The sequence below is a fragment of the Gorilla gorilla genome, chromosome 6 (genome assembly GCF_029281585.2).
Source record: "Gorilla gorilla gorilla isolate KB3781 chromosome 6, NHGRI_mGorGor1-v2.1_pri, whole genome shotgun sequence".
Lineage (NCBI taxonomy): Eukaryota > Metazoa > Chordata > Mammalia > Primates > Hominidae > Gorilla > Gorilla gorilla.
Window position 1 is genome coordinate 43,359,713 of NC_073230.2, and position 65,554 is coordinate 43,425,266.

Genomic DNA, 65,554 nt, shown 5'->3' on the forward strand with positions numbered 1-65,554 from the left:
GCCTGTAATTCCAGCTACTCGGGAGGCTGAGGCAGGAGAATCGCTTGAACCTGGGAGGCGGAGGTTGCAGTGGAGCCGGGATCGTGTCACTGCACACCAGCTGAAATGACAGAGCAAGATTGCATCTCAGAAAAAAAAAAAAAAAGAAAAAAAAAGATCAATGGGATTACTTGGTGTGTTTCTGTTTCTTTCAGGGAAATTTATCAGAAGAAAGAGAAAGGATATTTCAGTTTTCTCTGAAAAGTTGATTTTGAAAAGAGCCCTATATCTTATACATAATTTCCCCATGATTCTCCAGAATTCTAAAAAGGGAAGCACATTGTTAATGTTAAAAGGTTTTTTTCTTAGCGCTATTTTTGGACTGGACAGAAAAGCAGAATAGTTTGTGTTTTGTGTGGACTTCAGAGTGCATTGAAGGCTGTAAAATAACCAATCTTGTTAGACATCTGTATCCAAAGTCACAGCACTCCAAGCATATTATAACCCTTGTATATTACTAAAGACTACCCCATTGTTATGTTTTTGCCTTTTTTTTTAATAAACCGGCTTTATTGAGACATAATTTACGGACAATAAGTTCTACATATTTGAAATATCAAGTAGGTGACTTTTATCAAAGGTATAAAACATTTTCACCTCCTCCACTCCCCTTTACAGGCAATCTCCATTTCACTCCCCACTCCAGGCAACCACTCATCTGATTGCTCTCTCTATAGGTTAACTTTGCCGGTTCTAGAATTTCATGTAATTAAAATCACACAGTATGTGCCCTTTTGTGTTTAACACATCTCACTGAGCACGATGTGAGATTCACTCACGCTGCATGCATCAGTAGGTTCCTTTTTATAGTTGAGTAGAGGTTTTGGTGTGAACATACCACAATTTATTTATTGACAAAAGGGTTGTTTAGGATTTTTTGGCTAAGTAAATCTCTTTTGAACGTTATTGGACTAGAATTTTTTTTTTAATTTTATTATTATTATACTTTAAGTTTTAGGGTACATGTGCACAACGTGCAGGTTTGTTACATATGTGTACATGTGCCATGTTCGTATGCTGCACCCATTAACTCGAGATGGAGTTTTGCTCTTGTTGCCCAGGCTGGAGTGCAGTGGCATGATCTTGTCTCACTGCAACCTCTACCTTCCAGTTTCAAGCGATTCTCCTGCCTCAGCCTCTCGAGTAGCTAGGATTACAGGCACCCGCCACCACACCCAGCTAATTTTTATATTTTTAGTAGAGACAAGATTTCATCATGTTGGCCAGGCTGGTCTCAAACTCCCGACCTCAGGTGATCCGCCTGCCTCGGCCTCCCAAAGTGCTGGGATTATAAGCATGAGCCACCGCACCTGGCCATGTTTTTGCTTTTATGAGATATTCATTGGAATTAGAATTTGTTTGATGCTGCTTCAGGATATGAGTAATTATTAAAAGAAAATGTGACTTTTTAACAAAGCAGTCCAGGAATACATTGTAGAGAAAAAAGATGACTGCTTAAAATATGGCTATGGTTAAAATGTTGTCTATATTAAGGAATCTTCATGAGATCCTCGACATCATCACAATCTTTTGTGATTATGTTACATGATTTTCATCTTTTTTCAATTTATCTAAGTGCTTGGCCATAAAGACACAACTGACCACACTTAACCCCTCTTGAAGACATTTTTAAATCTCTAAGTGAATACTAACTCCAACATATCTATCTTGTTTTTACCACAAGCATTTTGAAAAAGCAGAGTAGGCCAGGAGCAGTGGCTCATGCCTGTAATCCCAGCACTTTGGGGGGCCGAGGTGGGTGGATCAGCTCAGGTCAGGAGTTCGAGACCAGCCTGGACAACATGGTGAAACCCCAACTCTATTAAAAATACAAAAATTAGCTGGGCATGGTGGCAGGTGCCTATAATCCCAGCTACTCAGGAGGCTGAGGCAGGAGAATCACTTGAACAATCCGGGAGGCAGAGTTTGCAGTGAGCCAAGATCTCACCATTGCACTCCAGCCTGGGTGACAGAGCAAGACTCTGTCTCAAAATAAAAATTAAACAAAAAAAAAAAAAAAAGAAAGGAAAAGAAAAATCTGATGAATGGGGAAATTCTTAGAAAAAAATGCTTTTCAGGGCTGGGTGCGGTGGCTCACGCCTGTAATCCGAGCACTTTGGGAGGCTGAAGTGGGTGGATAACCTGAGGTCAGGAGTTCAAGACCAAACTGACCAACATGGAGAAATCCTGTCTCTACTAAAAATACAAAATTAGCCGGGCATGGTGGCACATGCCTGTAATCCCAGCTACTAGGGAAGGCTGAGGCAATCACTTGAACCCAGGAGGTGGATGTTGTGGTGAACCAAGATTGCACCATTGCACTCCAGCCTAGGCAAAAAGAGTGAAACTCCATCTCAAAAGAAAAAGAAAAAATGCTTTTCAAATTTTTGCATTTCTGACAACTGGATGTCCCCACCTGCCAACCAGTCCTGTGGCCCCCACTCAGGAACTGACTTAGCCCAAAAGGACAGCTTTAATTCTCTATGATTTCATCTCCTGCACCCAACCAATCAACAGGCCCCCTATCCTAGCCCCTTGCCCACAACACTATCTTGGAAAAATCCCTCATCTCCAAGACGTTAGCAAGATTGATTTGAGTAATAACTCCATCTCCCACGTGGCATAGCTGGCTTCGCATCAATGAAACTCTTTAATGCCATGGTCTTCAGTGGATTTTGTTTGTGTGGTAGTCAGGAAGAACCCCTTGGGCCGTTACAAACATGGGGACATTGTAGAGGACCATTTTAGGGACCCCATCCTATTGAGTGCCACGAATACAGAAAAAATCGTGATTCCATTTACATGTTTTAGAAGTGAGAGAAACTCCAAATATGATATGGTCAAGTTGTGCAACAGAATTCAGAATTTATTCAATATTACAGTGTTTATATCACAGAGAACATCTTTGTCATTTATATAGGCAATTTTCCCTGGGGCTCACATGCTATTGAACACTGTAACGTTTATTTCGGAGAGAATCTGTGGAGATGGGGGAGGCATCGTCAACATTCCAATGCAGCATCAGCTAATTCACATGCAACAAAGAGTCTATCAATGCAGAAATGTGCAAGAGCTTTTGTAAAAGTATAGCTCATTCAATATCAGAGAATTCACAATGGAGGAAAATCGTATGTGTGTAATGGACGTAAAAATGCTTTGAGATGGTGCCCAGAGCTAATCAGACATCTGGGATTTTGTAGCAGAGAGGGGCCTTGTGAGTATAATGGATGAGGAAGAACCTTCAATCAGAGTTCCATACTTAGACAATATCAGCTAATTCAGGTGGGACTTAAAATGGTCATACGTAATGAAGACGGAAAACTCAGGGAAGCATGGGGAATACGGAATGTGAGATCATCCACACTGGAGAGAAGTCTTAGGAGTACAATGAGTGTGGAAAATCACTTGGGGACAAACTTAGCTTTCTCATCATTGGAGAATTCACACAAAAAAAGGAATGAGCTTGGACGGATCATGGGAGAACTTTCAGGCACTAATCAGGCTAATTCATCCCGGAGAAAAACCTTGATGATGAAGAAGGGGAAAAAGTCTTCCAGTTTTTTTCCTTATTGGATTTCAGAGAATCCTCAGTGACATATAGGGAAACTTGCTGGAGGAATTCAGGGTTTATTAAGATTCACATTAAAGCATTAATCCCATTAAAGTAGGAGTTTAAACTTCTTTGCTTCTTTCACCCCAATCAAAGTTTTCATTCCTTACGTCTCTGTTGAGGGAATGAAGCAACAGGCAAAAGTCAATGGTGCACTGGCTTTGCCTTTCAAAACATCACACAATATGTGGGGTGCACAAGGACAGCATTGAGAGGTGCTGGGTTTGGTGCCAGAATCTGGCAGTTGCAAATTCTAATACATCACAACACACTCATAGGTGGGCCCCATATATCTGATGAACTTCCAGGGCCACATCTCTACAAATGCTGAAGATTATTTGGAGATGGGAAAATGTGGCTGGGGGTGCTTTTTCTCCAGGTCTGAGTAAAATGAAATACTGGGTATTTCTAAGATATATTAGGAGGATGCCAGTTTCTCTTTGTTTCATATTTTCAAAAACAGAGATTTAAAGAGGATGGGCTAGAGCTCTTACGTTCAGCTTCTTATTCCATAAGGGAAGAATCAGGCGTATTTCTTGTGTTGAAGCAACACACACACACACACACACATGTTGTTTGGCAAAAGTCAGACCAGAAGAAAGCTTCTCTCCTACCAACCTCATTCCTTGGCCTTGAACCAGCATTCTAAGTCTTCCAATACATCCTTGTCTCTCCCTACAGTAACTCTCCCATTGAGTTCTGTTTTTGTTTGTTTTTTGAGAAGGATTCTTGCTCTGTAGCTAGGCTGGAGTGCAGTGGCACAATCTCGGCTCACTGCAACTTCTGCCTCCCAGGTTCAAGCAATTCTCCTGCCTCAGCCTCCCAAATAGCTTGGATTACAGGCATGTGCCAACACACCAGGCTAATTTTTGTATTTTTAGTAGAGACAGGGTTTCAGTATGTTGGTCAGGCTGGTCTCGAACTCTTGACCTCGTGATCCACCTGCCTCGGCCTCCCAAAGTGCTGGTATTACAGGCGTGAGCCATCACGCCCGGCCCATTGAGTTCTTTACAGAAGTGAGTTAGGTTTTGTAGATTTTTGGCTCCTAGCTTTGCTTAGAGAAGCCAGAAAGAGGCGCAGTGGCTCACACCTAGAATCCCAGCACTTTGGGAGGCCAAGGCAGGCAGATCACGAGGTCAGGAGTTCAACACCAGCCTGGCCAACATGGTGAAACCCCATCTCTACTAAAAATACAAAAATTAGCCAGGTGTGGTGGCATACGCCTGTAATCCCACCTACTGGGGAGGGTGAGGCAGGAGAATCGCTTGAACCTGGGATGCGCAGGTTGCAGTGAGCCGAGATCGCACCACTGCACTCCAGCCTGGGAGACAGAGTGAGACTCCATCCCAAGAAAAAAAGAAAGAGAGAAGCCAGAAAGAAAATGTAGGAAAAAAGAGGAGAGGCAGGGGAGATGAGGAATGAACAAAGTTGCAGAGGGGGTGGGGGTGGGGGGAGGCAGTGGCTATGCACATAGAGAATGGCAACTGAGGACACCTTATTCCTGAGAACTAAGGTGGCACTAAGGTTGATGGCTAGAGAGTAACTGAAAGGCCTAGTTCCCACTAGGCCAGTTTAGTTCCAGCTGCCATCAACTTTTTCCACTAGTTCCCTTGGTCACACTCAAAATCTCAGGCATTAAAGCCCCACTGAGTTACCACAATTCATGGAGTCCTGTTTTAGAAGATGTCTAAGGCTGGGCAAGGTAGCTGACGCCTGTAATCCTAGCACTTTGGGAGGCCAAGGCGGGTGGATCATGAGATCAGGAGATGGAGACCATCCTGGCCAACATGGTGAAACCCTGTCTCTACTAAGAATAAAAAAAAAAAAAAAAGTTAGCTGGGCGTGGTGGCACTTGCCTGTAATCTCAGCTACTTGGGACCCTGAGGCAAGAGGATTGCTTGAACCAGGGAGTCAGAGGTTGCAGTGAGCCGAGATCACACCACTGCACTCCAGTCTGGCAACAGAGCAACTCAGTCTCAAAATGAAAAAAGAAGATGTCTGGAACTTGCATGAATATCTCTTTCTTTCCTTGTCTATGTCCCCTAGGCCTTGGGGTTAGGACTCTGAGCTGGGATTCCTCTGTAGGCTAAGAGCAATCCTGATTCTTACTCCCTCCATATGAGCAATAATTTGATTTCTAATGTCTAAACTTAGGTTGATTTTCCACTGGGAGTTACAGCAACAGTCAGAGGGTTCTGAGAAGGGGCGAGGGATGCTTTAGGCTGCAGGTAGCAGAAATCTGCCCAGAAAATAAAGACATGTGACTTACAGATCAGTAAGACTGGAAGTGGGGGTTCCAGGATAGGTATGGTGGCTCAACACTGTCATGGAGGACATAGGCTCTGCCATCATCAGTATGTGGGCTTTTCCCCTTGGTCTTGTTGCCTCGTGGTCTCAAGATGGTCTCAGCCATCTCCCCATATGTTTTTGTTTTGTTGTTGTTGTTGTTGTTGTTGTTGAGACAGAGTCTCTCTCTCTATCACCCAGGCTGGAGTGCAGTGGCATGATCTCGGCTCACTGTAACCTCCGCCTACAGGTTCAAGCGATTCTCCTGCCTCATCCTCCAAAGTAGCTGGGATTACAGGCATGTGCCACGACATCCAGCTAATTTCGCATATTTAATAGAGACCAGGTTTCACCGTGTTAGCCAGGCTGATCTCAAACTCCCAACCTCAGGTGATCCACCCACCTCGGCCTCCCAAAGTGCTGGGATTACAGGCATGAGCCACCGTGCCTGGCCCACAATTTTTGTATTTTTAGTAGAGACGGGGTTTCACCATCTTGGCCAGGATGGTCTTGAACTCTTGACTTCGTGATCCACCTGCCCTGGCCTCTGAAAGTGCTGGGATTACAGGCGTGAGCCACTCTGCCCGGCAAATGGGATGGCGTGCTGCATGGGCTGGAAATCCCTCTACGTTCTAGCAGCACAGCTAAGTCACCCACCCACTTCTAAGCCAACTGACAGCAAAGGGAACAAGTGGCAAAGTGGCTGCAATGACACCCACAGGCAGGAGGTCCCCCTGGGATGGCTTCTCTCGGCCCTTTTTGGAGTCCCAGCTCAGTTCCTGCCCTGTCCTCCTTTATCCTCTCGCCAAAACCAAGCTCATTTTCCCTCTGCGAGGGGATTTTCTCCATGGCATAGCTTATTTTGGTTTTGCTTCAATCGCCAAGTTTCTTCTCCGGTGTAATTCTGGCCAGCACACTGGTCTGACCAGGCCCTACTTGCCCTTAGGACATCTTGTTGCTCACTGATTCTACTGTCTGGTTTTTCCACTCCAGTTTCCAAAAGGGGCCATCTGACTGGCCTGGCTGGCTTTCCCTACATTTGTGAGCCAGATGACTTCAAAAATCATTGGCCAGCCTGTATGTGATCCTGGTCCACTGAATTGTATATCTGGGGGCTTGGGGGCTGGCAGAGAGGCAGGGTCATGTGGTGTGACACAGCTGCCTGGGCAGCGGTTTCCATGGAGGGGCTGGGGATAGCACAGGTGATGGTGCAATGGTGTAGGGTATCCATAGAGGGTTCTCAGAGCCCAACAACTGTACGAGATGACAAGGCTACTCTGTCAGGGAGAGAGACCACATGGAAGAACATGAGGCATCAGTCATGTGACTGCAAAAGCCACTTTGGACATTTCAGCCCCAATAGCTGTGGAGGAGAGGAGACCTCAGGCATAGCGGAGCAGAAATAAACTGGAATACAAGACTCACGGAGCTGAGAGCATCATCACAGATTCTTCAGTCCCAGTGGCCTCAAGGCTTCCATGGCTCAAGAATGTCCCCCAGTTCCCACAGCAGAAATTCCAGTTGCTGCAGGTAGAAAGCTTGAGTTCTCTCATGAACATGGCTTTAATAGTGATTGGAAGTGTTTCTTGCCTACAGGATTTAGGATGTTGGGAAACTTTTTTTTTTTTTTTTTTTGAGACGGAGTCTCATTCTGTCACCCAGGCTGGAGTGCAGTGGCGTGATCTCGGTTCACTATAACCTCTACCTCCCAGGTTCAAGCGATTCTCCTGCCTCAGTCTCCCGGGCAGTTGGGACCACAGATGTGCGCCACCATGACTGGCTATTTTTTTTTTATTTTGTTTTTGAGTTGGAGTCTTGATCTGTTACCCAGGCTGGACTGCAATGGCGTGATCTCGGCTCACTACAACCTCTGCCTCCCGGGTTCAAGTGATTCTCCTGCCTCAGCCTCCCAAGTAGCTGGGATTACAGGCATGCACCACCACACCCGGCTAATTTTTGTATTTTTAGTAGAGATGGGGTTTCTCCATGTTGGCCAGGCTGGTCTCAAACACCTGACCTCAGGTGATGCGCCCACCTTGGCCTCCCAAAGTGCTGGGATTACAGGCATGAGTCACCGCGCCTGGCCTTGGGAAACTTTTTGTGGCTTTGACAGGCTGAAGAACGAACTGTGGAGGCAGGACTATTTCAAGATGGCCCTGTTACAGACAGAAAATGGGCTGGTTCTTCCAGGAAATGGAATTTTAAAATTCTTCAGTGGAAAAATGAGAACTTTTAGAAACATGGGTGATGAGCAGAGCTGGATTTGAACCCCTGCTCTTCTACTTACTAGCTGCATGACCTTGGGCAAGTTATTTAGCCTCTTTAAGTCTTATTTTTTTTCATTTGTAACAAGAGGATAGAAACACACCTCTTTCACAGGGTTGCTGGTAGGACTAAATGAGATACTGCATGGGAAACAATTGGCACCACCGGCCCTGGACACATGACGGTGACTGCGATTGTGAGTCGCTTATGCACTTGGCAAGTGAGGGCCAAAGGCCCAGTGAGAGACCCAGCTAGAGCTTCAGGGTGCTGGCTTGGCTCTTCTTAACAGGGATCTGGTGCCCTCCATGGTGGGGACTGGGGATGGGGTAAGGGTGTCTTTAAAGCTCTCCATCTAGATCCAGTTTCTTGAGCATTTCAGAGAAGCCTCTCGTTCTATTTATTTATTTATTTATTTTGAGATGGAGTCTAGCTCTTGTCACCCAGGCTGGAGTGCAATGGCTTGATCATGGCTCACTGCAACCTCCGCCTCCTGGGTTCAAGCAATTCTCCTGCCATAGCCTCCTAACTAGAATTACAGGCCTGCACCACCATGCCTGGCTAACTTTTGTATTTTTTTGTAGAGACAGGGTTTCACCATGTTGGCCAGACTGGTCTTGAACTACGGACCTCAAGTGATCCGCCCGCCTTGGCCTCCCAAAGTGCTGGGATTATAGGCATGAGCCACCATGCCTGGCCCTCTCATTCTCTTTAGAATGGCCTTTGCTACCCCCATGGGGATGCCTAGCTTCTCCAATAGCCTTTACCTGGTCTTTCTTCCTCCTCTCTTTATTCCTCCTCTTTCTTTCTCTCCTTCTCTCTCTCTCTCTCTCAGGGTCTTGCTTTGTCACCCACGCTGGAGTGCAGTGGTATCACAGCTCACTGCCACCTTGAACTCCTGGGCTCAAGCAATCCTCCTACCTCAGCCTCCTGAGTTGCTGGGATTACAGGCATGCTCCACTACACCTGGCTAATTTTTAAATATTATTGTTTGCAGAGACAGGGTCTTGCTATGTTGCCCAGGCTGGTCCAGAACTCCTGGACTCAAGTGATCCTCCTGCTGTGGCCTCCCTAAGTGCTGGGATTACAGGTATGAGCCACCATGTCCAGCCAGGTTATTAATGTCAATCTCCACCACCTCCACCTGTTTTTGTAATTTCTTATCCAATTTGGCCTGGGGATCATCATCAGAGGAGGGATTTGAGAGGGTATTCTTTTTTTTTTTTTTGAGATCGAGTCTCACTCTGTTGCTCAGGCTGGAGGGCAGTGGCACAATCTCGGCTCAGTGCAACCTCTGCCTTCCAGGTTCAAGTGATTCTCCTGCCTCAGCCTCCCGAGTAGCTGGAATTACAGGTGCGCACCAGCATGCCTGGCTAATTTTTGTGATTTTAGTAGAGACAGGGTTTCACCATGTTGCCCAGGCTGGTCTCAAACTCCTGGGCTCAAGCAATCTGTCCACCTTGGCCTCCTAAAGTGCTGGGATTACAGGCATGAGCCTCCGCACCTGGCTGAGGATATTCTGGAGGCTCACTGTAAATGGCATTCCAGCTGTACAATTCCAGGACTTGAACAATGAAGCCAGCAACCAGCTGTCTCCTGTGGCCTGTAGGGAACTGGGTAAATACACGAGCCTCTGGTAAGCAGACGGAGAGGCAGCTGGCCAGGGAACTCCCTTTCCTTCTCTCCTGAATGCTCAATGACCTGCTGACATGTTCGGCAAGTCAAAGTTCAGCAATGTGGAAGACTTGGCTTTCTAGGAAATGCAGTTCTCACAGGCAGCGCCAACACTAAGAACTAGTTCTTACTATCTGTGTCAAGATACCAAGAATTTTAACTTACTAGGATTTTTTTTTTTTTTTTTTTTTTTTTTTTTTTTTTTTTTTTTTTTTTTTTTTGTACAAAGTCTTGCTCTGTCACCAGGCTGGAGTGCAGTGGTGTGATCTTGGCTCACTGCAACCTCCACCTCCCAGGTTCAAGCAGTTCTTCCGCAGCTTCCCAAGTAGTGGGGATAACAGGTGTGTGCTACCACACCCAGCTAATTTATGTATTTTCAGTAGAGTTGGGGTTTTACCATGTTGGCCAGGCTAGTGTCCAACTCCTGACCTCAGGTGATCTGCCTGCCTCGGCCTCCCAAAGTGCTGGGATTACAGGTGTGAGCCACTGTGCCTGGCTAGTAACTTTTAAAGTTAGAAGAGAGCTCCAAGGCTATATAAAACTCTGGACTTGGCTGGGCGCGGTGGGTCATGCCTGTAATCCCAGCACTTTGGGAGGCTGAGGCAGGTGGATCATGAGGTAAGGAGTTTGAGACCAGCCTGGTCAATCTGGTGAAACCCTGTCTCCACTAAAAATACAAAAATTAGCCAGGCATGGTGGCACCCACCTGTAATCCCAGCTTACTCGAGAGGCTGAGTCAGGAGAATTGCTTGAACCCAGGAGGCAGAGGTTGCAGTGAGCCGAGATCATGCCACCGCACTCCAGCCTGGGCAACAAGCAAGTCTCCATCTCACAAAATAAAAACAAAAAAAACTCTGGACTTGTACACAAATTTGTTCCCTTTCAGGGGAGATTGACATTTCACCACCAACAAAAGGCAAGAGGCCTTTTCTGTCCTGTGTCCTTGAGACCCAGAACTTAGCCATATACCAATGGGATGATGTCCTCCCCAGGGGCAGGAGCAGACCCAGGTGGGACATTTCAGTACAGTCCTTAAGGTCTGTTCTCGCTACCTCCAAGAACTCCTTGGCTGCCTGGGAACCAGAGTGCAACATTCATTCAACAGATACTGAGTGCATACCTACTACAAGCCAGATGCTAAGCTGGGCACTGTGGACACAGAGACAGGCCTAAGGCATAGCCTTGCTTTCAGAGAGCCCCAAGTTCACATCGAGGGTGGTCCCTTAGCTGGTCATACTTAACTAGGACTGTGAATGCACAGCTCCGCAGCAATGGTGACTTCTATTTTTTTTTTTTTTTTTTTTTTGAGAGCAGTCTTTCTCTGTTACCCAGGCTGGAGTACAGTAGAATGCTCTCAGCTCACTGCAATCTGCACCTCCCAGGTTCAAGCGATTCTAGTGCCTCAGTCTCCTGAGTAGCTGGGATTACAGGTGTGCACCACCATGCCTGGCTATTTTTTGTATTTTTAGTGGAGATGGGGTTTCACCATGTTGGCCAGGCTGGTCTTGAACTCCTGACCTCAGGTGATCTGCCCAACTTGGTCTCCCAAAGTGCTGGGATTGCAGGTGTAAGCTACCACCGCACCTGGCCAACAACACTGACTTCTTGCTTGTTCTTTGCCTTTCCATCCCCAAAATCGTTCCCAGGGCCTAGTGTAATGCAGGGCAACTAGCAACACCTCTCAGGCAGAGCTGAAGCTGTGGAGACCAAGCATCGACCACCTTGGCTAATGCGGCTGGCCTGCCTGGGGCTGGAGGTTGGGAGGGGAGGAAGAGGTGGCAGTAAGTATAAGATCACCTTCCTCCCTGTGTGACCTTCAAGGGGCAACCACCCTGAAGAAGGCGGGCTACATCTTCAGTGGAAGGTAAATGACCTGAACAACAAACCCATCTGCCTAGATGACATCGTCACAGTTATAAGCAGTCTGCCTGTCCACACAGTCTGCCAAGCCACCCTGAGTGTCTCAGGGTTCAAAGGATTCTTGGACCATCCAGAGGACAAGGGGCGGCCCCTCTTCAAAGATCTCTCAGTCTGCTTCAGAAGAAAAAGTCATCAAAAGATAATGAAGGGCTAAGTGTGGCATGAGTGTTAAACGGGTTTCACAGGCAGTGCATTCTCATGAAGGGAAGCAGGGGAGTAGGGCTCCAGGCTCACAGCATCCCAGGAAGGCTTCAGGGAACAGGTGGGCTTTGGGCCAGGATTAAAGGATGGGCAGAATGCGGAGTGGGAGGGGTGGGCACCCCACTGCATTCCAGGGGTTGCTGACCATCAGCAATGACATGGCACTCAGAATAGAGTTTGGGCTAAGCACGGTGGCTCATGCCTGTAATCCCAGTGCATTGGGAGGCTGAGATGGGAGGCCTGCTAGAGCCCAGGAGTTCGAGAGCAGCCGGCGCAACACAGTGAGACCTCATCTCTATAAAAAATTTAAAAATTAGCCAGGTATGCTGTTGTGTGCCTGTAGTTCCAGCTACTCAGAAAGCTGAGGTGGGAGGATCACTTGAGCCCAGGAGGTCAAGGCTGCAGTAAGCTATAATCATGCCACTGCATTCCAGCCTAGAAACACAGAGCAAGACCCCAGCTCTTTAAAAAAAAAAAAAAAAAAAAAAAAAAAAGGTACCACTTTGGGTAAATTGCAGACTCTAAGCCTAAACTCTACTGGCCTGATACACACGGCAAAACACTTGGTCAGGATTTGCAGTAGAATATCAAAGAACTCACAGGGCAGAGGAAAGCTTCAAATATTATGAATGAGGGAAAATTTCCATTCATCTCATAATTCATACTAGAGAGACTCCCAGTGAATGGCACCAGTGGAGGAAAATCCTCAGACGGAGGCGAGCTGTTATTGGAGTTGCGAAAATCACAGGGGAGGACAAAGCGTAGAAGCGCGTGGAACCATGTCACAGCTTGCACCTGAAAGCATCACACGGGAGAGAAGTTGCATCCTCAATGAAAGGCGTTCCAAAAAAGCGCAACCACATCAAGCATCAGACAAGCCATTCTGAGCTCAGTCTTTGCAATGTAATGAATTGGGGGTGGTAATCATTTGAGAAGAAATCAGCCCTTACTCATCAGCCAATGGTTCCGACTGGAGAGAGAGCGGGTGCTCATCATGGATGATGAAGCTCTCGGGGTGCTCCGATCACATATAACAAAGGAGGCTGCAGAAGGGGCCTGAGGAGGGCTGTCGGGGGGCCTAAGGGTACACGTGACATAAAACGTTCACAAGAGGAAAACATTTCAGATGAAAGGGGCAAACTTAGAAAGTGATTTCGGGCCGGGCACAGTGGCTTGCACCTGTAATCCCAGCACTTTGGGAGGCTGAGGTGGGGCAGGGGGAGGGGAATCACTTGAGGCCAGGAGTTCAAGACAAACCTTAGCAACATAGCAAGACCCCATCTCTACCAAAAATAAAAAATAAATCAATAAAAAATTTTTAAAAGCTTTTTTTGGAACTTGTCCTCTTAGAACCAGGAATGGCTGTGGGGAACACAGATACCCTTCAGAGGAGTTTGCTCAGAGGACACAATTGTGCACGTGTGATCCTTGGGGCGACATGCAGGGGTGCCTTTATGCCATGCACAAGAATCCAGCCCAGCAGTTCTCAAAGTTTCCTTTTCCCACAGAGCTATACATTTTCTTTATCTTCCCTCCTCCTTCCTCTTTGTCCTTTGGCAAAGTCCAATGTCATTTTTTCTGTTCCTTGTTGTTGCCTTGGGAGGGTGTCCTGGCACCTGTGTGTTCACATGTTCTCTGCCTGGCCTGCCTATCAAGAGGCTGGTGGCAGGCCAGACACAGTGGCTCGCCCCTGTAATCCCAGCACTTTGGGAGGCCAAGGCGGGCAGATTGCCTGAGGTCAGGAGATCAAGACCAGCCTGCCCAACATAGTGAAACCCCATCTCTACTAAAAATACAAAAATTAGCTGGGCAAGGTGGTGCATGCCTGTAATCCCAGCTATTAAGGAGGCTGAGGCAGGAGAATCACTTGAACCAGGGAGTTGGAGGTTGCAGTGAACTGGGATTGCACCACTGCACTCCAGCCTGGTGACGGAGTGAGGCTCCGTCTCAAAAAACAAAACAAAAAAACCCAGACATGGTGGTGGGTGCCTGTAATCCCAGCTACTTGGGAGGCTGAGGCAGGAGAATCACTTGAACCCAGGAGGCAGAAGCAGAGGTTGCAGTGAGCCGAGATCACACTACTGCATTCTGGCGTGGGTGACAGAGTAACTCTGTCTCACAAAAAAAAAAAAAAAAAAAAAAAGGAGGCTGGTGGCCACTGGGGAACATGCCCCAGAGGATACTGTGATGGCTGCTTCATTCATTCCTTCATTCTTTTCACGTCTTTGGAGCATCTATTCCATGCCTGGCACTACTCTTTGTCAGGGGATAGAGGAAAGGGCAACCTTGGGGAGGACAGAGGTGGGTCAGGAAGTAGCGGCTGCTACTTGAGATTTTTTTTAATATATATGTAGGTACATACCCTAATTATAAAAGATATGTGGTCCTATTTTTCTTCAGTGACAATTTTACTTCTGTTTACTTCTATCTAGTATAGTAACCATGTAACACAATTTGTTCAGGGTCCTTTTATAGCTGCTGGGAAGCTTTGCCAAGAAAGTTGCACCAAAATATAAGTATAGACAGGGAAGCTAGGTTTAGGTATATTAGCCATTGGTTTGTTATGGGCTCAAAGAAGGATAGGTAGTTGAAAATTATTTGGATGTCTGTATTCTGTTTAGAATTTGGAGTGGTTTTGGACATGATAATTTAATTTGAACTAGGTCATTCCTGGTGTTATTAATAAGTTGTCTTCTTTAGTTTTCTGCATTCTTATTAATTCTTGATTTCTAGGGTGTGTTTTCTCCCTGTGTCCTCCCCTAATCTTACACCTGCTGCTCCTCAATTTGTGTGTATGCACATGTACATGCAAGGACTTTTCTGATGAATGTGCAGGGGGCAGTGTTGTACTTAGTTTTACTTTACTTTTGCCAGATTCCACTAAAAATTTTAGCTGAATTTAGCCCTGTTTATTCAACTAAATAAGATACTCGGAGATTTATATCTAAAGGAAGAATCTCAGTCATTGTAAATAAATGACCTAAAGTCATTATTCTGGAAATCAACCAGAGAAATTCCTTTCTGGAGTTTTACATCTTTTTTGGAACTCTTTTGATATGATAGCTGTATGACTTCAACACTTCTGAAGTAATTGGATTTGGTGTTTATATATCAACTTCACAGTTAAAAAAAGACCAGCATAGTACTTTGACTTTAGATTACAACTTTGCATCATTAAAAAAACAGTAAAGGATGTGGAAACAAGGAGCCATATAGGAATCTAAGAAGCATGTAATAAACATAAGACTAATGTACTAATTATGTATGGTGCTCTTTTGCTGACTACTTCCATTTTAAATAAAGAAATCCAAGAACATAAAGTTAAAATACATGAATTTCCAGAAACAGATGATGAAGAAGAAAAAAAACTTGTTAAAAAGATAAAGGTAGGTTCATCCCTGTACATACACTAAAGTAATCTGAGGCCTTAAAAACATACTACAGCGTCCACAGGAAAGATCAAAAGTATCAGTGTTTTAAGTAGTTGGCTTACAAAATGCCTAGGGAGATTTAATGTTTAATTCAACTTTATAGTTAACTTTGAAGATTACCTAGTATATATAATAAGCAATTGTGTAAACTACTGAGGTGAATAACACAATCCTTATTTCAAATTGTTTTTAATTAACTGGCTTTCATATTATGTAATTTTTTCCCTCTTAAGAAACAAGTGATGAGAAAGGAGAGAATTCCTTCTGTTATGTTTTAATTGCCGGACAAAAATTGTATTTCTTTTATCTTTATAAAAGCCAACCAAAATTACAGCTAGATAGGAGGAATAAGTTCTAGTGTTCTGTAGCATTGTAGGGTGGCTGTAGTTAACAGTAATTTAGTCTATATTTTCAAATAGCTAGAAGAGAGGATTATGAATGTTCCCAATACAGAAAAATAAGTGTGAGTTGATAAATGTGCTAATTACCCTAATTTGATCATTACATATTTGTATACTGGTATCAGAATACCATACTCTACCCCACAAATATGTACAATTATGTTTCAATTAAAAATAATAAAAACCAACCAAAAATTCACATCAACACAATTTTCTGTATTTTAATTTATTGTGGTTTTCTAAGTACTTTGTCCCTGAAAATGGTATACTGAATAATGGCATTATGTAGGCAAATACCTTGGAATAATGAAATGCTTATACCTCGCCAGTGAAGAATTTCTGCAGTTATATAAAATAGCTGGTTAGATATTTCTGGGAGCCACAGAATTGTGAAGGGCTATACATGGATGAATACAAATCCAGTCACCTGGATTTGAAGTTCCAAAGTTAGAGCTTAGCAAATATACTATTCCCTGCTTTAGGTACTGTTACAGTTGGTTTGTGATCAAGTAGTCAGGCTAGTCATTAGCCTCCCTTTTTTTCCCAGATGCTAATATATTTTTTACCTTTTTCCCCCCAAGTATGGGACAACTTTCTGTAGTGATTTTTAGTAAATAATTTGACCAGTGTATGCTTGAATATTCTTAACTTTAAAGAGAATATTTAATTTTATTTATTATTTACGTTGGTGGTAATATCATGTGATGTCAATTTACTAAATATTGGTTAAATGGCCTATAAAAACTAATGCAGAAACTATCAAAAGTAATTTTTTTTGGCTAATCTGTTGAGTCATGTAACTTTTTTTATTCTTGAAATTTGTGAACACTATAGAGATGTATTTCAACAAGAATACTTTGTTTTGTAGGACCATTTACCTCTTGCTGTGGTGGGTAGTAATACTATCATTGAAGTTAATGACAAAAGGGTCATAGAAAGGCAGTATCCTTGGAGTGTTGCTGAAGGTAAGGCTTTCTTCAGTGAAAGAGTTTCTATAAGATCTCAAAACTGTGATTAAAAATTTGTATTTATAGTAAGGAGTATAATATGCATACTGTATTGATATAATCTAGATTTCAAAGATAGTACTGATTTCAGGTTCTTGTAGTCTTATTTTCCTCCTAAATACATACATGTTTTTCAAACCTGTATCCTACTAAGTCAGGCAAGTATGCGTTAAGTCCTAAAGTTGTAGTATAGGTTGAACGTTCAATTTTTTTTTTTTTTTTTTGAGATGGAGTCTCACTCTGTCACCCAGCCTGGAATACAGTGGCATGATCTCGGCTCACTGCAACCTCCGCCTCCCGAGTTCAAGCGATTCTTCTGCCTCAGTCTCCCAAGTAGCTGGGACTACACGTGCGTGCCACCATGCCTGGCCAATTTTTGTATTTTTAGTAGAGACAGGGTTTCACCATATTGGCCAGGCTGGTCTTGAACTCCTGACCTTGTGATCCACCCGCCTCAGCCTCCCAAAGTACTGGGATTACAGGCGTGAGCCACTGTGCCCGGCCTAGGTTGAACATTCTTAAAGAGAAAATTCAAAATATGAATTGCTCCAAAATCTAAAACGTTTTGAGCACTGACATGCCACTCAAAGGAAACGCTCAGTGGAGCATTTTGAATTTTGGATTTTTGGATTAAGGATGCTCAGCCAGTAAGTATAACACAGATATTCCAGAATTCCAAAAAAATTCAAAACACTTCTGGTCCCAAGCATTTCAAATAAGGGATACTCAACTTGCCCCACCCTGGCTGGCATCCCTGCCTCATTATTAAGTCTATTTCTGTTTTCTTATTTGAAAACATAACTAAAATTGAGGGGTTCTTTACCTGGGGCCCTAAGTTTGCTCCCAGGGAATCTAATGAACCTCCTGGAATTAAACATTTTGGAGAGAAGGCCAGTCACTTTTATCGGAATGTCAGATGGGTCATGGACCCTCAAGAATTATTTTAAAAATGTATAAGCCCAGTTAAAACATTCACAGTCTCCTTTCCTCAGTGCAAAAGTTGCCTTTTTTGACATCGCATGTTTAGAGTAAAAAAATTTCATTAGTAAAAGATACTCTTTACTAGTTTTGTAAGGAGTTTTTTGTTTTTTAACCTGCTATCTTAAATTATTAAGGGTTAAGTAAGGAGTTTTAAATACCAGAAAAATCTTATTTATAACACCAAACCTCAGAAGTCCTTCCTCTTGGCAATAGGTTTATTGTATTGGTTTAATCTGATATTTAATCTTCTGTATTATAGTAAGCCGAAACCAAAATTGAGACATGATTGTTTTATGTTTGTTGCTATTATTTTTGAACTTTGTTTTTTTTTAAGAGACAAGGTCTTGCTATGTTGCCCAACTGGCCTCAAACTCCTGAGCTCAAAGTGATCCTCCCACGTCATGCTCCTCCCACATCACGTCACTATAGGCACACACCACTGCCCCTGGTTTATTTTGAACAGTTCTTTAATTTTTAGGATATTGTTTCAAGTTACTGTCCTTATTGACAATTTTCCCGCCAGTGACCCCTGTACCTTGTTCCCAGCTCTCTCTGTCATGCCCAGGCAACTTTCAGTTGCTGAGTTGAGGCTTTAGAACTTACATACCCCTTAAAAATAGGCACCAGAGAAATTGATTTGCATCTCTCTTTTGTAGTTTACCCCTCTACTCCCAAGTAATATTCCTGTTTGTGATACATTCTTTAAAAATAAAAGTAAAGAATCTTAAAGTTCTTGGCTCCCTTTTTCATTTTGGTTACCTTAAGATTTTTTTCTAAAGTGATTCTCCCTTCACTTACACCACTGAATTTTTAAAATGTATTATATAATAAATATACTTTTTACCAATAATGAGAAAATACGTGATTTCCCCTTTCAAAATTTCAAAGTTGTTTCCGGAGAGCTCATTTTAGTTAGGTTGACATCTGTTTCTGAGTATTAAACTACAGTAAGGTAATAATATAGTACACTTCTCTGTCATGCCCTTACATTGAGTACTATGTTAGTGTTAAATCTCAAAAAAATTGATCTAAGCTGTTTTGCATTTCCCCTCCCTTGTTTTTACCCCCCAAGTTCCTGTGAAATATTTTTTGAAAAGACTAGGCTTAGTGAAAATATAATATTTGTGGTCTATTTTTTTCTTACAGTTGAAAATGGTGAACATTGTGATTTTACAGTTCTAAGAAATATGTTGATAAGGTAAGTGCAAGCAATGATGGAAATAGCATAAGATTTTCTTTCCCTAAATAAGAGTTGGATAGATTTACTTTTTGCCTTCTATAAATGTAGCTAATTTAAATTTATATCTTCAGTCTAGTAATGAAGTAAGCACTACAGGTAGACGATTCTTTCTCCAAGGTTTTGAAGTCATCAGCAAAAGTTACAAAATAATTTGTGTGTCTAGGGATACATAGGAAAATTAGTCTCTTTACTTTATCGTTATACTTTGTGTTGAGGTTTAATACTGAAATAACTATGGAAAGTGAAATAGAAGAGGCTCTTCTTCTTTCTTAATGTGAAAAACTTGTGAAAACTATATAAGGGAAGGCTAGTTTTTGAGTCAAAAGCTAGAATTTGAATGTTAAAAGGTGCACAACCTGGTAGCTGGTGAGTAGGGCATATTTTATGTACTGGAACATAGTGAACAAAACCAATCTTCCTATCAGGTGAGAAAAAAAATCCCTACATTGTGTCTTGCACACCTGCTGAAAGAGAAGGAAAGCCTATGGGAGCGGGACATCGAGGCCATCCTGATTAGAGGACCAGGACTGGTAAAGAGGAGCTCTTACTAATGAATTAGAAAAGCAGCAGCAGAGAGGAAATCATGAAGAAAAAGTGTAATAGGACTAGAGATGTTAGTAGACAAGGAACAGAAAGGGCATCAAAATGATCCTCAGTATTTTCATGTTGAGACACATTCCTTCCCCTCCCTACCTCACTCCCCATTTCCCACTTCTCTCTCTCGCTTCTCTATGCCTTTACCACATACTCTCTTTAACCTCCAGTTTTAGATGTCTGTCTTAAGTTGATATCTATTCATTTTCGTACCTCTTACCCACTTTCCCAAAACGCAAGAATCTCTTTAGCTATGTAAAGAAAGGTAGTAACATAAATATGGATAATAATTGGAAATCATGGAATAACAAGAGGTCATTCTCACAAGTGAGAAGTGAGGGGGAAAATTTAAGAGAGTCAAACTGCTACCTCAAGAAATACAATAGAGATGAGAGTGAATTTTGAAATGAAAGAAATTGACATGTAATTGATCTTTATTTTCAAAGGAGCAGGTGTTTTTGGTAGGAACTGCATGACAGGGTTGATTGAGCAGTTGGGGTTGCCAGGCCTCAATTAGGGGAGAAGAACAAAAGCACGAGAAGGTCATCCTCTGGGTTTTGAGAATACAGCACTTCAGGCTGTGTTATGAAATATTCCCTTCCTCTTCCATTCTTAAGGTGTGACTTCAAAAGGATACCTATTAATAATATAATCTGCTATGACAGTATATAAGTAGAGAATGTTTAATAAATACTAATTACCATTGCATTCCTCTTATTTTTAAATCTTCTATGGTACTTGCCCAGTGCTCGACATGGTGGCATTCTATAACTTTTTCTTGTGTATTTTAAAAGTATACAATCAATAATTTCCTACATACCTAAAACACTGTAGAGGGGAAAGCTAGTTACTAAGCCAGAGGCTACTTTGTTGAGATAGAGTCTCGCTCTGTTGCCCAGGCTGGAGTGCAGTGGCACGATCTTGGCTAACTGCAATCTCTGCTTCCCGGCTTCAAGCAATTCTCCTGCCTCAGCCTACCGAATAGCTGGGATTACAGGCATGTGCAATCACACCTGGCTAATTTTTGTATTTTTAGTAGAGATGGGGTTTCAGCATGTTGGCCAGGCTGGTCTCAAACTCCTGACCTCAAGTGAGCCACCAGCCTTGGCCTCCTACAGTGCTGGGATTACAGGTGTGAGCCACCACGCCCACCCAGCCCAGAGGCTACTTTGAATATTTGAAAGTTCACAGCCTGGCAGCTAGTGAGGGTCCTCCCTAGTATAAGCATTACAGAGCAAATTGACCATGCCTGCAGGAAGATTTAATACAGCAGAGCAGCAAGCCTTTTATGCCTAAAAATTCTAAAGTTATACATTATTAGAAAGATGTATATTTAATTTAGCTCATGTCTTTAAGACAAAGGCGTCTACTGGATATTTAGTAAGTACCTGAAGGAAGGAAATACAATATCAGTATTGCAGATGTCTGTAAATCCCAAGTAATTGAAATCTTCAGGTCGAAGGAATAGTGATTGCTTCTAAGAAAGAGTCAAGTTCAAAGAAGTGTTTGCTAATCAAGAGAACTGACTTACTCCAGGCAAACCAAAGAGGGCAACGGAAAGGAGGAAAACTATACAAATATTTTCAGGGTGTGGAGATGGGTGTTTCAGAAATCAAATACGGAAAGAAAACAAAAGGAGAACAGAAAGAGTTATGGTACAGCAATGGGAAATGGAAGAGACAAATTCCTGAAACTGTGGGGAAACTGTATTGCTAATTAACAAATTATTTTGAGAATGGAGGAGTGGGTTGAATCATAAAAGGTTAAAGCATATTTAATTAAATGGAAATAAAGACTTATATAACCTGAAAAAATCAGAATTATGTAGTCATATAGAAGTGAAAGTGATTTTAGTGAAAGGAAAATCATCCATTATCTAAAACGTTAGATGACACTAACAAAAACAGTTTAACAATTAGTAAATTCACCTTACCTTTATTTCACACATTCATGCAAACATTTCATGTAAGTATTCTTCCTTAGAACCTTTAATGATTTTTCAGTGATGTAGTGATGATATGTAATATGTAATAATTAAAATTAGGCCGGGCGCAGTGGCTCACACCTGTACTCCCAGCACTTTGGGAGGCCAAGGTGGGAGAATTGCTTGAGCTCAGGAGTTTAAGACTGGCCTGAGCAACATGGCGAAACCGCGTCTCTACTAAAAATACAAAACATAGTTGGGCGTGGTATTGCGTGCCTGTAGTCCCAGCTACTCTGGAGGCTGAGGCGGGAGGATGGTGTGAGCCTGAAAGGCAGAGGTTGTAGTGAGCTGAGATCGTACCACCACACTCCATCCAGCCTGGGCGACAGAGCAAGACTCTGTATCAAAAAAAAAGAAAGAAAAAAATTACATAAACTTTTTTTATATTGGCATAGGTGTTTATTCTTATTATTCTCCACTTAGAGAAACTGGTAACAATAATTTATTCCAAAAAGTGTTTATCATATCTTAGCTTCAATCTTGAGTTACCAATTTTGTTAAAATTCCTATTTTCTGCTATCTGCATTGGGACACAAAAGGTAATGGTGGGTTCCTTGTAAAGGGGAACTTATAGTTGAAGAGGTATGATGTCACCTGTGACATATACTTGTACCAAAAATGAATGACAACCAAGAAGAAAATGTTCATGGTTGGAATGCTTTGATGTCAAGGCTGGGACAAAGGTTTCCAAAGCAGTTGAACTCTTTGACGAGAGATTGACAAATCAGCATGAACTGTTCAGTGTCAATCACCAGATATGCCAGGAGTAGGGAGCTGTCTGACTTGCCCGAAGTGGAGTGGTAGAGCTTTAGAAGTAACTGTTGTGGCTATAAGAGAACATGAATTTATCAAGGGACAAAGTCTGGGAGATGAGATTTTTGGATGGAGTGCAATGCACGATCTTGGCTCACTGCAACCTCCATCTCCTGGGTTCAAGCGATTCTCCTGCCTCAGCCTCCCAAGTAGCTGAGATTACAGGTGTCTGCCACCACGCCCGGCTGATTTTTGTATTTTTAGTAGAGATGGGGTTCCACCATGTTGGCCAGCCTGGTCTCAAACTCCTCGAGCTCAGGCAATCCACCTACCTCGGCCTCCCAAAGTTCTGTGATTACAGGCATGAGCCACCACACCCAGCCAACAATACACCTTTATGTTTGTCTCCCAAAAGGGAGTTTTAGTAAAGTGGTGAAGATGAATGATGGCAGATATAGGAAGTTTGAGATAGAATAGATGATGGGAAGAGGGAGAACTGACAATACAGAGTATTGCCACACCGTGTATATCCAAGAACACTACATTGGTAAAGGATATCCATGGAGCAGCTAAGGGTATCTTCAGTGTCTTGAATAATTAAATAATGATGACATCATCCCGTATTTGTTGTAGATTTATCTCATATGTATTGATTTTATATATGATGGAAATGCTGTAAGCAAAAATTTGTTTAACCAAAATACCACATTCACCTAGACAGTTTGAAGAAACAGAAATTTACTCTAAAATTCCCTAGTTTGAAAACAACTTGATATGTCATCTGAAATGTATTATTATGTCTTAATAAAAACTCATATATTACCTTAGTAATATTGCTAAAAGGCAGTTACTTTTAGATTTTATGAGCTTCAGTAGTAGCTAATCTACACTCTCTTGTCTAGTGTTTAAATAGATAATACAAAAATGAATACTCTTTCATAGAAAGGTCATCCTTCAGTAACTGCTTTGGGAGATTTGTGGTTTTTTTTTTTTTTCTTTTTTGAGGATTCATTTTCTTTATTTAAAAAAGTGTTTTTGGCCGGTCACGGTGGCTCACGCCTGTAATCCCAGCACTTTGGGACTCCGAGGCGGGTGGATCACAAGGTCAAGAGATTGAGACCATTCTGGCCAACATGGTGAAACCCTGTCTCTACTAAAAATAAAAAAATTAGCCGGGCATGGTGACACGTGCCTGTAGTCCCACCTACTCAGGAGGCCGAGGCAGGAAATCGCTTGAACCCAGGTGGCGGAGGTTGCAGTGAGCCAAGATAGCGCCACTGCACTCCAGCCTGGCGACAGAGGGACAGAGGGAGACTCCGTCTCAAAAAAAAAAAAAAAAAAAAAAACAGAAAAAAAATGTTTTCCCTTATGTTATTTTAGGAATCAAGCAACATGGGACGTGTTGAGGAGACAGCACAATCGGGCAGGGAGGAGGGTTGAAGAGCAGACAGGCTCGCTGGGAGAGCGGAGGACAGGGACGGGGAGAGAGGGTGGGATGGAGAGGGCATCCGAGGGGAGACGGTCAGAGGTCGACTGCTGTCTCAGGCCCTTTTTCAAAGTCATCCCAGCTCTTTGAAAGGGGCTCATTTGCCATTTAAGAGCTGTTGGTGTTTCTTTAAAAATGAATCTGAGGGTGTGTGGCTGGGCAGCAGGCACCAGCATCAAGAGGAGGACAAACAAGGTCCCTGGGCTGAGGATCCCACCGTGGGCAAAGCCTGTAGTGCAGAGAAGTGGCAGGAAACTTAGGGCTCCAAGAGGCAGACCTACAGGGAGCTGGCCATTTGCACCCACCCTTCCTATCCTAGGCAAAAGAGAGAGCGAGCTGAGGAAAAGTTAGAACTAGGCTTCTTTAAAGTGACAGATTAATCACTATTTAATTTCTGCTCTAGACCTCAAAGGAGTTAAACCAGGCGACTTCCACCAGATTTTCTTAATTCTGTGTTTATTCCATGAGAAGCTGTGGGCTCGATGCTGTACAAGTTCTAGAACTTCGTGGACCCTGTAGAACCTATATGGGCAGTTGAAGTGAGTGGAGAAACCAGGAATCTCAAAATATCTCAATATAAAGACACCACTCCTTCCCCTCTCTTCACTGCTCCCGCAAAAGCAGGTCCTCCACGCCACTGCTGCCTACCCAGACCGCTGCACTCTCACTAATGAGGCCATTTCTTTCTTGACTTCGCTGTGCTCTTGGCCCAGTGACAACAATCAGAAATAATCCGGCGCGATCAAGCCCATGCTACCCTGGACAGAGAGTAATATTTCCATCCAAGGCCTCCCTAGTGGCTTTCCCTCTCTGAGCAGCGGGGACATGGAGCAGCTGTCAAAACACCAAGGGAGGCCCAGGAAAGATGCTCATCTCCGGGGAGGAGCGGAGGGGACAGCCAGCATGTCTTCAGCCAGGAAGGGGGATGACAGCACAGGGCAGCCTGTGGGGGGCATGGCGGGGTGAGAAATCTTCCTGTGGCTGTGGAAATCTTGATAAGGTGGCGAATGTGTTGTATAGTGGCATCCTGAGGGCTGCCTGCCCTCCCAGGCACCCAGGGCAGGCAGGCAAGCTGCACGCTGTCATCGCCTAAGTCAGAGGCATTGGGCACGCTTAATTACAGGGGAAGCAGAATCTGATTGCACTTTCTGTGCCAGCTGCTGAGTTCGTTTGCATCGTCATTTTTTTTTTCCTTTTTCATACCTCAGTGGAATAAATCTGAAAGATGTTTAGAGCTAGATTTTCACCAGCAGGTCTTCAGAAATGAATACAGGGATGAGGAATTTCATCCATTTATCCTTGCGTTGGCTGAGCAAATATTTATTAAGTGCCTGTTTTATCCAGGTACTGCGCTTGGTGCTAGGGGGGTTCTCAGATTTGTTTTCTAAGGTGAAACAATCGGAATTTGGAGCCACCGATATTTTCCATGCTCATCACAAGGGAGAGGGGTGCTATAATATTTGGACATCACAATGAGGTAAACTGGAAGTAATCAGCCCAGAAGACACTGCCTGGTTCCTGGAAGGTGAAGATTGAGATGCAGGCTCATAGGTGGGAAGCTCTGCCTTAGATCTGGGCATTGTGATATTTCCATTAATGAGGCATAAGGTGGAAAGGTGGTGCCTGTCATCTGGGCTTGACAATCTTCTCAGTGCCCTAGAAGAAAGTCTTCCCTCCTATGGCCATTTCTCTTTCTCTTTCTTTTTTTCTTTTTCTTTTAAATTATGCTTTAAGTTCTAGCGTACATGTGCACAACGTGCAGGTTTGATCCATAGGTATATGTGTGCCATGTTGGTTTGCTGTACCCATCAACTCATTATTTACATTAGATATTTCTCCTAATGCTATCTTTCCCCCAGCCCTCCACCCCCTGACAGGCCCCAGTGTGTGATGTTCCCTGCCCTGTGTCCAAGTGATCTTATTGTTCAGTTCTCACCTATGAGTAAGAACATGTGATGTTTGGTTTTCTTGTGATAGTTTGCTGAGAATGATGGTTTCCAGCTTCATCCATGTCCCTGCAAGGGACATGAATTCATCCTTTTTTATGGCTGCATAGTATTCCATGGCGTATATGTGCCACATTTTCTTAATCCAGTCTATCGCTGTTGGACATTTGGGTTGGCTCCAAGTCTTTGCTATTGTGAGTAGTGCCGCAATAAACATACGTGTGCAAGTGTTTTATAGCAGCATGATTTATAATCCTTTGGGTATATACCCAGTAATGGGATTGCTGGGTCAAATGGTATTTCTAGTTCTAGATTCTTGCGGAATCGCCACACTGTCTCAATGGTTGAACTAATTTACACTCCCACCAACAGTGTAAAAGCGTTCCTATTACTCCACATCCTCTCCAACATCTGTTGTTTCCTGACTTTTTAATGATCGCCATTCTAACTGACATGAGATGGTATCTCATTGTGGTTTTGATTTGCATTTCCCTGCTGACCAGTGATGGTGAGCATTTTTTCATGTGTCTGTTGGCTGCACAGATGTCTTCTTTTGAGAAGTGTCTGTTCATGTCCTTTGCCCATTTTTTGATGGGGTTGTTTGTTTTTTTCTTGTAAATTTGTTTGAGTTCTTTGTAGATTCTGGATATTAGCCCTTTGTCAAGTGGGTAGATTGCAAAAATTTTCTCCCATTCTGTAGGTTGCCTGTTCACTCTGATGGTAGTTTCTTTTGCCATGCAGAAGCTCTTTAGTTTAATTAGATCCCATTTGTCTATTTTGGCTTTTGTTGCCATTGCTTTTGTTGTTTTAGTCATGAAGTCCTTGCTATGGCTCTCAAAATCTCTATGGAATCTAAATTTGGTGTCAAGTTAGCTTATTTTTTATTCTACTTTGGGTGTAAATGAAAACAGATGAATGCCACCTTCCTTAACAATAGTCTTTTGTTCATTTTAAATCTGAAATTTTTGTTTTGGTAACATTTTGAATGTATATTAAAGCTTTTTTCGGCTTCCCCCCCCCCCAGCTATTAATAGAAACAAACTCTTGCTGTTTATTTATGACAGAACACACTCAGGACTTGAAAGATGTTACTAATAATGTCCCCTATGAGAACTATGGAATCAGAAAACTGGCAGCTGTGACTTATCATGGAGTTGATAACAAGAAGAATAAAGGGCAGTTCGCTAAGTAAGTATATATTTTTTCTCCAAAAAAAGGTATTCTTTCTGTAGTCAATAATCATACTGTTTCATTTTCATTAAATTTCTCCTGGCTACTCGGTAGAAAATTTGGATAATATTCTCTATGCACAACAGCATAAATTTATATTGTTATGCTTTGTTAATAGTAGAAGCTTTTTTGAATGAACCATTTTGATAGTTTTCACTTACAAATTATGTGGAAACAAAGGACAGACTTTAACAAAAGGAATATTTAGATGAATTTGTTCTTGGTTACCTTCTCTAATCCTATTCCAGGGAGTAAATTAGCTGGAGTTTCAGTTTCTTCTTTTGGTCGTTAGAGTGGTGTGACTACCAAGTGTGTAGCTTTGCCCTATTGAGCTTATATCTCAAGCTGTGGTGGTTTCATGTTGGGGTCAAAAAAAGAGATGTGTGAGGAAGCTGGTAACCATGTCTGTGCCCTACTTTTAAAAAATTTTTCATTATTGAAGATCACAATTACATCATATGTCACTTAGCAATGGGAATACATTCTAAGAAATGTGTCATTGGGCTATTTCCTCATTCTGTAAACATGATTGAGTGTACCAACATAAACCTAGATGGTAGAGCCTTCTGCACACCTAGATTGTGTGGTCTAGCTATCGCTTGTAGGCAGTAAACCTATACAGCATGTTACTGTACTGAATGTTATAGACAGTTGTAACATAATGTTAAGTATTTGTGTATCTAAACATAGAAAAGGTGCAGTAAAAATACAGTGTAAAAGATTACAAATGGTATATCTGTATAGGGCACTTGGTGTGAATGGAGCTTGCAGGACTGGAAGTTGCTCTGGATGAGTCAGTGAGTGAGCGGTGAGTGAATGTGAAGGCCTAGGACATTACTGTACACTACTGTGGACTTTATGAACACTGTACACTTAGGCTATACTAAATTTACTTTTTAAATTTGTCTTTAGTAATCTTATTTTGCTGTAACTTTTATAATAAATTTTAAAAAACTTTTTGATTCTTTTGTAGTAACACTTAGCTTAAAACACAAACACATGAACAGATGTACAAAAATATTATCTTTATAATCTTTATCCCGTAAGCTTTTTTCTATTTTAAAAGTTCTTTCTTTTTTCACTTAAAACTTTTTTTTGTTAAAAATGAAGACATAAACTTACACATTAGCCTAGGCCTATTCAGGGTCAAGATCATCAAAATGCTACCGGGCAGTAGGAATTTTTCAGTTCCTATGGGCCACCATCATATATGCAGTCCCTTGTTGACTGAAATATCATTATGCAGTGCATAGCTGTATTACGAAACCATTTTAAATAATGTGCATTTGTAGCTCGGTGTTATCTACCATTAGACAATAATCCTGATGGATCAACTATATAAATACATAATACAAGTTCTCAAAGTAGCTATGGTGTTTTCCATAGTGGTTAACATGCTTTATCATGGAATAGAAAAATGTCCCTTCTTAAATATTTAAAATACAAGATTCTGTTTGAGGTAAGCCTCAATACATGAACAGAAGGAAGGCTTTTTATCTCTTTTTAGCAAAATGTTTATTGAGCAACTTTGGCACAAAAATTTAAGGATCCATCATAGTGAATATTGTTCATAAAATCCTAGTTCACTTTAAACTCATTCTCACTAATGATGAATGTTTTAACTCATTAAAAGAAACACATACACAAAGCTACTGATAATTTTGTATATTAAAAGAAAATATACAAAATATACAAAAAATATATGTACTTATACAATATATTTTTTAAAACATTTGTTATGTTGTCGATATAAGGAATTGTTTAATTGTTCCCATGTCTCAAATGTAAGGCTTTTTAAAGTAGTGCTGTTGGATGCAGGTAAGATAATTCGGAGAAAAATAGTAAACCTTACAGTATCATTAAGTTTTTTTCCGCATACACAAAATTCTGTGTAGATACGTGAGTTAAACTATATCCCAGGTGAAAACATAAATAGTAGAATTCTACTGGAAATATATCTCTTAAAGAGAGGAATCATACCATACTTTGTCTATGCGAATAAGAAAAGAGATGTTTGCATTGCTAAAAAGCAAATTGCCCCAGGAGCTAGCATAATATTTTATTTTATGTTAATAATAAGTAGGAAAATAAACATTTGAGAAGATCAAGCCAACTAGGGAATGGCTGTAATTGGAATAGATATTTGATATGATTTGATAAATTAGATTGTTACTACTTCATTGAATAACACATACTGAATCTGAAAGAAATCGCTTAGAAGTTTATCTATTGGTTGTATCTTACATTGTCTTGAAAATGTTAGCAATTTCAAAAAACATTTTTGTTAAATTTTTCTTTAAAAGTCATTGACAACTTATGGTGCTTTAGCTGATGTAAGGTGCTTTTCCTCATAGCTCAGTACATATCCATGAATAACTGAAAAGAAAGACTAATGTTTAAATAAGTGAAGTAAGCAGGTATGAGTTAGGCTTCTTTTAATGTTCTTTTTGTATTGCTCTCATGCGACTCTCCATAGCAATGTATTCTTTAACAGTGGTAGTGGGGAGGGGTTGAGAGTTGCAAGAATTTTGGAATGGAACATGAACCTACTGAAAATTTATAGTTAAATTGATCTTTGGCAATGTATGCTTCGCAAAGTGCTAATCACACTTTGGTTTTAGAATATAAGCTAAACTTTTTAAAGATGTTAGACATTGAATAGTAAAATACATTCATGTGCCACATAACGATGTTTTGGTCAATGACTGACTGCATATACGACAAGATCCCATAATATTATAATGTCTATACCATAGAGCCTAAGTGTGTAGTAGGTTATACTGTCTACGGTCATGTAAGTACACTCTGTTGTTCACACAATGACAAATGAATTTCTCTGAATGTATCCCCATTGTTAAGCAGTGCGTGACTGTAGATCAATTTATCTTATATTTAAATTTTCTGAGGTAGTTTTGGGCAAACTGTAGAGGCTATTGAAACATGAAATAAAAATAAAAATTAAAAATATATGTGTAGATGTCTGAAAATGTGCCTTTCTGTTAATAGCCCTGGAACAATTCTATTTTAGAGGGACTTAAAACAAGAATTAGATGCGTTGTTTAAATCTGAAGAATAGCTGAACTTATCCAGTCAGCTATAATTTGTCTCAAGGTTAGATCTGGAGAAGTGGATGCTGTTCTTAGCAGCTATCCAGTAATTACCTGTTTCTGACAAAGAACGTATGGAGCCATCAAAGTACTTCTTAACCCCTTAGAGAATGTATCTTGCATCCCTTATGGAGGGTAATGGGTGGCTGAAAGCCACAGAAAGGGTAGCCTCTCAAATCAAAGGAAATTCAGCAAGGGTCTTTAAAGGAAAGGGGAGAAGAGTTGGTCATATCAGATTGCTGATCTCTTAAAGGAAGTGATTCCCAATAAGAGGAGGGCCATCTTGTTCAACTTCCTTCTTGAACTTTTATCTGCCTCCTTTTTTCTTGATCTTCCTTGCACATTTACTTAAAATCACATTTGATTGGTGACTCTTTTTCAGAACTGATGTGTATCATTGGTACCAATTGTGACAATAGATACCTTGCTCCAAGTTGGGGCACACCCTAGTCTCTCTTTCCCTTATGTTAATTTATTTTTCTGTTCTCCATAGCCTTTTCCATCAGTCATCCTGGGAAAACTTTATAAGTAAATGACTAAAAATACAGGTTCCAAAGGCAGATCCTCAGAATTCTTCATACAAGAGTTTTCATTGATCTAAATAGAAATAAAGATAATTTTCTGAAAATTTCAAGTTGTTTCAAAAAATTAAACGTATTTAGTTATATCTTTTACTCTTTATTCAAGTGTCCTTTCATAAAATTATAATGATAGTAGTTGGAGTTTTGTTTATGTTTGGTTTTAATACTCTTACTTGGCAAAACAAGATGTTGGCAACCATTATTATTCAAAATTTTTGGAAATTTTTATTGATCTTTCAAATTATTTAAGTGAAATTCCTTTGGAAAATTTTGCACATAGTGACCTACTAACCACTGGAGCAAAAAAGTATGTCAATCTACTTGCTTAATGTATTCTTTAGGAAAGACCACACACATAATTTAAATGAAACATGATTGTTTTTTATTATACTCCAAGGGTGGGTCACGTGTAATGCAGCAAAGTAGAACTTGACTAGGTCATCCTTCTGTGGTGGCTGTAATTCTCTTATTGGTCACATGAAGGGGTGTGGCTTGCAGGAATTTTAACCTTATAAAGACAACCCTAGAAGGAGCTAAATCTTTAGGGATTTAGTTTCATATTCGGGTTATGTTGTAACCATTTTCTTTTGCTTATTTTACTAGGCTTTTTTCATTTCTTTGGGTTTTTAATTTCGCTGATAGGTTTATAAGCTTTACTACTATACGTGTGTGGGTAAGAGTTTCCTATTTAAAAGCAGGCAGGCAATGATATAACTTAAATGGTTTTTCCAGCTGTTTAATAAAAGGTTTTACTTGGAAAAAAATAGTAAATGTGAAGACAAAAAGTGATTTCCCTATATTTTCTGCCTTGTAAGCATAATTTTTTGTTTCAATTTTCTAAAAATTAATAAATATGTCTAGAAGTGAGGCATTAATATACAAATTAAAAATGTGAAATATTTTTACTGGTGAGAGACTTCAAAAAATTCATTTTAAATATGCATGAACATTTTTTCACAGTATTTGAGTATGTTCGGTCAGATTATTTTTACAAGCCTAAAAACTTACAGTATCTTAACTGTTAAATATTGCACATTTCTTTTAGAAAGTACACACATTTAGCAGGTTTAGAACTTTGAACAGACTTTCAGAAGATAATTGCACAGCATATTTATTTTCATAGTGATTTAGTGTAATGATTACGAACATAATTTGGGAAATAAATTAGCTTTAGCGAATTTTACTGTACATTTTTTATTTAGGGCACATACCTTCATAATTTAATTGTGAAAGCTACGCATTTGCCTTTAATTGAAGCTTTTAGCATGCTTTACTTTTAATGTGCTAAATCGCTAATTTTTGTTCCTTTAGATACGATACAGTTGAAGGCATGTAAGGTGGGGAATTGTTTTTCCAAAGACATAGTAGTTTTACTATACAGGGATTTTTAATACTTAAATTTTGAATTTAAAAGAAGTTTTTTTTTTCCCCTTCGAGATGGAGCCCTGCTCTGTCACCCAGGCTGGAGTGCAGTGGCACGATCTTGGCTCACTGCAACTTTTGCCTCCTGGGTTCAAGCAATTCTTCTGCCTCAGCCTCCCAAGTAGCTGGGATTACAGGTGTGCACCAGCACATCTGGCTAATTTTTGTATTTTTAGTAGAGATGAGGTTTCACCATGTTGTCCAGGCTGGTTTTGAACTCCTGACCTTGTGATCTGGCGGCCTTGGCCTCCCAAGGTGCTGGGATTACGGGCGTGAGCCACTGAGCCTGGCCTAAAAGAAGATTTTGAAACATCATTGCATGTTTTCTCTGCAGTCTCTTATTTTCCCCTTGTAGTTATTTAAATAATAATTTAGGTAGCAAAATTACCTGCTCCTTCCCAAGGATAAAGTAAAATAAACATTTTATAGATGAGGTATATAAGTAGGAGTAGATATTTAATTATATCTGATTTCTAATTTAATGTATTTACAATCACAATTATATTGTTGAATAATCTTAAGTTGCTTAAATATACATATTCGGTTACTTAAGATTAGTAATTAATCGTTTTTAGATTATTTCTTTTCTAGAGCCTAAAAAAGATTTTTGGGGTGTTAGGGGACAGTGGGAATTATAGACTCTTTGAACATGTAACAAAAGCTTTGGACCCTTTCACTGGAAGAATGCTGGCAAACACATTTGGTATGCTGTTTCAGGGCAGTCACTGACACTGTGTGTGCTCAGATCAGAGGCAACTATATTAAAAAACACCTGCCATTAATATGAGAAATATATTATTAAGAAGGATCTCATCAACTTTTAACCAAAAAACAAAAAAAGATATTTACACTTGAAAATGTATTTCAGCTGACTCCACTTTTTTTTGTTTTTTTTTTTTTTTTTGGAGACGGAGTCTCACTCTGTTGCCTAGGCTGGAGTGCAGTGGCATGATCTCCGCTCACTGCAAGCTCCGCCTCCCGGGTGCCACCACGCCCAGCTAATTTTTTGTATTTTTAGTAGAGATGGGGTTTCACTGTGTTAGCCAGGATGGTCTCGATCTCCTGACCTCGTGATCCATCCGCCTTGGCCTCCCAAAGTGCTGGGATTACAGGCGTGAGCCACCGCGCCCGGTCTCAGCTGACTCGCTTTTAAAATGCAGGTTCTTGTTCTAAGTTAATATGTCTGGTTACTTTCATTTTCAGAACTTTTGATCCATTGCTTAATTGGAAAAGTAAATGGCAGGTTTGCATGTAGAAGTAAGTTTTCTTTCAGTGAAGAAATATCCTTGAGTTAAATAACATTTTATTCTAATTTACGCAATTGTGAAAACAGATCATCTTAATTAAGAAAAACTGGTAGCCAGTATTCTGTCTTTTTTGTTTTGTTTTTAACATTTTCACTCTAGCTCTCTTGCCTGCTTCCTTTATAGAAAAGATTGCTATGATGGTCAGAAATATTTAGCCAAATAAGGAGAAAAGACATCATAATAAGAGTGTGTCAAATCAGGGTTAAAAGTTATGGGTGAAATCCAAGGTCTGGTTTTTGTTTTTAAGCCATGAGTTAATTCTTTTCTTAAAATTAGTGTATTACAATAAAATTTACCCATTTAAAATATAAACCTTAATGGTCAAAGCCTGTTTTTATGGAGACAAAACAAGCATGCTTTATTAACAAATTCAAAGAAGGATCTACCTCATTTAATTTGTCCCAGGGTATTGAATAATTTTCAGAGACTCTCAAAGCAAAGAGCCCACTTATCTTTCTGCTCCTGGGCTGAAAGCACTAGGTACTTTGGTATTCTCTTGTGTCTCTGTGAGTAAGTATATTGGCCTTAACATAAATCCCACCTGTAAATATATCTCAGTGTGAAAAATTTTGAACACAATTGTCCAAAGAGATTTGAGTCCATGGACTTTAACATCAAGAGAGTGAACATTTTTTTTATTTAACGATGCTTATGTGTATATTCTGGCATTTAAAAAAATAAAATATTTGCTTCTGATTATCTCTAAAGTATGTGTGTGTGTTTTAAATCATTGAATTTAAGACTGAAATATTTGAGTTAAGTGGAATTAATTTTTTTTTTTTTTTTTTTTTTTTTTTTTTTTTTGAGACGGAGTCTCTCTCTGTCACCCAGGCTGGAGTGCAGTGGTGTGATCTCGGCTCACTGCAAGCTCCACTTTCCAGGTTCACGCCATTCTCCTGCCTCAGCCTCCCGAATAGATGGGACTACAGGCGCCCGCCACCATGCCCAGCTAATTTTTTGTATTTTTTTTTCAGTAGAGACGGTGTTTCACCCTGTTAGCCAGGATGGTCTTGATCTCCTGACCTCGTGATCCACCCGCCTCGGCCTCCCAAAGTGCTGGGATTACAGGCATGAGCCACCATGCCGGCCAAGTGGAATGAATTTTCAAGAGCACTGAAGTTACTATAAGGGGCCTAGAAATATTCTGTATACCTAAATAGTGCTCTAGGTATTGACTAGTAGTGATTTCCAGCATATCAATTCAGTTACCAAAATAAATAATAATATTGTTCATTTTTGTGGTGTTAGTAGCTGTCTTAGAAGAGATTGTAACACTTGAAATTTTGGTAAAACTAAAAATACTCTACATACATTAACTTCATTACTCATTTTCTGTTTTTCATGTTAAAATGTTGTTTAAAGAACAAAATTAAATGATTTTCTTCTGATATTTTATTCTGTGAATGTATTTTGGGAATTTTTTTCCCCATTTTCCTTCTACAGTTTATTTGGTATGTCATCATCCTTAGATTTGATATGTAGTAGGTTTAGAGAACATCTTTGCTTTTTACATTTTTTTCATAAGTTTTATATATGAAATATCATGGAAAGAAGTGCTAGGTTATAAATATATTAATAATGGCATATATACATATATATCTCTCTTTGTTTTCATCAAACTGTTTCATAGTTCTATTATAATTTTTATTCACAGACATTTAATGATTACCCTTAATATTAATGACAGGAGCCCTCTGGCACAAATGGAAGAAGAAAGAAGGGAGCAAGTAGCTAAAATTAAGAAGATGGAGCTGGAGATGGAGCAGGTGTTTGAGATGAAGGTCAAAGAAAAAGTTCAAAAACTGAACGACTCTGAAGCTGAGGTAATCAGTCCAATATTCCAGTTCTTAGCAGACATTGTGTTCCTTTTTAAATAGTATCTTCAGTAAAATTTATAGATAATATAACCTTCTTATACATATTTTTTAAAAATTAATACCCTAGCGTAACAAAATGGAGAAATTTCTAGAAGCAAGCCCTGTTTACAATAAAATAATATAGACTTCAATACATAAGTGCTTGGACATAGTGTATTAGGTAGGACAGCATAATAGAGTACTTACAATGAATTATTAAAGTTATAATGAACAAGTGTGAGTTGTGAAAAATAAAATTATAAGCCATTCCATACAGGTGGCATAAGAACACTAAAGATGAGAGTTTGGGGTGGATGTATGCACAAAAACTAGTGCTAGGATAAAAATAATTGACCAGACTTATTTGTGTATGAATGAAAAAGAGGGAAATAACCTTTATTGAACTAAAGACATGCCTGGATAAATTACACACAATTAAAGGAGAGAAAATTAGGGAATGTGATATTTTTGCTAACAGGTTGGGCCTTATTTATAATGTAGTGTCAAGGTAACTCCTAGCGTCGCAACATTGGGCAGGGTAAAGACAAAACATCCCAGCAGACATATCTACTATCTTGAAACCCTTCTAGATGTCGAGTTATACATTTAGTTTCTATTAATCAAAAAGACCTTGGAGACATTTCCTTCAGTAGGTGGCAAGAAAGAAAAGATGGAGAAAAGGATAAACTTAACATAAGAATCCATAGAGCAGTAGTTTGATAGATATCTGAGAATAGCAGAAAAAAAATTGGGTAATCCCAAAATAAATCAGTGATTTCAGTATGAAGTTTTCTCAACATAAATGTGTTATAATTAAAAATTACAGGCCCTTGAGAAGCGTGGAGTCTGGGACGCCCAGCGCGGGCCCGGAGCAGGGGGAAGGGAAGCGCAGCTCCGTCCGCGTGGGTGGAAGGGACGTGAGGCCGCCCTAAGGTGGTGGTCAAGGAAGGGCTCTACGGCTCCCAAGCTAGGCCAAACGCCTCCGGCGGCCGCGCCCAGGCGCCCCTTCCCCTGTGGGGCAACCCTAGCGGGGAATGCGTGAACCACCTCCGTAGCCGCCCCGCCAGCACCCCCAGCCGTGCGCCCCTGCACCATGCAGCTGCCCTGCGCATGGAGCCCCGAGGGACAGCAGGCCCGGCCCCCAGCACCACCGGCCTGCTGGGAGGTTCGGGACACTGGCGTCGCAGCGGAGAGGGCATCGGGCCAACGCCTCCCCGGAGGCTCAGCTGCGGGCTCCCAGGCGTAGGCACCCATGGCCCTTACGCTGACCGTAGCTTGGACGCCGCTGCCGCCGGGGTCCAATGCCGGTCATGCCCATCCCGCAGGGGGTGTGCTCCTTCCATGGTCCACACACCACCTGCCTGCATGCGGTCTGTGGGCCCGTGGGCGCCTCCCACCTGGCCCGCACCAAGTACAACAACTTCGAGGTGTGCATCAAGACGCGCTGGCTGTAGGGCTTCATCCACTTCCTGCTCTACTTCAGCTGCAGCCTGTCACTGGGGCACGCTGGCCGCCTTCTTCTGCCTGCAGTACTTGGGCGTTAGCGTCCTCCTGTACTTCCAGCGCAAGCTGTTCGTGCTGCTGCTGCTGCTGGACCGCTGGCGCGTGAACTTCCGCCTGGTGAACGAGCTGCTCATCTACAGCATCCACGTCACCATGCTGCTGGATGGGGGCCTGGGCTGGTGCTTCATGGTCTTCGTGGACATGTGAGGGCCGTGGGCGCGAGCTTGATGTATCGTCCCGGCCTGTGGCTGTGTCCTCTCCATGGGTGGGATCGGCCAGGGCCTTCCCTTCCGCCCATCCCGCAGGCAGTCGCTGCTGCCCGGCGCCCATGGAGAGAAAAGAAAGGGCTAAGACTTCCGTGATGGTGCGAACGCCGTCCCTAGGCTGGCTTCCTGCGCCCACCCTCCCCGTGTGCACTCTCAGGGGCGGCGCCCACCTGCTGGTGGCTCCTGCTCAGACGTCTTCAGGTCGTACTGCGGGGTGGGCCTCTCTCCAGGACCACAGCTGCCAGGGACTTTAGACATCACCCTGGGAGGCCGCTGGACACAGAGGGCTGTATGCCCAGGAGCAAATCCAGAGGGGGGTGGCCTGCCCGGCTGCACAGCCCCTTCCTGCGTGCCCTGGTCCCAGCCACAGCCAACGGGACACGGAAGACTCCCCTCCCTGACACACCACGCTGCCACAAAGCTGCTTACTCTGCCCTGGGCCGCCTGAGGCCTGGCACTGCCCGCGGACCACCCTCTGTGTCTCACCTGAGGGGCTGTGTGGGTTCTGAAGCCCCAGCCACCCTTCAGGGTCACCTTGGATTGTGTAGATGCAGTCTAGCAGGGGGCCGGAGTGGGGCTCAGGTGGGAGGGGTCTCAGCAGGCTCCCAGCTCGGGCTGGCCTGGGGGAACCCCGGGAGCCAGGGGCCAACTCCAGCAACACTGGCCTGTCTGCCTGTTCCTGTAGGGCTGTATGTCCTGCAGATGCTGTGGATTTCTGGGGAGGAACCTCCATTCCTTTCTGGCTTTTTTTGCGGGGGAGGACTTTGGGCCTCTTTCTTTGAGGGAACACCCTCAAAGAAAGCCTGGGAGATTGAGGCTGCAGTGAGCCAGGATGGGGACTTGTGTGTCCGAGTGTCCGGAGCAGGCGGCAGAGGCTTCAGTGTGGCAACCACAGCCCCGGAGCTTGTGTGGCACCAGCAGCGTCTTAAAGCCTCGGGTATATGCTGAGAACTACTCTCTGAAGGATAGAATGTTAACATTTACAGGACCCGTGAAGAGCTCTGGGCCAAGTTCCCACTAATACCCTAAGCCATTAGAGAATTAGGCATGCCCATTCTAGATGCTTTGTCTTTTATGAAACCACATCTAGAGTGTGTTTACCAACATCCCTGTGGTAATGAGTTTGCAAATCATATGATACATGTAAATACATAAATAGGTAAAGAAACCCTTTTAGCCTTAATACAGTTTCTCCTTAAATTCATTATGCTGGAAATATTTGGGGCACAGCCAGCAGCACGGTACATCAGCCACAGCACCAAGCATCTTTCATTTATTGTGTCATCTAGTGCACACCACAGCCCTACAAGGATATTATTGCCCATCTCCCCTTTACAGATGAGAAGAAGGATAAGTTAACTTAGTATGCCAGCATTTAAACCCAGTTAATTTTTAGGTTTGCTGTTAATTGCTAGATAGGTCTACAGTCCTGTTTTTCACAATTTCAGAATGGAAAAAGCTCTGAAAACTGCAAAACCTAAGATGAACTAAGTTTTAATCCTACATATTGTGAATATTTATATATTTTACTGAGAAAAATGAAAAGTAATGTGTTTGATTATACTTGTTGCCCCAGATAGCCCAGGAGGTATTTTATAAACATATACTCCTTTCTAAGCAGTGTTGTCATTTTAATAACAGAAAAATGTTGAACTTTGAAAGGCATCTGACCCCATGGGTTTCTTAAGAGTGAGATTGTGACCTATACCTTTATCTACATGCAGTTAACACAAAAGATAATTACTTACATATGACATAAATGTAAGTTAAGGAATGATGAACACTGTAAGCCCCACCACCAGCTTAAAAAAATAGAATGTTATCAACTCATTTGAAGACGCTGTGTGCCTGTCCCCTATTGTACCCCTCTCTCTCCATTCCCAGAGGTAACTACTATTCTGAATTGTGTATATGTGGTTCCCTTGCATTAAAAAAAAATAACTAGAAACACTTTCTTATGTTCCTACTTTCTGACATTTTCTTAGTAACTTGTTTGCTGTCATCAGGAAGATTTCACCTGGTTTGACTCATGTTTGCTTAAATGTGTCTTACGTGATTTTGTTTTGTAGGAATTGCATGAAATAATTGAAATAGGAATAAATCTGAAGTCACTTCGGGCTTGCAAAAAAGAAAACAAATTGTATGCAAAATTATATTATAATCCAAATTCAAGATGTTAACTCACCAATGTAGTAAAATCTATAACAGAACATAATTCCTGGGTAACTGAAGGTCTTGAATAGCCCTTGGGTATTTGGCATAGTAGGATTTAATCTGATTTTTAAAGTTCGTTGACTTTTTTCAGAAATGGATTGACTTGCGCCTAAATGAAATTACTTATCTAATGATCTCTTGGACGTAAAGCTCTTTGTTTCTTCAGTTATTTTGCATGAGTGTTTCCCACCTCTCAGTCAGCATTCTTTACAGCATTAATACACAGAGGAGGAAGGACCACCTGCATTAGAATCACTGTAACTTGTTGAAAATCCACATTTCCAGACTTAACACCCAGATATTATTTTTTATTTTATTTTATTTTTTTTAGTTGCACCAAAGGCGGATCCTAGCTAAAAAGGGCCCGCGCTGCAGATTCAATATAAAAACACAAAAAGTCCCACCAGTTTAGTAACAAAAACCCCAAAAGTGAAAACTGAGGGGGCAGAGGAAGAGACCCCGGGCCAGGGGCACGAGGAGCCCTGCTCATGGCACCAGGCCTGGCCGTAGGGTCCCCCAGTATTGCTGTTGCTAGGAGGTCGGGGGGTAGCGATTGTCCTGTGGGAGCCACCGTTTGCCTGGGTCGGGGACCCTCATTTCTTCTGGGGTGTGCTCAGCTTCTGCATGCCCCGGATCTTGTCCAGGAGGCCAGAGATGAAGGCCTCTGTGGGTTTGTAACAGTCAACCAGCAGCTCCTTGACCCTGGCAGCCCAGGCATCGTCAGTCTCCATGTCCAGGAACTCATCCACATCAATCTCCAGTTCTGGGATCTACTCTTTCTGGCAGTCGCAGAGGCACGTGAGCTGCTCCAGGATCCACTCCTCTAGGTTGAGGCGCTTCCGTAGCTCCTTGCCGTCATACTTGACGGTGACCTTCCCTTGGCGCCTCACTGGGCTGTCTCCTGCGGCCCCAGAGGGGCTCTGAAAGTAGACGCGTGGTCCTGGGCCGCCACTGCCCGGCCCGGGGGCCAGGGCCGCCAACGCAGCGCCCCCGCGCGGTGCCGCTGTCCGCTTTGGCGGCCGCCGGGACCACGTGCACGCGTCGGGCCGTTCCCTGCGCCGCCGCCTTCGGGAGGCCCGCCGGCTGGCTCTGGTTAGGTCCCCGGCTCCGCTCCATGCTGCTCGGCAGCGAGGGCAGCGGCGGGGGCACCCGGGGGCAGCTGCAGCATGCGGAGCCCCCGGGCAGGGCCTGGCCGCGCCCCGCTCCCTCCCCGCCGATCCGCCTGCCCTTTGTCCCCGTGACCGCCACCCCTTAACACCCAGATATTCTAATTCAGTACATCTGAGTGAAGTCCAGGATTCTATATTTTTAACAAACATCCCAGGTGATTTGAATGAAGACCAGTGTCTGAGAACCACTGCTTACAGGAATCGGAGTACTTCACTGGCATCTTTGAGCTCTTAGGGTCCTAAACTACCTGCTTTCTTTTCACTTGTCTTAGCTTTCTACACTTGGAATTGGGTGGCTTGTTCAAGTCCTGGTTCTTCCACTTTCTGGCTAGCAGTCTTGGGCAAGTCACTTAAATTCTGCAACTGTTTCCTCATCTGTACAATGAGAACAGTGACCACTGCCCAGCCTCCAACATATCTGTGATTAAAGAAAAAGGAGATAAGATAGTAATTTTCCATTATAAAGTACCACACATTGTTAAGTTTATTGCTTCTTTTTTCCCCCTGTTTCCCAAGATTATTGTCTTGGGTCACTGGCCTTTTCCATGGCAGGTCCTAAAATAGGTGGAGTCCTTGACAGTGCTTTCCAGGTAGTACTCTGAATTTACAACAGGACTATTCAGTGCTCATACTCTTATCATTAGGAGTATGGATGAAACATACCTATGCTTCTGATTTCTTAAATAGTTTTGTTTTATATATTGTGCTGTGATTTAGCTCCAGCGGCGCCATGAGCAAATGAAAAAGAATTTGGAAGCACAGCACAAAGAATTGGAGGAAAAACGTCGTCAGTTTGAGGATGAGAAAGCAAACTGGGAAGCTCAACAACGTATTTTAGAACAACAGAACTCTTCAAGGTAACTAATAGCAGATTACTCAGAAATGTGTGTATTAATGTTTTAAAGAATTGTTTTCCTACTTATTTAAAAAACATTAGAATAATACATAAAAAGTCATCACCCCTTATCATGCATTCCAAACACAACGGTTTCCGTGGATAAATATTTTTATATGGATGGATACAGTGTGTGTTCCTTAGCAGTATTTTTTCAGTACATCTTTCATGACTTAATATTCATAATTATGATTTAGCAACTTCATAACATTCTCCCCAGTTAACTCACCTGAATTGGATTTCTTACCTCCTCCCCCCAATTATTGGACATAAGGGTTGTTTTCAAATTTTGGCACACAAAGGGAACATTGCTGAAAACCTATTATATATTTAGGGTTACATTTTAATTGTGCTGAATTATGTTTTTATGATAAAATTCTTAAGACAAAATGTTAGATATTTAATTTCCAATACAGCTAATCAGTTACTTTCTCTTAATTTATACAAAATTCAATATTTGTACCTTGATTTTCTTTTCCTTCATAGTTTCATTTAAAACTGAAAAGTGGCATTCCTATAAGGATTCTATAATTTATCCTCATTACTAAACATTTTCAGATTTGACATTTGTTCTACTACACTAGCCTACTGTTAACATTTTCCCCAAAGAAGAGGAAAATAGATTTGTAAAAGCAGTTGCACTTCAGAATGCAAATGACAGTGGGGGAAAAGAACACCCTGTTTGATGCCAGTTGATATTTTTCAGTTTGTGCTGTTTTATTTGGGAATAATTGTTCTTGTATATTAAAGTGGGGTTTTGCCATATTTTTTACTGCTTATCCTGGAATTTTGTCAAATATTTGATTGTCTAAGAAAATACTATTATAGGTTAACATTGTCTTAGTTGTTTACTTCTAAATCTTGTAATTTCTTTAAATGAAAAAGTAGTATCTGAAAATCCCAACATTGTTGTAATTGGGTTAGCTATTGTTGTTATCATGTTGTCTATCATGTTTATAAAATGGTCACTCATCTTGATTATTTTCCTTTCATCATTTAGAACCTTGGAAAAGAACAAGAAGAAAGGGCAGATCTTTTAAACCCTCTATTGACTACCAGTTACGTATTAGTTGCCAATATGCCAGCTTGGACATCAGTGTTGGATCCGTTTGACCAGTTTGCATTAGTTTTATCCATAATGATGGATTTAACAGCATGACAAAAATTATTTTTGTTGTTGTTGTTCTTAATGGAGATTAAGATGCCTCGAATTGTCTAGGGTGTTCTGTACTTAGAAAGTAACAGCTCTAAGTAGCTTTCCTACATTTTCTCTTTTTTTTTAATTAAACAGATATCTTCGGTTTAATGTAAGAGAACATTTTACAGTTGTACAATCATGTTCTGGTGGTTTGATTTTTTACAGGATATTCCAAAAAAAAAGGACTCAGGAAGGTTTTCATTGAGGATAAATTGCCATAATATGATGCAAACTGTGCTTCTCTATGATAACTATAATACAAAGGTTCCATTCAATGCAGCATATACAATAATATAATTTAGTCTAACACAGTTGACCCTATTTACTGACACTTCCATTGTTTATAAATACACATGGGGAAAAAAAACCCCTATATGCTTACAGTGCACCTAGAGGTTTTTTTTCTATAACAGTCTCTTTTTGTTTGTTTGTTTTGGATTCTTTAAATATATATTATTCTCATTTAGTGCCCTCCTTAGCCAGAATCTCATTACTGCTTCATTTTTGTAATAACATTGACTTTAGATATTTTCCATATATTGGCCCTGCTAAAATAGAATATAGCATATTTCATATGGTAGGAACCAACAAGAAAACTTTGCACTAACTCCCTTTTTACACTTTATGGTAAGTAGCAGGGGGGAAATGCATTTATAGATCATTTCTAGGCAAAATCATTTCTAGGCAAAGCTAATGACCAACCTGTTTCTACCTATATGCAGTCTCTTTATTTTACTAGAAATGGGAATCATGGCCTCTTAAAGAGAAAAAAAGTCACCATTCTGCATTTAGCTGTATTCATATATTGCATTTCTGTATTTTTTGTTTGTATTGTAAAAAATTCACATAATAAGCCATGTAGTGATGTAATAGAGTGTGGGGGTTTCAATATTCTACAGTCGATGTACAAGAGTAGAGTATGTTTGGGAAGAAACTTTTCAAGTTGAATTTGCCTCCTCTATGATGACATATCTTATATGCTTGTGCTGATTTTCTAATTTAAGAGATACCATATCTCTCTATTCATTTCTATCTCTCATTTGTATGCTTATTTTTCTGAGAACAATTTTTTTTTTTTCCAGACAGGGTCTTGCTTCGTTGCCCAGGCTGGAGTGCAGTGGCATAAACACGACTCACTGCAGCCTCAACCCTCTGGGCTCAAGCAGTCCTTCTGCCTCAGCCCCTTGAGTAGCTGGGACTGCAGGCGTGCACCACCATGCCTGGCTAATTTTTGTATTTTTTGTAGAGATGGGGTTTCATTATGTGGCCCAGGCCGATCTCGAACTCCTAAGCTCAAGTGATCCACCCACCTCAACCTCCCAAAGTTCTGGGATTACAAGCATGAGCCATCATGCCTGGCCTCTGAGAAGTTTCTAACTCATTCAGATTAGGTATACTCTCAAGTCCCTGGAAACTGAATTTTTTAACTGGAAAGAGAGTGGTGTAATTTCTCAAGGTCAAATGATGTATATTTTAACATAATACATAATTTAAGTGTAATTAATGTAGCCCAGTTTATTATCTTGAAATGTTTTACCCTATTTACTTTTTAAATTAATGACCTAAGCAGAGGGAATAATTATAAGTCAATATCAGAGATTGTTGTTTGGGTGTTTTTTATTTATTTTTTTCAGTGTTTGTGTTGAGAGATTGGGTTAACACCTCTAGCCAAAAATGTTTGGTTTTAGGGAGGCTAAGAACAACCTACCGAATTTGGAGAATGCAAAGGTAAAAAATTTATACAGACTGCCTGCCTAACTGATTAAGTACTACTGCTTCTGGGAAATATTATTTCAAAATTCTATGTATTATAATAACAGATTTCTAAGACACATTCATTATTCTACCATCCTAATGAAAACTTCAGAAGTTTTTATCCATGGCATGCCCAGGGTGTCACCTGAATCTGATGTAGGATCTATATAACTTTACTAGGTCTTTTTATTGTTGACTCCGGTCTTAAGTATATTAGAAGGCTCGTTTTGCTATTTGGTCTGTGGATTTCTGAAAGGATCATTCACAATACATGTAAAATTCAGGTAGGCCTAAGGAAAGGCCAGCCTGTAGAAAGCAAAACGGCAGTGTCTGTTCTCCACTGTCAGAGGCATTATGTAATTGAAGTATCCTGTTAGCCACTGTCTTTCTGCTAATAAAGTGGGGCTGAACAAGTAAGCACTAATAATACCAGTGAACCACTTGGGCACCTTGTGGGTAAAGTTTTGCTGCCACCTAGTGGAATGGGATATCATTGCTTCCTTATCAGGTTCAGAAGCAAGTTGTGAAGTTGCTAATAAAATGGACACAGAGCTTCTTTCTGTGTAGCTCAGGCTGTAATCTTGAAAGCTGAGGAGATACAGACCCATGCCTCTCGGACTCATTAGCTAGGTGTCACCATTGCCACCTGCACATTCTGACCCACCACATCTTAATATGTTTTGTCCTCTTGGAGAAATTAATCTAGGAGTAGAAGTCAGAATATGGTAGGTGAGGGGAAGAAAGGAAAGATGGCTTGATAGCCACGAATGCATCAGGAGCAAAATGTTGACTCAGAAAGTTATCTAGATCACAGTCTCCAAACCTGATGTTGTTTCCTTATGAAAATATTTTTGAGTGTCCATGATTATATGTATTGATATCGGGGAAACTGCCCCGATATTCATGTAGGTTCTTTTCTATTTTCCCTAAGCATTGGGCAGCTTGAGAAATAAAGGGACAGAGTACAAAAGAGAGAAATTTTCAAGCCGGGCATCCGGGGGAGACATCGCATGTTGGTAGGTTCCGTGATGCCCCACAAGCCACAAAAACCAGCAAGTTTTTATTAGGGAGTTTCAAAAGGGGAGGGAGTGTGTGAATAGGTGTGGGTCACAGACATCAAGTACTTTACAAGGTAATAGAATATCACAAGGCAAGTGGAGGCAGGGTGAGATCACAGGACCACAGGACTGAGGCAAAATTAAAATTGCTAATGAAGTTTCGGGCACCATTATCATTGATAACATCTTATCAGGAGACAGGGTTTTGAGATCAACCATCGGACCAAAATTTATTAGGCAGGAATTTCCTCTTCCTAATAAGCCTGGGAGCGCTATGGGAGACTGGAGTCTATCTCACCTCTGCAGTCTCGACCATAAGAGACGACCACGCCCAGGGGGGCCAGTTTAGAGACTTACCCCCAGGTGCGCATTCTCTTTCTCGGGGATGTTCCATGCTGAGAAAAAGAATTCAGCGATATTTCTCCCATTTGCTTTTGAAAGAAGAGAAATATGGCTCTGTTCCACCCAGCTCACTGGTGGACAGAGTTTAAGGTTATCTGTCTTATTCCCTGAACAATTGCTGTTATGCTGTTCTTTTTTTAAGGTGCCCACATTTCATATTGCTCAAACACACATGCTGTACAATTTGTGCAGTTAATGCAATTATTACAGGGTCCTGAGGCGATATACATCCTCCTCAGCTGACAGGATTAAGAGATTAAAGACAGGCATAGGAAATCACAAGGGTATTGATTGGGGAAGTGATAAGTGTCCATGAAATCTTTATAGTTTATGTTTAGAGATTGCAGTAAAGACAGGCATAACAAATTATAAAAGTATTAATTTGGGGAACTAATAAATGTCCATGAAATCTTCACAATCCACGTTCTTCTGCCATGGCTTCAGCTGGTCCCTCCATTTGGAGTCTCTGACTTCCCGCAACATATTGATCAATGAAAATATGTGTCAACAAATGTACTGCTACACTATTGTGAACATTATGGAACAAAATTTGAAAGAGTAAAACAAAAAGGTTAGTTCCTAAGCCCCAATGAAGTATTACTCTACACCTTGGAGGCCATCGATCGATCTAAGTAGTATGTGGATAGTTAATAGTTACTGTTGAATCACCAAGGAAGGTCCTAGTGAAGACTGCTGTGGTGTCCTACTTGATTTGAAAGAAAAACTTGCCACACCAGTAAATTTAAGTCCTTTCTAATTAAAAGCTTGCAAATGTAAGTCCTTGTACTTCATTCAGAATTTTACCTGCCTCTTTTGTTATAACAACTTCCCATAACTGTCCTGTTCCAGATGGTAACCTAAGTAGTTACATGTATTATCATCATTTAATCCTTAATAGATAACAATTTGATAAGTTATCTATTAAGATAACTTAATATGTTATCTAATAATTGAATAAGTTAGTAAACATTTTAAACCCTCAGTTTCCTCATCTGCAAAAGGATGAGGAAACTGAGGGTTTAAGATGTTTAGTAGCTTATTCAATAGGTGGTAACTGGCAGAACCAGAGTTTGAACTGGTCTTGGTGACACCAGGGCCTGTGTGTAAATCTTATGCCTTACTAGCACCTGGTCTGCTACACTGACACATTTCTGAAGCATGATCTACGGAGTTGTTAGCACAGAGCAGATGCTCCCTGATTAAGAGGGGCAGCTGGCCACCAGGCAGCCTGGAGAAGCAGAAAGCACCGGACACACTAATTGTCACAGTTTAGACCCCAACTCTGTGAATTGGGCATGTAACTTTTCTGAATGTTTCCTCAGCTATAAAATGGGCCCCATGCCTTTGCTGTTTGGAGTGAGGATTACATAGTGACTGGAGTGAGGATTACACTGTGACTGCACACATTAAGGTGTCCAGACCTTGAGAATGTGATAATCTGCTGGGGTCACGACAGACCAAAAAGTATTATTTCTTCTCAGTTTTAGTGACAGTTTATTTGTAGGAAGTGTGCATAGTGCCATGATAAGTCTCTGGATCTGCTTCTTTGTGCACAGAGATAGTCTTTTGGAGTTAATTCCATGGAAATAAGGTAAGTTTGGTCAAAAGAGGAAAGGTGTTAGTAATTGGAGTTATAAAATACGTCATTCTTTGTAAGTAATGCTGAGATGGTTTATCATCTTTAAAGTCTCTCATCTTTAACAAAAACTTTTGCTGCTTTTCAAGCAAACTTGGTTCCTGTAATTTGGGATTAATCCATAGAATGTTCAAAGTTTAGTGTCAGCCATTTTCAGCAGAAAATAGGGGCTGACAATTTCCTGTGTTCTTTAGAAGACTTTGAAAGCTTCATGGGAAGAATGAAGACTATTCTTGGCCTGAACATTTGCCCCATAGGGTGCTGGACCCAGCCAAGCAGCCTTGTATTAGCAAAGGAGGGTCAAGTGAAAAGAGACCTTGTTCTGTGCCAGGCTCCCAAAGGGTAGCCTGAAGCCTTATTGGCCACACAGAACCTCTGTTTTAGATGCTGTTTGTGGACCTGCCGAAATCGAATGCCACTCAGGCTTTCTGAAACCCTTTTGGGGTGGGAAGAGGCAGTAGTTGACACCTCTGAGAGCAGAGGTTTATGAAGATGTGGCATAGATGAGGAGGCTAGCAGAGGCAGGATGGTCAGGCATTACCAAGAAACTTCCTTTTTGTTCTCTTTGTTCTCTCTTTGAGGTGGGCCACCCCGCTTAGCTCCCTTTTGTCCAAGTGTGTTGCAAGGGAGCAGCATTTCACCGGGATATTTGCACGTAAGTAGAGCACAGATTCCCCTGGGTGAGGGGCTGGCTCTCACCCGAGTATGGGGATACCAAATTAACTTGTTCTGGCAAAGGCATACAACTTTTTTACCCCTCATTTAATTCTGTTGTCTTTGAATTTTTAATGGTCTCTTTCATATTTAAATATATGCTGTACTCTAGTGTAGCACAGAGAAGTTCCCTGTGTCTTGGATAAGCCAGTAGTTTTAGGCAACTTGGCAAATGGTGGGTGAAGCAATGAGCACCCTGGCATGGCCTCTGGTGTTAATGTGAGCTGTTTTCCCTGCATTTCAGAAGTCAGGGAATATATCGGTGGGACGTAGTGGGAGCTGTAGAATTTTTTTTTCCATAGGGATAAATCTCAATGTGATTATACAAATCTCTGGCTTAGCCTGATAAAGTTAAAAAACAAAACTAAATATTTCAGGAACACAGTTCTCTCACCCAGACACAAATGAAATCTTCCTTAGACCTTTGTATTGCTGGGCAGAAGTGCCACAAACTCAAATTGGCATTTTCTGTCTCAAATCTCCTCCTCATTAGTGCCTAATTAGACCCCATCCCTAAGAGTTGGGTGCTTGGAAGATGGAATGGAGACCACTGATAAAAATTCACCTTCTGTAGTCTCCATTCAGGTATGATTGGCCTGATTATAGCTCGTGTCCTGAAAAGGAGATAGGAGGCTTTTTTCTCCAACTCGTAAGAACTGATGAACTCATCACACCAAATGCAAATGTTTTAGACAGTATATTCCAACTGGGAAAAATACCTGCCTATCGAGGGAGTGAGAACTCACTTGGAAGTCTAAGGGAAGGAAACAAAATTGGAAAAGCAGAGCAATAAGCATTTGTGGAGTACTTGCTGTGTGCAAATACAGAGCGTTCACATAGACTCTAAACTAGAGCTCATGAGAATGCTATGACATGGCCATTTTCACCTCTTCATAAAAACAAGCAAGCTAAAATTTCACTGTGTGATTCCCTAACATTTGTATTTTTTATCCATTTTTCCACAATAAATGCCCCTCAATCCTATCAACAAAATTTAAACCACAACAATCTGTAATAGTAACATTCATTATCTTAGTTTCTGCAGGTTAGGAATTAAGCGGTTTAGCTGGGTGGGCTGGCAGGCTGCGTTGAAGTAAAGATGTTGGCTGAGGCTGCAGTCAACTGTGGGCTTCAGTGGGCCTGGGGGATCTGCTTCCATGATGGCTCACTGACATCACTGGCAAGTTAGTGTTTACCTTTTTTTTTTTTTTTTTTTTTTGAGACGGAGTCTTATTCTGTCACCCAGGCTGGAGTTCAGTGGCGTGATCTCCACTCACTGCAAGCTCCGCCTCCCCGGTTTGCGCCATTCTCCTGCCTCAACCTCCTGAATATAGGTGCCCGCCACTGCGCCCAGCTAATTTTTTGTATTTTTAGTAGAGGCGGGGTTTCACCGTGTTAGCCAGGATGGTCTCGATTTCCTGAGCTCGTGATCCGCCCGCCTCAGTCTCCCAAAGTGCTGGGATTACAGGCGTGAGCCACCATGCCCAGCCTGGCAAGTTGATGTTAAGAGTCCTCAGCCCCTTGCCACATGGACCTCTCTCCACCAGGGCTGCTTGAGTGGCCTTGTGACATGGTGGCTGGCTTTCTCCCTGAGCAAGTAATCCAAGAGAGAGCAAGGCACAAGCCACATGGCTTTTATGGCCCGGCTCTGAAAGTCACACACATAATTTCCCAATATGCTGTAGCTAATGCAGCTTAGTCCTGTTCAATGCGTGAAGGGGCTGTACAAGAGTGGGAGTACTAGAAGATGGCTGCCACAGTATTTTATCCATTTTCTGGGTAATAGACATCTGTTCATTTTTACAAATAATGCTGCAGTGAATATTTCTATATATATCTTGCCTAAATATTCAAGTGTTTCTATAGGCTTCTGTACCAATATGAACAAAGCCAGCAAATGCATCATTTTTAGGTTCATAAGCCTCTGTATGGGTTTCCTGGATGCATCATGCAGAATGTTTTATTCCCCTGCCTCTTCCCCACTCAGACCAGATCTCTCTAAAGGCCACCTTACATCCCTTATAGTCTCTTGACCAGAGAAGGGAATGGGATCTCTCCCTCTGCCTTAGAGTTTGGAAAGTCTCAGGGAAGAACTTTGACAGATCTAGTAAGGAGGGTGGTACAGATGTGGTCACTGAGAACCACTGTGAGCCACACAGCACCTCGGATAGCCTGCAAATCTGCCTTCCCCCAGGGACTGGATAAATGAGGTGCCAGTTCTCCAGCCAATCTGGGTCTTTGAATCAGACTCACCCATACCTCATGCACCAGATCCAGACATAACAGGTGCGCCATCCTGGGGCTTTGGCTATGTTGCTGTCATCCTATACTCCTTTTCCCCACATGCAGGCAGGCCATCATGAGACTCCAAGTCTTTCCACCCCTCCTTGCTGCCCAACCTGGATGTAGGTTTACACTGGCCCCTACTCCATGGCCATGTATACAAACCCTGCATCCCAGCACGCGCTCCCCCTCATCCCAGTGCTGGCTTCCTGCTGGTACCTCCAACAGATTGCCAAATGCCCCTTCCCCATTTACAGACTGTTAAATGGACTTTTGACTTCATATTTTGGCATAACTTCAAACAATTTACAAAAAGGTTGCTGAAAACACTTTTTGGTCTGAACTATTTTTGAGTCATTTGCAGCCTTGATGCCCCTTATACTAAATATTTGTGTGTATTTCCTAGAAACTCTCCCGTAATAACAGTACAATGATCAAAATGTGAAGAAATTTAGTGAGCTTTTAATAAGACTTAAAAACATGTATAGAGCTCTTAGATAATTCAGTATGTATTCATATTTATATACTTTGCATTTTGTATTAAGTTCAAAGTCCCCAATTCAGGCTGTTGTGCTTGCATTTTCCTTCAAATGAATTCAAAGGGGGGTCACCTCAGTGTCCCTGGGCCTGGCCCCCTTTGGTGCCAATAGACCCTGTGGGTTGATTGGATGGAATCAGCAGCAGGATTGACACCTGTCTAGGGGTCAGGCTCCCAGTTCACTTCTCCCTCCATTCTGTGAGGCAGCCTTTTCTTTTCCATCCCTCCCTCCTCTGAGCTCGAGGTCACTGGGGGCATGGGTGCAGATGCCCACTCTGCACCAGACACGAACATACACTACGCTTCTGCCCTCCAGGACCGCGTGGCCTCAGAGAAACAGGCACGAAGCATCATGAGAGGGACGCTTTTTAGCGCAGGGTCACAGTCTGCAGAAAATCAAGCGTGGTCAAAATCAGTGTTCCCTTCCGAGGGCCCAGTAAAGACCCAAACCCTCAGGCTTCCGTCCCCACATCCTAAGTGGCACTGGACCTCAGCTTGGGCTCTATGTGTCCCCCGCCCGCGTTGGCCACCTCCGGGTGGACCCTAGGATTCCGTAGCCGCCCCCTAGCCCCGCGCATGTGGGTCCCTTCTCCGTGGGGCCTCTGGTCTCTTAGGGTCGCCGGGGGCCGGAACCCATGGGGCCACCCTCCGAGGGTCAGCAGCGGCCGAGGCCGTTGCCACAGAAGGTGGCAGCACCTCCTCGCGGGTCGCGAGGAGTGGGCTCCCCCAGGGGGCTTCTGGAGCGCGACCCTGCGACCCACGCCATTCAGCAGTGGGATTTTATTTTGTTTCAGAAATACTCCAGGGCCGTCTAGTCTTTTTCTCTATTTAGGGAAGAGGTTTAAGAATGTTACAAAAGCAACAGACGCCTGAAACAGAACGTTACACCCCAGCATGAAGAAAGCACCCACAGAGTGTGCTTCCCCCAGGGTTTAAGCATAGAATCTCCCCGTGGCCCGCAGTCCCCGAAGAGTAAGGCAAGGACCCAGGGGATGGAGGGGCAGTACGGCACTGTTCCCCAGGGCCCGCGAACAAACGTTAACAGGCTGAATGGTAAGCCAAACGTGGTATTCCCTGCTATGGAATGCTCTTTTTTTTTTTTTTTTTTTTTTGTTGCCTCTGAAATATATTTGGAGAAATTTTTTTTTTTATTATACTTTAAGTTTTAGGGTACATGTGCACATTGTGCAGGTTAGTTACATATGTATAAATGTGCCATGCTGGTGCGCTGCACCCACTAACTCGTCATCTAGCATTAGGTATATCTCCCAATGCTATCCCTCCCCCCTCCCCCCACCCCACCACAGTCCCCAGAGTGTGATATTCCCCTTCCTGTGTCCATGTGATCTCATTGTTCAATTCCCACCTATGAGTGAGAATATGTGGTGTTTGGTTTTTTGTTCTTGTGATAGTTTACTGAGAATGATGGTTTCCAATTTCATCCATGTCCCTACAAAGGACATGAACTCATCATTTTTTATGGCTGCATAGTATTCCATGGTGTATATGTGCCACATTTTCTTAATCCAGTCTATCATTGTTGGACCTTTGGGTTGGTTCCAAGTCTTTGCTATTGTGAATAATGCCGCAATAAACATACGTGTGCATGTGTCTTTATAGCAGCATGATTTATAGTCCTTTCGGTATATACCCAGTAATGGGATGGCTGGGTTCAAATGGTATTTCTAGTTCTAGATCCCTGAGGAATCGCCACACTGACTTCCACAATGGTTGAACTAGTTTACAGTCCCACCAACAGTGTAAAAGTGTTCCTATTTCTCCACATCCTCTCCAGCACCTGTTGTTTCCTGACTTTTTAATGATTGCCATTCTAACTGGTGTGAGATGATATCTCATAGTGGTTTTGATTTGCATTTCTCTGATGGCCAGTGATGATGAGCATTTTTTCATGTGTTTTTTGGCTGCATAAATGTCTTCTTTTGAGAAGTGTCTGTTCATGTCCTTCGCCCACTTTTTGATGGGGTTGTTTGTTTTTTTCTTGTAAATTTGTTTAAGTTCATTGTAGATTCTGGATATTAGCCCTTTGTCAGATGAGTAGGTTGCGAAAATTTTCTCCCATGTTGTAGGTTGCCTGTTCACTCTGATGGTAGTTTCTTTTGCTGTGCAGAAGCTCTTTAGTTTAATTAGATCCCATTTGTCAATTTTGTCTTTTGTTGCCATTGCTTTTGGTGTTTTGGACATGAAGTCCTTGCCCACGCCTATGTCCTGAATGGTAATGCCTAGGTTTTCTTCTAGGGTTTTTATGGTTTTAGGTCTAATGTTTAAATCTTTAATCCATCTTCAATTGATTTTTGTATAAGGTGTAAGGAAGGGATCCAGTTTCAGCTTTCTACATATGGCTAGCCAGTTTTCCCAGCACCATTTATTAAATAGGGAATCCTTTCCCCATTACTTGTTTTTCTCAGGTTTGTCAAAGATCAGATAGTTGTAGGTATGCGGCGTTATTTCTGAGGGCTCCGTTCTGTTCCACTGATCTATATCTCTGTTTTGGTACCAGTACCATGCTGTTTTGGTTACTGTAGCCTTGTAGTATAGTTTGAAGTCAGGTACTGTGATGCCTCCAGCTTTGTTCTTTTGGCTTAGGATTGATTTGGCAATGCAGGCTCTTTTTTGGTTCCATATGAACTTTAAAGTAGTTTTTTCCAATTCTGTGAAGAAAGTCATTGGTAGCTTGATGGGGATGGCATTGAATCTGTAAATTACCTTGGGCAGTATGGCCATTTTCACGATATTGATTCTTCCTACCCATGAGCATGGAATGTTCTTCCATTTGTTTGTATCCTCTTTTATTTCCTTGAGCAGTGGTTTGTAGTTCTCCTTGAAGAGGTCCTTCACATCCCTTGTAAGTTGGATTCCTAGGTATTTTATTCTCTTTGAAGCAATTGTGAATGGGAGTTCACTTATGATTTGGCTCTCTGTTTGTCTGTTGTTGGTGTATAAGAATGCTTGTGATTTTTGTACATTGATTTTGTATCCTGAGACTTTGCTGAAGTTGCTTATCAGCTTAAGGAGATTTTGGGCTGAGACGATGGGGTTTTCTAGATAAACAATCATGTCGTCTGCAAACAGGGACAATTTGACTTCCTCTTTTCCTAATTGAATACCCTTTATTTCCTTCTCCTGCCTGATTGCCCTGGCCAGAACTTCCAACACTATGTTGAATAGGAGCGGTGAGAGAGGGCATCCCTGTCTTGTGCCAGTTTTCAAAGGGAATGCTTCCAGTTTTTGCCCATTCAGTATGATATTGGCTGTGGGTTTGTCATAGATAGCTCTTATTATTTTGAAATATGTCCCATCAATACCTAATTTATTGAGAGTTTTTAGCATGAAGGGTTGTTGAATTTTGTCAAAGGCTTTTTCTGCATCTATTGAGATAATCATGTGGTTTTTGTCTTTGGCTCTGTTTATATGCTGGATTACATTTATTGATTTGCATATATTGAACCAGCCTTGCATCCCAGGGATGAAGCCCACTTGATCATGGTGGATAAACTTTTTGATGTGCTGCTGGATTCGGTTTGCCAGTATTTTATTGAGGATTTTTGCATCAATGTTCATCCAATCAATAGAAAAAGAGGGAATCCTCCCTAACTCATTTTATGAGGCCAGCATCATTCTGATACCAAAGCCGAGCAGAGACACAACAAAAAAAAGAGAATATGGAATGCTGTTTGGCCTTTAAAAATGTGAGTCTGATGCGTGCTGCCAGGTGGGTGAACCGGGAAAAACTTAACTAAAAGTGAAAGAAGCCAGACACAAAAGGACAAATACTGCATGAGTTCACAATGAAATATCTAGAACAGGCACATTCACAGGGACAGAAAGTAGGTTACGGCTTACCTGGGGCTGGAGGGAGAGGAAAATAGAAAGTTATTGCTTAATAGGTACAGAGTTTCTGTTTGGGGAGATGTCATGCCTGCTACTGAATTGTAAGTTAAACATTGGTTACATGGCAAATTTTATATAATATATTGTTTCCCATAATTTAAAAAATAGTGGAAACCCATTGCGTTTACTCCTCTACCTCCCATTCACCTCTTTTAGGCCAGGGGCAATTGAATGACTTAACTGGAGTCGTGCAAATGGAAGGCACAGGATTTGAGCCCATCGCAAACCCAGCAGGACCAGTGAGGCACAGCGTCCCTCTGAGCAGCCAGCAGGCGCCTGGGCCTGGAGGGGCCACACCCTCACACCCCCTCACACCCCCTCACATCCCAGGGAACACCATATGTTACTCATCAACTTCCTCATTCTTCTCCCTGTGCTTTCTTTGGCCTGGGCCTGGTCTGGGCCTTAGGGTGCTGGTCCCAAGCTTCCCCAAGTCAGGGAGTGACAGGGACTATTCTAGAATCCCATCCTGTCTGTTCCCTGCCCAGGTCAGCACAACAAGAGGGAGACTCTGGTAGCTTCCCAGAGACCCCTCTCTCCTCCTTAGCAGGTGGCGGGCAGGAGTCAGGCCAACGCGGTCCCCTCATCTCCAGGAACTTACCCTGCTTCACTGCAGCCCCTGCCTGTGCCCTGTCCCTCTGAAAGCACAAGCTCACTCTCCTCTTCCACCACTGGTCCTCACCCACTCCTGTCCTCACCTCAGGGCACCAGGCCCCAGGTCCCCACGCTTGGCCTCACCTCCTACCTCCTCAGCTGTGTGCATTGCCCAACAGGCACATCAGATGCCGCTTAGGTTGCTAAAGCTTTGGGAGGCAAAAAGCTTGAAGTTTGATACTGTTTTAGAAAAAGACATCAAATCTCTTATGGGAAACCAGGATTTGTTGACCTTCATTGCACCTGTGTAGAGTTTAAGCTGGTTTTTCTTTTGAATTGGATAGGTGGGTGGTGGTGGCGCTCATCTTGCAGGGCTGACAGCCCCTATGCATGTTGTTCTGGCCCTGGCCAGCCTGCGTACGGGTCAGTCCCTTCTCCAGCTTCTCACTTACTCTCACCAGGGCCTGAACATCACAGGGAGGCCAGGGCATGGGAAGAGCTGGAGAGAGGAGAAGGTGGGAGAGCCCTTCAGTCTGGAGTTTGCTGACTGTGGGATGGGGTGCGGGACAGAGAGCAGGGCACAGATGGGAATGCTGGGGAGGGGTGGGACTGGGCCAGGGAGAAGCTAGGGTTGGCGTCAGCACAGGGGATGACAGATCACCCTAGGGGTTCCCATTTTGGGTAGTGGTCAAGGACAATAGACGGCATCAACTACCTGATGGCTGCAGAGGGGGAAGATACAGGCCTGTCCTCAGAACATCAGCCTGGCCAATGGAAGTGGAGCACTGGATGAAGAGTCCCCAGTGACCTCATCACATCCTTGGTGGATGTGGGACCTCTCTGGAGAAAGGCAGTGTCAGCTTGGGTTTGACAGACACTCATGGAAGGACCTCCATGGGTTGTGACTGCACACACTGGGCTCACCATGCTTATTTTGACCACATGGACAGCCTGTTGATCCCAGCTACTCAGGAGGCTAGGACAGGCGGATGGCTTGAGCCCAGCAATTCAACTCCAGCCTGGGCAAGACCCTATCTCTCAAAAAATATAAATAAATAAATAAAAATATGTCAACACTGTCTGGTAGGTGGTCTGGTTATGGGAATGGGGGTGTGAGTGGAGGCCTTTGAGGCCCCTCCCTGTGCCCTGTCGCCTTCTGTCCATTTAGAGGAGCGTGTATGGGAGGAAGATGAGGCAGAAGAAGCAAGTATGGGCCCTGACTCCCCTATCAGGTGGGAGAGCTGGGGACATAACTCCCAGTGGGCACCAGGAGGCAGTGCAGCCCCAGCATCAGGCCCTTCCCACAGGGGAGCCCTGGCTTCAGCAGCTGCAGAGGCAGTAAACTCCTGGGGCTAGATCAACGTTTTTGGATTTTAAGAAGTAAAAGACGTTTTGAGGGTCATGAACTTGGTGCAGGTCTTTGCAGTACCAGGTGGTCAAACCTCATCTGGGGAAAAAATCACGAGACCAGGTTCTGCTCTCCAGCTCTGATGAGAAAAGCAAGTTTTCCCTCCTCTCTTTGCCACAGTTTCTCTACTCATCAGATTGAAATGGTGTCTTCCCCACCTACTGCTCAAAGATCTCTCGTGCCATTGATGTGAAACACTTTTCCCATGTTCAAGGTGGCTGGCCTAGTCATTGGCATCCCTGTGGCAAAGAAATGTACCAATGTTATGCCTTTACAAATGGATTCATAAAGAGTCTGTTTTTTTTTTTTCAGGCTGGGCACGGTGGCTCAGGCCTGTAATCCCAGCACTTTGGGAGGCCAAGGCGAGAGGATCACTGAGGTCAGGAGTTTGAGACCAGCCTTGCCAACATGGGGAAACCCTGTCTCTACTAAAAATACAAAAATTAGCCTGGCGTGGTGGCACGCACCTGTAATCCCAGCTACCCAGGATGTTGAGGCATGAGAATCTCTTGAACCCAGGAGGCGGAGGTTGCAGTGAGCCAGGATTGTGCCACTGCATTCCAGCCTGGGCGATAGAGTGAGACCCGGTCTTAAAAAAAAAGTCTGTTTTTTGGAATTAATTTTCCATAGATGGAAAGATGCAGCAGATGCGTGATGCTCTGGCTTCCATGGCCACAGATGGCCCGGAACAGTCACTAGCTAGTTTGTCCTCAAAAGAAGTGAGACCCGCGCAGAGTCAAAGTCATCAAACCTGGCCTGCAGGAGACTTCAGCAGCACCTGGGAGCCTCTCAAGTGCAGGGGTGGGGGACAGTCTGTGGCTTTCCACTGCTGAATGTCCACTGCTAGGGCCTTCCCTTTACTAGAAGGTTCTATCGCTAAAAAGCAACAATCCCTCAAAGTGAGAGGATGGAGAGGAAGGATATGAATTTCTGCGTGGCCAACCTGACAACATTTTCTGAAAGAGCTTGGGTCTGCCCGCTCTGAGGAAGGCAGTGAGGCCAGCACAGGACAAGACAACCACAGGATGAATTCCCAGAGCCAGGTTTTGAGCACATCCCCTGGGAGGGGCAGGCAATGCATGCTGGAATAATCCAGTGAGGCCATACTTGCTTACTGAGAGGAAGACTTTGCAGGTGCATGCGACTTTCTAATAGGGCATCAGGTTCTAAAAGTCTATTCCGCCCAGATAATTTATATGAATCTCAACCATGTGCATCAGGTAGGTGCCAGTTCTCACTCGATCCTGAGAAAGTTCCCTAACTTGTTTTTTTAAGAGTCAAATTTCTTATTTGGAGAACACGGATGATTGTCTCTACCTCATGGCATTGTGGTGAAGATAAAATGAGATTATATCTACCAAGCGCCTAGCAGAGCATGTAGGATGCAGTATAAGCTCAATAAATGTTAGTGTGGCAGGTTGCTGGGTGAGCGACTGTGAAATTTTGGTGTTTAGTTCAGGGGTTTTTGTTTAAGTGCTTCTGGTAATCCTTGTTGGGTGGGGGCAGAAAAGTGGGTTTGTGGTTTATTAGGGAAAAATGAAAGGTATTTTCCTTCTTCCAGGAAAAGAGCCAGACTTTCCTGTTCAAGGTCTTGACCCCTGTTCCAGCCCCACTTATAGCCAAAAGTAGGAATGAAGATGGCCTTGTGGTTTTAAGGCTGATGCCCTGTCATGGCAAAAAGAGGCAGAATGGATGCCTTGTGTTGTGGAGACTTGAAAAGGGGTGGTGGCCTGAGGCTGTCATCTGTCTCCTGAGGACTGGAGAGAGCCAGCCTTCCCTTCGGCATGGCCTCTGAGGAGAGGTCAGCTGTTGCATACTGTGGGGCCTGCGCAGGCCCAGTGGGGAGGGCGGGGGTGGCCTGGAGCCCTTCTCCTTGGCACTGCCCTGCCAGATGCAGAGGGGAGGCTCAGGAGTGAGTGCTGTGGCTGAGGCTGCAGCACTGCCCAGGTGGCGTGCAACTTTCCTGCCAGATGTGGGGAGCTGCCCTGACCTAGGACCCCAGATCTGGACCACTGGAGGACCTTTTCAGGGCTGTGTAACCTCAGCCCCCACCCAAGGTTCTTGTGGAATCCATAGGAGGACTCCTCATGTGCCTGATTTTAAATACGTGCCAGTCTTAGTGGGTAGGAGAAGGAATCCGTTCAAAATAAACCAGAGGGCAACACATTCGACGTGACTGGCCCCTTGGGAAGAACATGGATAACACTGGCCTAGGTCTTGGGATCTCAGCAAGTCAGTGCCAGACAAAACTGCCCAAGTGATTTTCATATTGTGGTTTTGATGTTCTTGATATAAAATGGGCAGAGGCCTGGGGAGTCACAAACTATACACACACACACACACAGCAGCAGCAGCAGCAGCAGCAGCAGCAAGTAAGAAGTAGAACGAGCCAGGACTAAAGCCGAGTAAAATGCAAATATAAAATATACACACAGTGACACCAGGCAGCCATGAGGAGGCACACATCCAGGGATACATCTCAAACATACTGGTGAGGAGATGGGTATGGGAGCAAAAGGAATCATAAGCAAAACAAAAAGCCAGAAGAGGGGTCACGTGCCCTGTCAGTGATGATAGTGTTCCGACGCTGGGAGGATGACAAGCACAGTTCTCTGCAGAGGTGGCCCACAGAGGTGACAGCCAGGCAAAAATGGTGGGCAGAAGCCCCAGAGGGTCTGTCTAGATGCCATGAAACCCACAAGAAATGCCATGAGGCTGTGGTGAATTCGTTAGGCACGTGGAGCGATTTCCAGGCCTGCGTCTGCCCTTCTGTCCATGTTGAGTTACCAGTGTTGACTCACACCCTGGCACCTGGATGGATTTGTGTGGGTCGCCTGGCAATCGCGTAGGTTCCTGTAAATACAAACAGCCTAGGTCTGACAGGAATTTCCTTACTGCTTTCCTTCAGAATTGATATTAGAAGTAAATTGTTCTCTTTAAAGTGTTCAACCCTAACATGTCCCACTGGGAAAATTCTCTCTTTTTCTGTGGCCAAACACTATCAGGCTTTGTGAATTTTATAGAAGAACCAGAATTGAGGGCCAGACCTCACCCTGGGCAGCCCTGGCCATGTCTTTAAGTGATGGGGCTTGTCTGTGAATTGTCCTTGTTGGAAAGATGGAGGATAGCTTTAGTGCTGGCCACCATTGCTGGTGACACACAGCCTTATCCAAGGAAGTACATTAAGAACTCAGTGCTTGTGGCCATCAAAGAGATTCCAGTCTCTTTTTGGAGGAACTGGTTAAATCTATTATGATCTAATCAGACAATGTAATATTTTGCCCCTACAAAAAATCCTGCTTTTGAGGCCTTCTTATTGACATTGGAAAATGTAAATGTTACATCTGCTGAAATAATATTTAGCGAGTGCCTTTGCCCAGAACATGAACTGATTAGGGCCAAGCTGAAGCACAAACAAGTCACATAAGAACCTGCTGGGAAGAACTCTGGCAGTAAAAACTGTTTTCCATACCATAGCTGACTGGTTTGCTTTTCAGACCTTGTGAGCCAGAGGAGATGTTCCCAGAATCACACAGTGCAGGAGGCTTGGTCCTGGAAAACTGTCAGGTGGTCAGCAGTGAGTGATGAACAATCTGATCACAGCGGCGTTTCCCAGCCAGGCCTCGTGCAGGGGCCACGCCTTCCTACCTCCTCATACACCCTGGTCCCAGAGTCATCTTGGAAGCACAGGCTCTGAACCCTTATCTAAGGATTAAAGAATAGCAGAAAAACCAGACATTTAGAGGTGTTTAGACATTTAAAAGAGCCCATGAAATCCAGGCGGCCTGTGTGACCTTCATTTTCTCCTATGAGAGAGATGCAGGGACTTGGGTGCTGTGCTGTCCCCGAGGCCATGGGACAACCCCCCTACCCAGCAGGAGTAGGGGTGCTCTGTGTGTAGCTGCACTCAGTCTCTCCACCGCCTCCTGTTCCAGGACACCGTCATTCAATAGGGCTAAGATTTTGTTTTTAATGTTCATAAAGCCTCTTAATCCTGAGAACGGCTTGGCTGTGCATTGAGTTCCTGAGAACAGGACTAAAATATCTATACAATATGAGTCCAATTATATTTATGGCTAAGCATCCAAATATACCTAGAAAAAAAAAGCTTAGAAGGAAATGGGCCAACATATTAACAGCTTCCCTCCCACCTTCCCCCGCACACAAATGTGATGGTTTTAAGGGAAGTTTAAATGTTTCCTTAAAAACAGCTTTATTGAGATATAATTGATACTGAACTTTGCTTTAAGCAAACAAAAAATGAACATTAAGATTTATTTTTTAAGATTTAGGGTATAAGAAAATGAAATAAAAGGCATCCAGATAGTAAAAGATGAAGAAAAACTGTATTTGCAGATGATATGATCTTATATATAGAAAATCCTAAAGAATCCATGAAAAAACTATTAGAACCAGTAACCAAGTTGCGCAAAATTGCAGTATACAATGACAATTTATATACAAATCAATTGTATTTATTTTTATTTTTATTTTTGAGACGAATCCTTGCTCTGTCACCCAGGCTGGAGTACAGTGGCATGATCTCCGCTCACTGCAAGCTCCGCCTCCCGGGTTCACGCCATTCTCCTGTCTCAGCCTCCCATGTAGCTGGGTCTACAGGCACCCGCCACCACACCCGGCTAATTTTTGTATTTTTAGTAGAGACAGGGTTTCACCATGTTGGTCAGGCTGGTCTTGAACTCCTGACCTCAGGTGATCCACCTGCCTCAGCCCCCCAAAGTGTTGGGATTACAGGTGTGAGCCACCACGCCCAGCCAAATCAATTGTATTTCTATACACTGGCAATGAACAATCCAAAAATGAAATTAAGAAAACAATTCCATTTATTAATATAATAAAAAAGAATAAAATACTTAGGAAGTTAATAAAAGAAGTACAAAACTTATACTGTATAAACTACAAAACACTGTTGAAAAATGTTAGACAATGTAAAAAGATGAACAGACATCTCATGTTCATGGATCAGAAGACCGAATATTGTTAAGATGGCAATACTCCCCAAACTGATCTACAGATTTAACAGAATCCCTATCAGCACACACAACCACCCCCTGTCCCCCAGCTGGCTTCTTTGCAAAAATGGGCAAATTAATTCTAATATTCACATAGAAACTCAAAAGACCTCGAATAGCCAAAATGATACAGAAAAAGAAGAACAAAATTGGAGGACTCAAACTTCTGATTTCAAAACCTATAAGTCTACAGTGATCAAGACAGTGTGGTACTGGCATTAAGATAGACATATAGATCAGTAGAATAGAACCAAGCATCCAGAAATTCTTACATTTCCAGTCAACTGATGTCCAACAAAAGTGCCAAAATAATTCAATCAGAGAAAGAAGAGTCTTTTCAACACATGGTGCTGGGACTAGATATCCACATGCAAAAGAATGAACTTGGACTCCTAATTTACTAAAAATGGATCAAATACCTAAATTTGAGAGATAAAAAACTCTTAGAAGAAAACACAGGGGTGAATCTTCATTACCTTGAATTTGGCAATGGTTTGTGAGATATGACATCAAAAGTATGAACAACAAAAGAAAAAAATAAATAGAAATTCATCAACATTAAAAATTCTGTGCTACAGAGGACACTATTCAGAAAGTGAAAAACAACACACACAATGGAACAAAATATTTGCAAATCATATATTTGTTAAGGGACTTGTGTTCTAGAATACACAGAACTCTTAAAACTCAACAATAAGACAAACCCAATTAAAAAGTGGGCAAAGAATCTCAATAGACATTTGTCCAAATATACAACCACATGAAAAGAGGTTCAGCACAACCATCAAAGAAATGCAAATAAAAACCACAATGAGATACTATTTTGCATCCACTGTATTCGTCCATTTTCATGCTGCTGATAAAGACATACCTGAGACTGGACAATTTACAAAAGAAAGAGGTTTAATGGCTTACAGTCCACATGACTGGGGAGGCCTCACAATCATGGCAGAAGGCAAGGAGGAGCAAGTACCATCTTAGGTGGATGGCGGCAGGCAAAGAGAGAGATTGGGCAGGGAAACTCCCCCTTATAATACCATCAGATCTTGTGAGACTTATTTGCTATCACGAGAACAGCATGGGAAAGTCCTGCCCCCATGACTCAATTACCTCCCACCAGGTCCCTCCCACAACACATGAGAATTCAAGATGAGATGTGGGTGGGGACACAGCCAAACCATATCATCCACTATGATGGCTTTCCTCAAAAAAGCAGATAACAAGTGTTAGTGAGAATGTGGAGGAAGCAAAAGTTCCACACGCTGCTGGTGGGAATGTAGAATGGTGGATCTACTTTGGAAAACAGTCTGGCAGTTCCTTCAAAAGGTAAACACAGGGTTATCATTTGACCCGGCAATTCCACTTGTTAAAAACAAACTGAGGGCCGGGGCACGGTGGCTCATGCCTGTAATCCCAGTATTTTGGGAGGCTAAGGCAGGAGGATTGCTTGAGTTCAAGAGTTCGAGACCAGTCTGGGTGACATGGCAAAACCCTGTCTCTACAAAAATACAAAAATTAACCGGACATGGTGGCACGCACCTGTGGTACCAGGTACTCCTCCCACCCAGGAGGCTGAGGTGGGAGGACTGCTTGAGCCTGGGAGGCAGAGGCTGCAGTGAGCTGAGATCATGCCACTATACTCCATCTTGGGTGACTGAGTGAAACCCTGTTTAAATAAATAAATACTGAGGCACATGAAAATTTTTAATGAGTTTATTTGAGCATTCAGTGATTCATGAATTCAGCATACCAGACCACAAGCAGTTCAGTGAAGGCGTGCAAGAAGAAACTTTTATAAGGTGTTTGTGGAAGCAAGACAATGAAAATATTTGATTGGTTAAGGTGGAAGGTCCTTAGTTAGAGGTTAGTTGGTGGCTTCTGATTGGTTAAGCTTTAGTTTCATTTACTGTTTACATCGAATTGGGTTTTGGTTTGCTTACATAGGAACCCAATGTGCTGGAGCTGTCTCAGCCTAATAGCCTCCCAATTAACTATTTTAACACATTCCTAGGTGTATACCCAAGAGAACTGAAAGCATGTGTTTACACATAAACTTGCCTGTGAATGTTTGTATCTGCATTATTCATAATAGTGTAAAGGTGGAAAGAACCTAGTGTCCATCAACTGATGGCTAAACAAAATGTAACATGTCAATACAACGGCATCTTATTTGTCATAAAAAGGAATGAAGCACTCATACATGCCACAACATGGATGAAACTGAAAAACATTTTGCAAAATGAAAGAAGCCAGTCACAAAAGACCACATATTCTATGATTCCATATATAGGAAATGTCCAGAACAGACAAATCTATGAAGATGGAGAGAAGATTAGTGGTTGCCTAGGACTGGGAGGTGGCGTGAGGAGATTGGGGAGTGATAGCTAACGAATACAAAGTTTCTTTGGGGGATTATAAAAATTTACTAAAATTGATTGTGGTGACGGTCACACAATTCTGTAAATGTACTAAAAACCATTGAATTGCACACTCAAAATTGATGAATTGTAAAGTATGTGATATCTCAATAAAACTGTTATAAAAAAATTTAGGTGCTAATTAGTTTGGAAGAGTCATTACTTTAAAATAATTCACAACACTATTTCCTTAACTATCAAACTTAAAAAGTGCATTTAAAACTATGGTTCAATTCCAACGAGGTATAAGATCTCTATGAGGAAAACAAAAACACTGCTGAAAGAAATCATAGATGACACAAACAAAGGTAAACACATTCCATGCTCATGATGGGAAGAATCAACATTGTGAAAATGACCGTACTGCCCAAAGAAATCTACAGATTAAATGCAATTCCATCAAAATACCATCATCATTATTCACAGAACTAGAAAAAAAATCCTAAAATGCATATGGCACCAAAAAAGAGCCCACATAGCCAAAGCAATACTAAGCAGAAAGAACAAACCTGGAGGCATCACACTACCTGACTTCAAATTGTACTACAATTGGTGGCTCACGCCTGTAATCCTACCACTTTGGGAGGCCAAGGTGGGTGGATCACTTGAGGTCAGGAGTTCAAGACCAACTTGGCCAATATGATGAAACCCCATCTCTACTAAAAATACAAAAATTAGCTGGGCATGGTGGCATGCTCCTGTAATCCCAGCTACTTGGGAGCCTGAGGCATAAGAATCGCTTGAACCCAGAAGGCAGAGGTTGTAGTGAGCCGAGATTGCACCACTGCACTCTAGCCTGGGCAACAGAGTGAGACTCCATCTCAAAAGCAAACAAACAAACAAACTAACTAACTAACTCATTCCACTTCTGGTCTGCTTTATGCTTCTCCTGGGACATTGACAGGAAGTTGCCAAGTCTAAGTAAACAATGAACCAAATATGTTTGTACAGACATGTAGGGAAGAGGTGAACCACAGGGCTGGGCCTGCCTTGGGAGTCCAACACAGTGAATTCATGGCTCATGAGTGTTCTGTAAGCAAGAAATAGATCAGCCATGGTCCAGAACTGTAGCATGGGAAGACAATCCATTCAGACTTATGAATAATCACTGTTCACTGGCTTATCATCACATCCACTCCAGAACACAGGACTCCTCAGGGATGTAGTTTAAGTTCCCTACAATTGGGGTCAAAGGTCACTCCTTTACAATGGGGAGACTTCTATTCCCCATTCATCGAACCTGA

General features: G+C 42.4%; 1 protein-coding gene and 2 pseudogenes across 1 annotated transcript; 2 read left to right on the forward strand and 1 right to left on the reverse strand.

Moving 5' to 3' along the window:
- The first annotated feature begins 15,252 nt into the window (after nucleotides 1-15,252).
- LOC101137006 (septin-7-like) lies at nucleotides 15,253-44,159 on the forward strand. The gene is made up of 8 exons (XM_063708050.1): nucleotides 15,253-15,378; nucleotides 16,693-16,789; nucleotides 18,959-19,010; nucleotides 23,764-23,911; nucleotides 26,840-27,003; nucleotides 35,117-35,285; nucleotides 41,188-41,327; nucleotides 42,366-44,159. Exons 1-8 carry the CDS (start codon nucleotides 15,253-15,255, stop codon nucleotides 42,403-42,405), a joined length of 936 nt encoding a protein of 311 aa, XP_063564120.1. The 3' UTR covers nucleotides 42,406-44,159.
- LOC109027780 (transmembrane protein 250-like) lies at nucleotides 36,620-37,028 on the forward strand (annotated as a pseudogene).
- Nucleotides 39,670-40,469, reverse strand: LOC101133465 (protein phosphatase 1 regulatory subunit 14B-like; annotated as a pseudogene).
- Nucleotides 44,160-65,554: the final 21,395 nt, after the last annotated feature.

Bases quoted from the DNA above. Each gene is read 5' to 3' on its own strand.
- LOC101137006 (XM_063708050.1), top strand. From the start codon at position 15,253: ATGTATGGTGCTCTTTTGCTGACTACTTCCATTTTAAATAAAGAAATC. The intron at 16,790-18,958 runs GTAAGGCTTTCT...TTTTTCTTACAG, and splicing joins TCCTTGGAGTGTTGCTGAAG to TTGAAAATGGTGAACATTGT. The intron at 35,286-41,187 runs GTAATCAGTCCA...GCTGTGATTTAG, and splicing joins TGAACGACTCTGAAGCTGAG to CTCCAGCGGCGCCATGAGCA.